The sequence below is a fragment of the Dicentrarchus labrax genome, unplaced genomic scaffold, assembly GCF_905237075.1.
Source record: "Dicentrarchus labrax unplaced genomic scaffold, dlabrax2021, whole genome shotgun sequence".
NCBI lineage: Eukaryota > Metazoa > Chordata > Actinopteri > Moronidae > Dicentrarchus > Dicentrarchus labrax.
This window is the reverse complement of record NW_026136714.1, coordinates 14,868,601-14,928,631: the sequence shown is the minus strand read 5'-3', so window position 1 is coordinate 14,928,631 and position 60,031 is coordinate 14,868,601. Positions and strand designations below refer to the sequence as shown.

Genomic DNA, 60,031 nt, shown 5'->3' with positions numbered 1-60,031 from the left:
GTCCATACAATTTATATCAATGAGGACACAATCCTCACAGTGACATTAGAGTTGCAGCCATATCCCAATAATGCATATTTATCCATCTTGTGTGTTGTGATTGTGAATGCATGTGGTCAGAAAATGGATCAGAGGTTTGATATATGAGCTTATTCTTCGTTAATAGATAAATTAGTGACTTAATATATATGCAAATTACAATATGTGCTTTCATTAAACCCGCCATCCATCCTTGGAGAAGTCTTAAAGTGACTTTTAAAACTAGCTACTAGATCCTGTAAACATCCATAAATTGTGCTAGGCTACGCTAATGTTATCATTTGTCATCAGACAGGTTACTCTGGCAATCAGGAATAATAGTAAACAATCTCACTCTCCTTTGTAGTCATGGCTACATTACAAATTGCACTATTGTAATGTAGTTAATCTCTTAAAGCTAAACCATAGATTAGACATTAAATGTCAACACCCAGTTTTATTGGATGCCTGAATGATGTGAATATTAAAAACTATGGCAGCGGTGACGAGGGGGGACAACCTGACATTTGTGTGGCACTGGTTTCCCTTCTCCCACAAAAAAACACATCAACGCTGCTATTCAGGGCACCGCAGCCACTATTCCTGATTAGCTCCAGCATCTCATCAATAGGCCTGACTGTCTGCTCTGGCCTTAGGACAAATGGCTCTTTCTACTCAACTTCACTCCTTACTGCTTTAATGGCTGGAACGGCTCAGAGAAGAGTTAATTATTACATAGCACATGGCTGGCATACAGGACCGTGGCTGCACCAGTTCAGGAAGCATGAATGTGTCACAAGACGCCCCGTAGTTTAACACATGTGATATGTGAGGATATATGGAGCCACAGAATACTGTATGTTTGTACAGAGACAGAGACAGACATAAAGAAAGATGAGGAGAGAGTTTTCAGTTAATAGATTAGGTGGTTTTACCCAGTTATATGATTCATGCATGAGCTAATGCAAACAAAAACACCTCAGTATGCACATGGTGGATAATCACTCACATGTGCTGACAATTCAAATATCAATCCATTCAACACCACCGCCCACATCCTAGCATATACTACCCAAAGACAGACACACCTCCCACATTAATACAAACTTCACACTGTCAGTATCAATATGTCTCTGTATACAGTGTGAAATCCAGAACATGGCTTGTCCAGTTCTTTAAAGCTCTGAGCATCACCGTCTCATGGCTTGATTTTAATTGACTCAGTCAGGTTAAACTCAGCGCGATTTGGAATATTAATTGGTATATTATTTCTAATTCTATGTCTTTGATCATTATCCACATCAAGCTGTTTTTTTATTTATGTCCTTGTCTATTTGCAATTGTCACCCTTTTGAGTTTAGCCTCTTTTTCTTAACTGTTTTTCTCTCTCTGAGCTGTACAGTTTGTGCTGATATTCTTGTATGTTTTTATTGTTCGTTTTGCCATTTGTCTACATGAAATAAACCTATAACAGACAAAGGATTCCTTTAATTAATGACAGTACGGGGAACAGATGTGTGCCATTGCCAGCATAATTGAGGAAAAGATTTCATGAGATAATTTATGAAACAAGTACTATAGATACAACCCTGACAACATTAACAAATTCACAGTTTGTGAGCCAACCTAAGCTTTAAAGTTACTACTGTTTGTCTGGCTATCGTTCTTGTTCAGGGAAGTGCAAATGTCCATTCTGCTGTGTACACACACACACACACACACACACACACACACACACACACACACAAATCTTGAATTTGAAACTCCATGTGAAGAGATTAGATCAGTACACCTGCAGGACCACGGGGAGTAGCCATGACAGTCAGTGATCTCATCAAAAATACATCAAGGTGTTTCCCCTCTGGACATCTGTATGCAATGAAATATTAACCAAATATAGTATCAAGGATGCACCCGTAAACAACCATCAGCACCCTTTTCTTCAATTAAATCTGTAGGCTTTTTACTGAAACCACCCATATATGAGCGGGGAGAACGACAAGCAAGAGCAGCCCAGCGTGTTGTCATGGGATCTCAGTCTTTCTTTCTTGCATTCACTTCCTCTATCTCTTACTCACTGTTTGGCCTCCAGCATGTTGACTTGAGCTGCGTTGGCTCTTTCCTCAGGGCCCTCACTCTCCTCTGCTGATGCACCCAACAGCCCAACCACCCATTTTTAAAGATGGGATTTAGAGTTTTTTTCAGCTTTCACTTTGAAAAGCCCTGAGCAGATTTTGAACAAATGTTGCATTTAATGCTGAATGTCTTCAATAAGTCAATGACCTCATCTCTTTATTTTTTCTTTTCAAAAACATCAGTAAGTGTATTTGTAGACTCACACCACTCCCATGTGCTGCTGTACATCAAGGTTTAACACCAATAAAACTGACGTGAAACCTGTTTTTAATACCGCTTGGGTTGGGAAATAATATACCAGTCTCTTTCCTGCATTACTGCATTTAACATAACCTGTTCTGAGTGTGTCACATAAAGCTTTGTCTCAAGTCCATGTTTCACAGCAGCAGAAACAGGCATGCACATGTCAGCCTCCATTTAAACTCATGCTGCTGTCAGAGGGCAAGATCCTCTTCAAAAGTCTCTCATTGCATCTGTAAATGCTATAATCTGAGAGGAAAACAGATTGACAGCTGTAATGCCTGAACTCTGCTCCTATTATTACTTTCCTGGAATACTGTGGTAGCTGGTTTGGTTTCACACAAGTTGGGACTAAGTGGTATCTAATCAGAACTGGCACCCTCAAAAAAACACATTAAATATGACATTATATGCTGCCCTCTGGTGGATGTAAATATAAACTACAGCATGTACGTGCTGGCAAGAATTATCTAACATACAGAAGGTATGTGCTACAAAACAGGAATGGGAAATTATCACTGTGGAAGAATCCCTAAATAAAATATAGGCTCAGGGAAAACTCTTACCTGTTTGAAGGAAGGACATTTTTAGCAATTAATTAATTATTCATATTTCATTCTTAGTTTCCTACCCCTTTCTCTGTCCTTTTTATGGTGTATCCATTTGTTCATACTCTTCTAATGGTTGAATTAAAGCCTAATTAATTCATTAATATTTAAAAACTCACCACCTCGTCTTAACTGCTCAAAATAATAACATCTTCAACAAGGAAAACATGTTTTTTCATAATTAATGAAACACCACAAGCAAGAATAAGACAGTTTCTTTAAGTTAATAGATCTTTATTTGATTTCATATCTTATGCATTCTCCTTCAAAAGGCATGAAGATAGAAAAGGAGACAGAAAATGGGTCATGGCTATAAATATACAAAGAGAGGCAAAATCTTTACAATCAGTAACATTACATAAAGGCTTAAGCTAGCCATATGGACATGGGGCACAGCACTTTACTTAAATAACATTCACTAAAAGCCCGCTGGACACAGGCTACATGGTAGTTAACGCTTAACTTCATGCAACTGCCCAACATTCAAGCTGTGCCTCACCTTCATTCATAAACAATAGAAAAGTTTGATTTATGTGCATTATCTTATCTCCCCCTTTGGCAATGCTAAATATACAAAACACAGCCACAGTGTTTCCCCAGAACTTGTGTGCATTGTTTCTCCCAAGGTAACTGCAAATACGGAAACCCAAAAATCCAGACAGTGTAACCCATGTCTATATAGTCAGTCGCCACTGTTAAATACAAGACGAGTACCATGCCACAGATCAAAGAAATCTGACTGGTCCATTAAAAAGAGAAGCACAGTAGTACAGTCAAGTACGAGATGACAGAATAGGCCACGTTGGTCAGAACTGAAACCGGTTTACTTCAGCTACTTCAAGTATCCAATTACATTTCAAACTCCATCTAAAATCAACATTAAGAATCCACATTCACAAACAAATTACTTAAAAATGGCACAAACTCTGATTAAGTATTTACTGAACGTGCAGATTACCAAGAGGTTTTTCTCGAAGTGCACAGAAGTCAAGATGCTAGTGCAATAGTATAATAATTATTAACAACATTGGTTTCAACATAAGATAATAAATAAGGGAATAGACAACAAATATAAAGAAGATATGGTTTGAGAGGAAGCTAAAGCAAAACACAAAGAACAACATCCAACAATCAGCAGAAACAATGAACCACAATCTTCAATGGTGAACATTAACAAAGGCACACACGCAAACTCACGCACGCACACACATCGTGTACCAGCCAATATATGCACATGCTTAGGCACAAACGTTTAGTATGGGATCTGATTTTGGTAATACTGGATCATGTCGTAGGTTCTACTCCTGTAAGACAAAAAAGAGCGATTGGATAAATGTAAATAATGCTTACTGGAAGCCAATATGAAAAAATATGTGAACTGTTTAGGTTTTGTACTGACCTGTTGCTGAGGAAGCAGTTCTGGATGACTTTGATGATGAAGGAAGCTGCATCTTTCTCACTCAAACCAGGGTTGAATCGCTGCCTATATGTGGGGAATGAGACTATGAGCGACAACAGAAAATGATATTCAAACTACATATTCTCATTCACACGAAGACTCACGCCTGACTCACTTGAGCAATTTGATGGTCTGTCCTCTGAAGCAGGGGAGGCCAGTGTCCAGCATGAGTGTAACTAAGGACACCACTCCATCCATGTAGGGCCTGATTACCCAGAGGAACTTGATGTTACACATCAGCCATCTTTATAGTGCAGTAAACACTAGCTTAATCACTTCTTCATACTCACCTGACAGCCAGGTATCCCCTCACACACATCTCCATGAACCATTTGAAGGGCGTCGCCTCCATCTTCCCACCCATGATCATCACCATCTCATCGGTTAGCTTGATGTCTGGCTCCCAGCCGAGGTTCCCGCCGGGAGAACTTTCAAACATGAAGCCGAAGTCTGGGAACATGAACACAGGGACACAAACACAAAAGCTTAGGAGTTTTTATTGAGTGCTCCAGTATCATGTTGCACTGTGAAGATAGTGTCTTACACTGTCAATACAACTACTCAAAAATAGACCTGACATTTTTTTTGTCCAAACTGCAATATTTGTTAAAGGCAAATATATGCCAAAATACCATTTTGAATTAAGAACTGTGGTGCTGCAGAGATGTCCTAGCCTACAAATCTTTGTTTGGTACAGATCCCTAAAAATAAATCACACTGTAATTCATCATTTTAATGTTTTTTTTCAATGAAAATCTGAATAATGATGTGAAAATATAATTTCTCCCAACATCATAAATCATATTGCAATATCAGTCAAAATAATCAAATAATTAAGATATAAATAAAAATTTGCAAACTGAAGGCTATAGTTACAAAGGGTCTCAAAACTGGGCTTAAAAATTCAAAAAGTCCAAAGTTTGGATGCACTTTGAGAATTGTTTTTTATTAGTAAGAAATAGTCAAGTATAAAAGTCAGCTTGCAGAGACTTAAATTTTTTTCAAGATTGGTAATCCAGGGATAAAGTTACTGTTTTATAATTTTATTATTATCATCGGATGATGCAGGAGTGCGAGTAGAGCTTGAACAATATTTAGTCTGGTACAGCCCTAAATTCCCATCAGGGCCAAACATACATACATGTACCAACTACAATAAGCACACAAGGAAACACACACAATACACACCGATGTGGATTAGGTGGCCCTGGCTGTCCAACATGATGTTGCCATTGTGTCTGTCTTTTATCTGCAGCAGGAAGAGCAGCAAGCTGTAAGCTGCCATACTGCGGATGAAGTTGTACCGTGCCTGAAAAGAGAAGTGTTGAAAGGACTATCAGATTAAACTGTTACAGTAAATACTGTGTGAGCACACAGTTTTACAGGTGTATAAATGAGTGACTGATGACTGATGACGTAAAAGCCTGTACAAGGTTGCGAGATTTGGCATAAACTTACCTTCTGGAAAGCTAGCGTGGATTCATCTCCATACTGGTTCCTAAAATAGTCGTACATGCCGAAATCTGTTTGTCGGCCCAGCTGGTCCCGAGACTTGCAGTCCGGGATGCACTCGATCACTCCACACTGTGGTGGAACAGGAGGAATGAGAACAGGTATGAGTACAGGGGAAAGTTAGACTTGAGGTTCATCTTAGTGGAACATTTGTTTTGAACATCCAGTAGTTCCTATCAGGAAGTAATACAGAAGAACATAGTTTTATATTAACTTACTCCCGGGGCTGTGGCCACCACTCTGTAAGGAAACACGTAGAGATCCAGGCCCACCAGCTGGAAGATGTTCTTAAACAAGCTGATGATCTGAAGAGCCAGCATGTCCTGTGGACACAAAGGACAAACTGGTAAAAAAAAAAAAAAAAAAAAAAGTAATTCAGGAAAAAATAATCAAGTCAAGTCAAAGGAAGATTTCATGAAATGGATGGGCGATAGCAGTGAAGTAAGTGAAAGGAGAGGAGTGTGAGACCTGTCGGCAGTCGTCTCCCACTTTAAAGATGGCTGCCTGCCAGCAGATTCTCTTGGCCTCCTCTTCACTCTTTACCTCATCTCCAGAATCTGAGCGGCATTGCAGACCTGAGGGGATGATGTTATGACAACTGTTTGTCTGTGCATATATTTGAGAAACACAATATCTACTTTAGGTTCATTTAACGTTAGCTGTACCTTCTTTTTCCAGCTCAATGACTCCACACCTCCTAACTTTGAACTTGGCCAGGTACGGAGCTTTGGCAGCACTAAGTAGAGACACAAAGGGATACAAAAGTGAAGCTGTCACATTTCTTTGTGAATTCTGGTTACGAGCATTACAGAAGATGGTTTTGAGGCCCACCTCTGCATGGGGGTCCCAGACTTGTAGTCTATGTCCAAAACTATGGCCTCTGGGTTACTGGGAAGATAACAGCCAGGTTGGACTTTGATCTGTGACATGGCTTCCAGGCAGGCCCTCTTCCTCTCCTCCCCTTTGGGAAAAGGTCTGATGAAGACAAACAAAAGCTTGAACACACAGTTTCAACACCTCTATGACTTTACTGATAATATTATGCATGGGTATCTTATTGAATGACTTCAGATCACAAGTTGACAGTCGGGCCCTGCTGTTAATCACAGAAGGGAGTCACTGGGGTGGAGAGCAATAGAGAGGGGAAGCCAGGGGACAGTAGAAGTTTCTCCCCTGGACAGTTGCAATTAGTGCAGTAATGAGGGCTGAGGGGAATTGCGTCTACCTCTAATGGGCTAACAAAACACTTTGTGTAAGAGCAAGCAGTAATGAGACCTGTCAGGAAACCTCTCATCAACTGCAGAGTGTACACACTGGTAGACAGGTAGTCAGGGCACAGCAGTGTCTTCCAGACCGATGCATAATCAGAGAGACATTACAGCAAACAATAGCCAAATAAATGAACAACAAAGGGATTTAGAGAGTAGATCACTGGTGGTACAAGGCAGGAAAGGAGCAAAACATATTGGCTCAGGGGAAAACTTGTTATCACTTCATAAACACCTTGAGTATTACCTAGAGGGTTCTGTTTAACAGAAAAGTTCAAGTGTAGTATTACTTTGAGGCCTTTGGCAAATATTAGCACAAAGGCTTCTCTTTTCTTTTATCGCCATGTCAGGTTATGAGTGCATTATCCTGCATCATTATTGAGATGCCATTTAATTGAGGACAATGGTATAGAAACTCAGAGAGAAGAATGCAGGGTAGAATCTAGAGGCGAAGCATAATGATATATTTTTGAGTTAAAAGATTGTTTGAAGTCTCTGTTGGCCACCCCAATGAATATCTGCCCTGTAAGGATGAAGCTAAAACATGCAAGACTGAAAAAGAGAGTTTTGTTATGTAACTTTGGTAAAAGCGCAGCAGTAGTGTAAAGAATGTGCTACTGTAATTAATGGCCTACAACATGGTAAACGTGTAGTATGGAATAAAAATTGGATTCATACTTGATAATGGCCGACACATTGGTGATCTTGTTGAAGAAGTCAAACTCTCTCTGGTAGAAGTCTTTGGCCGGGCCAGACAGAGAGCCTGTGATCTCCTCCACCATCTGCTCCAGCAGTTCACCTATGTCAGCTGCAGAGTGAGAGAAGATCATAGTGTTTTACATTTTTATGTTCACGTGGTGTGTTTTGAATGTGTTGAGTCAGAAAGAGATAGTGAGGGTGAATATCTCACGGTCTTTCTGGTTTCCTTCCTCATCCAGAAATATGTTGGTCTTCATGTTCCAGATGAACTGGTGAGCCAGAAGCTGAGACTTCTGAGCGGCCCACAGGATGTACTCTCTCACATAACCCATCTAAATCAGGTAGTAGTTAACAGGAAAGCTTAATAATCCAAAGTGAGATGGGCTTTCAATACATTTGCTGACTCAGAAAATCTGATATTTACCTTGTCGTAACGAAGCGCTTGGACAATTTGAGGGATGTAAAACAAAATGGCATCCTAAAAAGAGAAGAAAAAAATAGTCCCCCACAAATAATGTGGGCATCCCCTGGGTTTATTAGTCACAGATTCATCAAAGTCAATCCGTGGTATTTGAGATACTATGTCTGAAGTTGGTAAAGACTACATCATTAGGCTTGTAAAACATAGACCTCTGAAAGGCCAACTATTTGCAAATCAGTTTTGATAGTGTTTAATACAGAATGTTACTTATAGAAAAATAATAGTAATTTTATTGCACAGGGAACAAAAACAAACAAACAGAAATGGGAAGTGAATGTGTATGTGTGCTGTATATGTGAACGTACAGGAGGAAAGGAACGGAGCACTTTGACCCCGTACTGAGCTGTAAGGGGGTGAGGAGGGTACAGGGAGGAGAAGTAGGACAGTCCAGTTGGGGGATCGGCTGGGGCCCAGCACAGGATATGACTCAGTTCTGGAGAGTCAGCATCAATTGTGTGCCATGTCACCAGGAACTGAAGAAAAACAAAAAGAAGAGAGAGAGAAAGAAAATGGAAAAATGTCAAAAATGATCAACTTCTAGCCAGTATTTACATCATTACTTATAGGATAGGATAGGTTCTGCTCTATGTGTAGCATGCATCACAGAATCCATATCTCTCCATCAAATATGACAGCAATCTGATGCAAGGTTATGACCCCAAGCCTGATGGTGTGCTAACTAGCCTCCAGAGGAAGCTGTGTTTATTAGTTACTAAAGTGACTGGAATAAACAACTATGAGATGTCAAGGAGGATCATCCGTTAAATGATGGTGGCCTTTGGGGAAAGCCGTGCTCTGCCTCCCCTGCTGACAGGTACGAGGCTCATTAAAGCTCAGTCAGTATCAATAACACCAACATGGCCACTTGAAAGCCAAACACTGACAAAACTTTTTTCTTCCGTTTAACTTTTGTTAAATGGAACAAATGACTTAAAAAGGTCACGTGAGGAAAGTCAAAAAGACTCAATGGTGCTCAATGAAACCACCGTATTATCTGTCAGGGGCTGTAAAACTCCTGCATATTACGATGTTCATGTATGTGTAAGACCGAATCAATAGCTATGGCTATACAGATGATTGTAATGGCTTGAATATTAAAATGCAAAATGAGACCTAGAAGGGCTTTTAGTCATAACAGATCTCTAGATTACACATAAAAATAAAAGTAAGTATACAAAAAAACAAGAAGAAAGGCAGATAAGCAATCAAACCTCACCCAACAAGGCTATAGAGTGTAAGACACATATTGGAAGTTATGCTATCTATTTTCTTGAAGCCTACTGTATCATACATTGCATTAGCAGAGTTTGGCCACAAAATCTGTAGGCTTCATTGTGCCAGTTAATATACATGGTGTTTCATAGAATTTTCTATTTTCAGGTGCTAGACCTCCACTAAAAACCCATTAACAGTGAGATAACTTCAACCCACTTAGTGTGTGTCCTTGTTCCTGTGATTTTTGGATTCTCTGCTCCAAATACTTCAGAATAAAAGCACCATGAATAAAACCAACACCACCGTCCTGTTGGTAGGCGGACGACCTCACCTTGACTGCTTCTGGAACATCGCACACAGCAGCCGGATCCATTCGCACTAGGCGAGTCACCTCAGAGACAATAGCCTCTGTGTTTTTAAATCTGAAAAACAAATAAAAATACTGACTAGGGGCATGCCCAATAAATGACTTAATCTGTTCAAACATTGCACTTGTCGCGACATAAACTTTCATGTACTGTATGTGTGTATAACGTACATAGTCTATGGATAAAGATGGTGTTTGAGACAAGGTCACGTAAGTTTAAGTCCAAAAACTGAGCCATAGTCTGTGTACCATCTATTTGTTGGTGAGTATATTATGCACATTAAGTAAAAGCGTAACATAATGCAATAAGCTGGTGTGAGGATATTTTCATTCAGCTAGAAATCGTTTACACACATCAATGGTGTGAGATGGTGTCACAAGTGTGACTCTGAATTCATTTTAAAAAAATCTTACAAATTTCACTTACTATCTTGTTTGGGATACTATTATGTACCTTTTTTTTTTTTAAATTAATTGATCAAACCTTTTACACTTTCCGGTTTAACACTGATAAAATTTTGAATGTAATGCATTTTGTTTCTCTGTGTACCTGGCAGGCAGCTGCAGGGCAAGGTAAGGTGCTATGCTCCAGGCCAGGTTGACGTTGTCCTTCCACTGTTTCTCCGTCAGACTGATGTATTTGGACCTCCAGTTAGCGATGCTGGTCTCCACTGACTGTTCAGTAGCAATAGCAAGCTCCTGAGTGGATAATGGGTTGTACCATATTGTCAGCCGCTCAATCTCGCTGGCCTAGAGAGAGACATACAGGAAATGGGACCCATTAAAATTGCGCAATAAGGTGTCAAGTATGGATGTAAAAATGTAATAAGTTGATGTAATTTAGATATTTGCGAATATAAATAGTGGTTCAGAAGACTTAAATACCAGTAAAGCTAGTAAAAGAGTTCGCCGTTTCATGTAGTACTTGTGCAGCTGAGAGCCTCTGTTGCTTTTTTTGGACAAGCCTGAAACAATACAGGAGCAATACATAAGTAATTATAAGTAAATATTATATTACTGAAGACAAGAAGCAAATGGAGGTTAAGTTTCACTGTGACCACCTTTTCAGCACATTGTGTGTTCACCACCATAGCTCATTTAAGTTTAACATCCGGTGTGTGTTTTACCTGATTTCTTGGATATGGTGGACATCCCGGAGGACAGAGGGTAGGTGTTGATCCAACCCTGAGCCACCTGCTGCCTCTGCCCCACAGCTGCATCTAGACTGCTCCGGCTATCTGTCACTGTCATCACAGACAGGCTGTTCACCGACATGTCCTGGGGATCTGCACAAAGAAAAAAAGCATTTATCTATCAATTTGAAATGAGCATGATTAGGGCTTCAAGCGAGTTATAGTTGGAAGCTATGAATATTTACTTAACAAAGAAGCTCTCTGAGGGCATTTATTTAATTGTTTACTTGTATTGAGACAAGTATGTAGCATAAACAAATGCCACACCACATTAAAAGCCTAAGCTAATTTGCAGTACCTAGTCCTAGAGGGTCTTTAAAATACTGCATTCAAAACTTTTGACTTTCTTCTCCAACAGAAACAAGAGAGGATATTTTGATTCACTCTCATCTGTAACCCAGAGCCTTGCACACAAACAAAAAAGCCCAGGTGGTATAATCCCTACACTACTGTTGTGTGTATGGCAAATATAAAAAAAATCAATGTAATAAAACTCATGAGGATATGTTGAAAATCTCTCAACATTTTCAGCTCCAGTTAATGCGTCACAGATTAAACACTCGGTCTCTGCATTGGTTTGATTTGAAAGCAAAATGGATGGAAAGTCAACAAACAGAAACTTTAAAAAATTAAATTAAATTAAATCTTCATATAAATTGTGAATTGTCGTGCTGTGTGAAGTTTTTAATTCAGTTATTATTACTGAATTGTTTCCTCAGTACTGTACCTGGGGGAACCAGCTGGCTGGCAGCCAGATACTTCTTGTCAGACTGCAGGCTGGCATAGAACTTGATCATTATACTGATGTCTTCTCTCAGCCTCTTATCTGTCTGGGTGGGAAATTTGGGAGCGACACTACACAAAGACAGAGATGGCAATGAAGTTAGAGGACAGAGAGACAGCTTCACATCACACAATGTGATGTTGTCTTCTTCAACATCACACAAAGACAGAATTTTCTTTAATTTTCCAATGAAACAGATTTAAAAAAGGTTCTACCTGAAGTAGTCAAAAGCTGTGGAATAGATCTTCTCTCGAAGCACATTTCTAATGGTGGCATTTGTCACAACATCAGCATGCAGGAGGGTTAGACCGAGAGTCAGCAGTCTGAAATAAAACAAAGTGATAACATAATAGTCTTAACAAGTTTAGGATTCAGTATTTCTAACATTCGATTATTACAGCATTTAAGATTAAACCAATCTGTTGTTGAAATAGAGACACAATACCGGAATCTTGGTCCAATGGCAGCCACATGTCGGTTAAAACTGCTTTTGGGTCCTCCGACACTCAGAGACAGAGATCTCTGTAAAATGGCGGTGAAAATCTCCACCTGGTCAGCACTGCTGTACTTGGCTATCTCAAACCTCTGCACCAGAAACTGGAGGGGGAACAGAAAGAATGAATAAAGAAGTGATAGTTTCCAATCCTTATAAAATAATTAGCTCAACTTACTTTTATGAAAAATACATCAAATACAAGGTGGGTAATCTTTTTAATAAAATTTCCAGCCACAGAACGTAATAAACCAAATCCAGGTACAATAGAAACTGTCTTCTAAACAACATCCAACAAGCACGATATTCAAAGATGGACCAAAGTTAAATGCTATGTGATCTGTGGATACTGAATTTTAAAACAACTTTAACAGTATACCAAATACAAAGCAGTAGTTTATGTCTGCATGTCACTGACCTCTATCCAGAGGAAGTGAGGGATGACATCTGGTGCACAGGGTGCAGGTTGACTCTCCTCTGAGACAGCCAGGGGGCCGGCCTCTACCTTAGCCTCCGAAAACAAACCCATCTTCAGCTCCACTGTCATCTGCCAGGCTCCTGCCATCTCACGCATGAACTAGGTAGGTGGAAAAAAAGAGTGCAAGAATGAATCTACTCTGCAATCAATCTCAAACCAAGATACACATGCATTTATTAACAAACTATTCATATGGTTTTATGAAAAGTGATAAATATACATACTGGCACTTCCACCCCGTTGTGTGCAGCCAGGAGCCATTCCCAGCAGGCAATGGCAGTTTCCATGCCATGTTCTGTAAACATCTTCAGGGGAGACCAACACAGATGGTGCAGGAGTAAAGGATCGCAGTCTAAAAGACAACATATAGAAAATTACCACAATATGGGGAATTATAGCAACAACAAAAAAACAAAACAACTGCCACTATTGCTGAAAGACATTAGACAGAAATGTATATGAGGGAGAGCTGCTCACTTTTTGTAGTTATAAGCAGGGCGGCCATCTTGAACATGGTCTGGGTGAAGGCCTCTGGGTCTTTTCTGTCCAGAGCACTGGTCATCTGATGGATCATCAGCTTGTTGAGGTCTGACTGGCTGTGAGTCGCCTCTGAGAACTGGATCATACCAGCCACCTATAGAGCACATAAACAGACAGGTATGAATCATACCGTATGCAGAAAGTCCTGGAATCATTTAAATAATATTAACACTTCACCTCTCCTGTGTAGCGGTTGCGCAGGTTGAGAGATGCCATGAAGTTGGAGTAGTCCTTCTTCACACATGCTGGTCTCTCTGTCAGCTGGGTGATCTAATGAAAAGTACAGTTTATGGGGCCACTTAGGGCCACACAGTCGAAAGCAAGGAAACTCGGACACGTAGCTGTACTGTAACACTGTAACTGGATATACTGAAGGTATCATGCCTGAGCCCTGTCTTTCAGTATTTAGTGTTCAGACCAACCTGGGGGAAAGCAGCCTATGGTTGGCCACATGGTGGAGGACAGCACCAGCATAACCAGTTAGCCAAATGGGCAACCAGCCAACCAACCCACCCGTCCATTGCAGGTAAGTAACCAGGTAACCAGCAAATCCGTAACCCAGCCAAGCAACCAGGTAGGCAGTTCGTTGCAGTTTAATAAAGACAAAATACAACAAATGAAGCAAATGAAAAGACAAATATAGCAGAAGGCAAGCCCAAGAACAAACAGGAAATGCATAGCAAGCAAAATTATGTCACACAGACAAGTAAGCATGCACACATGGACATATAGTACTGTAAACAAGCTCGACTCCCAGCCTTGACAGAGCTTAAGAATACATACCAATAAAATAAAACACATATTTGCACAAAGGATACAAGACTTCTGCTCTGTGTTAACAAAACTTCAAAGGCTTTGACAAAGCAACTAAATGGCACATTTGTTAACTTAAAAAGCCATTAATGTTGGACAAATGTTAATAAGCATCAAATCAACAAGCCTGTAAGGCCAATGGTAGGAAACAATTTTGGTTTTAAAGTTTGCAATATGTTCAATGTATGATATCAAAGTGTGGCGTCCTTCTTGGCTCAGGAAGTGACACACCATTCGTCACTCCCTTTAAAGCTCAATGCTCTAAAAAAATCTGTGACTGCCCCTACAAGCATCCATGGTAGGGCTGAAAAAGCAGATACTGTAGTTGAATTGTTGTGGTTTTTGATTAGCTCAGCCCGCCTTTATTCTGGGGAGAGGTTTTGTGTGCAAACATGCAGGGGTGCCCGCATGCATGTGTGACTCACGCCCAGTGTAGTACTCTGTCTGTTGTAGCCAGCAAAGTGCAGTATGCTCTCTGTGGCCATGGCCAGGCCAGTGTGCTGGGACAGTCCTGACACCCAGTTCTGATGCTTGTTCAAGTACTCCTGTACAAGACACAACACAGAGGTAAGATATAGGAAAGAGAGAAAGGGTAATGGGACATCAATGACAAATATCCTCTCAAGACAAAATATACAATGAAAAAAATAAATAAATTTTAATAATTGGGGTCACAGATTACTAAGACCATCAATTACATTTCTTAAGACTTAGTACACATACTTTTTCTTGATTAAAAGGAAGGAGTAGCTACAATCTAGCTAAATGTACCCTTTTAATCAAGAGTGTTGACCCTCTCTTCAGCTCCGAAATTCTTTTGATCTTTCTAATGTAAAAGTAGAGATCTCTACTGAAACATAAATGAAAAGAAACTCACCTGTAGGTGCGACTTTGTGACTGAAGGGGCCCATTTCATTGCCTCTTTCAGGATCTCACCACAGCGAGCAGCAAAGTCCTTCACTATGCTCTACAAGGAGATATGGAAACAAGGATATGGTTATTTATGAAATACAGAAGGGCTTTTACACAGGTGACATACATGGTACATTTGTGACATATTGGAGACATTGAAATAAAAGAGACGCAAGATAGACATAGGCATACATACTAATGTAAGGGCCTTAGTTAGTTAAACAAATCATAAACATCATAAACAAACCTGAAAATAAAACCATCAACCAAGGATTATTCAGCTTACACACATTAAACAATAAAAAGATAACTAAGAATGAGCAAGAAAAAAGCCACAAGATTATATTTAATATACTTTATACAAAGTGCTACACACTACTAGTACTGTCTTTAAAACCAATACAATGCTGTCCTCTAGCGGTCATAAATGTAATAACAGGCCAGACCCACCTCTCGGGCCTCATATGTGTCGGGAACAGTGATCCTGTAGGGGGTGTCTGGAATGTCGTAGTACGGCTGATCCTTGTGAATGTCCTAAATAAGCACACAAGATATTTGTTGCAAGTGAAGCTTATAGTTACACATATCCTAACTCTGCTTTTGTTCCACCATGTAACACTTTTTTTTTACTATTGATGTTGAAGCTGATGTAAAAGCCAGAAGAAATGTTCATTATAGGTATTAAAACCAACAGCCCTGCATTGTGTTGTTCACACCAGCCCTCCACTGATACTTACAGCACTTAGTGACAGAGAGAGTGTCTGCAAGATGTCCAACATGGTCTTTAACACACGACCGCTCCAAAGCAGATGGGGGAATCTGGTAGAGGTAAAACACATGAGAAATAGGATTTGTGCTGTGTATAACTTGATGGGAACAAATGTAGGCAGAAACGCATCTTGGATCATTAACACTTACGTCTCAGCCAAACCAGAGAGGTATTTATCCGCCACTCTGCGGATCCTCTTGTGTGTGTGGTTAAAGTTGATCAATAAGAATTGGGCATGTCGCTCCAGTTCCTCCTCGTGCTCTTTGGTTTTGGGCTAAAAACATAAGAAATATATTTTGATTGATATTCTCTGATACTGAAGAACAAAACATACAGTCAACAAAGACTTTTGAAAACATGCTACTTACCTTCTCAGCCATCATCTGGAGGAAGACATCAAACACTTTGTCGCCAACACAAATAATGCACTGCATCATGCCTGTGGAGGTAAAAAAAGGAATTTTAGAAAATTAATTACACAACCACGAGGAAAGGAATGGCCAGAGGAGTAATAAGTGTAAAGCCCTCACCAGATTTGTCTTTCTGGATGGCTTTGTCTTCAAAATATCGAAACATGACCTGGAACCTGTCAGGATCATTGGATCGCAGCATCCTGAAAGAGTGCGAGAGAGATATTACAAAGTTTCATAATCTGATCTCACAAGATACAAAAAAATGAACAAGGTAAGCCGGGAACAGAAATAGAGCTGACCTCATGTATTCTAGTCTGTAGACTGAGAGCAGGTACGTAGACATGGCAAAGTCTAGCTTGTTAATCAGGGCAGATCCTTCAGGAGTTGGGTCGAGGAGATTGCTGATGGTTGACCGCAGCTCGTTCAATTCGGCCTGGATGACATAAATTTCAAATGTTTTTATTTAAAAGATTAGTCCTGGTGTACTTGTTTTCAAAAGTATTTTAACTACCTTACTACAAGATAAAAGTCTAGATTTTGCACACTGTACCGGCGTGACTGTATCATTTTTCAGGGCAGAGTTATATTGCAGTTCGGAGCGAAGAGGTTCTCCACTGGGAAAGGTAAGAAGAGGAGACTTGGTGGCAATCTCACACACACCTTCATACCACTCTTCTGGCCAAAGCCCTGAAAGGACAAAATATATATGCACACTGATAAAGGTACATTCACCATTCTTGTAACTCTTCTTGTTATAGCCAGGTCAAACAAGTCTGAGGAAAAAGGACATACATATAAAGGCAGTGATGATGATTTTACACCTCAATTAAAAAACAACATTGAACAGGGGGCATTTTGTGACAGGGGAAGCTATTGGCCACTTGAACAAAATCAGGGAGTGTACCTTTAAATATCAGCTCCTACTCATTTTATGTGATTTAGTGCAGAAGTGCAGAACTTTCTACTAAACATAGCATACTGAGATCAGATCATCCCTCACTTACCTGATCCTTCCACAGCAAAACCCATGACCACAGAGTACAGCCAGAAGTCCCTGAACAGCTTCTGGAGACGGGGCTTGGCCTCTTTGATTGGCGGGAGCCGCCTGGTCAACTGCGAGTTAGGAAAAATAGACAGGAAAAGGGTAAAAAATGCAGAGCAATTAACATTGCATTACTCAAATTATCATATTGTGTTAAAAGTGATTCTAAAGAAATAGCAAAATGCAAATTCCTTTAAATAAAAATAGCATAATCTTTTGGCTGTGCTGCACACTGAATAAAATAAAGGCATAAAGTCAAAAGAATATGAATTAACAACAACACATTATATCAGACTATTACCCATTTAATAGTTAATTAATATTGAATATTCTTAATAGATAAGCTGAATTGTGAAGAGTTAAAGATTTTAGTCAGTCACAGCACTTTTTGGTCTGTTTGATCTGGTCTATTTGTTCAGCAGGAGCCCACATCAAAGTTCAGTTTTGTATTCAATTCTTTGCTCTTAGTCGCACAAACAGAAGAAACACAGCACTTCCCGCCAGCACACAGTAAAGGTAAGACATTTTACAGACTGAGACTGCTATTAAGGGAATTTTATGCTAAATCTTTTGTATTTTTAGCTAGTGAAGACATGATTGTATTCCTACTGATGTATTAAAACTTAATTTAATCATCTTTACGAAATGTTTATAAGACTATTAATTAGGCCATACTAAAAGTCCGTTCCCTCTGCCTCTGCCTTTAGGATGTGGGTCATCACCGTTATATCTGTGGCCTGTCTGCTCGTCAGTCCATCCCTGGCAGGGATCAAAGACATCAGCTCTCACTTCAGTGACCCTAAACCAGACCCCAGAGGTTTTGAAGGGGGAGCAGTGGATTTAGAGGCTATCCCCTTGGAGTTCCACAAAGAAAATACTGTCACTAATGACCTAGTTTTTGATGGCTTTGAGGATGAAGATTATATTGATTTTGATAAGATCCTGGCTGCGGGCAGTGACGACTACATGTGAGTATTAACGGTTGTTACTTCTGGTGGATTATAGCAAAAATACAATGTTGAGAAAAGATACTGAGGTGTAAAGTGACATAAAGTAAAATAAATGACTTTCATATGGTAGGGCTAACAGAGGCAACTCTTAACTTGGTGCCAACTTACTTTCAAGGTTTTATACTTTGTGAGATTTTCCCTTTCCATTGCTGAGAATCTTTCTATGTATACAAGTGTATACAAACACTGCTTAAAAAAAATGTGTTCCTTAAAAAGCAGCTACTGTATAATGCAGTGTTCTTTGGGAGTGATTCTACTTTTGAATGGCTGGATGATGAGTTTATGATTTTTTTTCCAGTGAAGGGGATGAGATAGATGACATTGCCACACCAGCTCCAGACATTGACATCTTTGCCGAACCATCCGACCCAAAGATTCGCCGTGCCAGACTCCTGCGTCTGTTCCACAGTCGGTCTCGCCTCCAACGCCTCAACATTGTTAATGCCCATTTCGGCTTTAACCTCTATCGAAGTCTTCGCAACGATGTCAACCAGAGTGACAACATCCTGCTAGCACCTGCTGGGATCTCCATCGCTATGGGGATGATGTCTTTAGGGGCAGGACCTGGAACACACGATCAGATCTACAAAGCTCTGGGATTCGCCGAGTTTGTCAATGCTAGCCATCACTATGACAACACAACAGTGCACAAGCTCTTCAGGAAGCTGACGCACAGGCTCTTCAGGAGGAACTTTGGTTACACACTACGCTCTGTAAACGATGTCTATGTGAAGAAGGATGTCCCAGTGAACGATGCTTTCCGTGCAGAGACCAAGGCTTTTTATTTTGCAGAGCCGCAGTCAGTGGATTTCAGGGACCCTGCCTTTCTGGACAAGGCCAACCGTCGCATCCAAAAGCTGACCAAAGGGCTAATCAGGGAGCCGCTCAAGAGTGTGGATCCAAATATGGTGCTAATGCTGCTCAACTACCTGTACTTCAAAGGTAAGCAAAAACAGGGACGCACCGTCCTCCACCTACATTATAATGGTTTTACATGTTTTGTTATTTGGATCGCAAAGTAAACATATGACTCTTCGACCCTATTTGTTTGTACAAACAGGTACATGGGAACAGAAATTCCCCAAAGAAATGACTCACTATCGCAACTTCCGAGTTAACGAAAAGACAAATGTACGCGTTCCAATGATGACCAACAAGGGGAACTATCTCGCTGCTGCCGACCACGAATTAGACTGTGACATCCTACAGGTGGGTGTTCGCTCGCACACTGATTTGAAATTTTTACTTTCTGACAATTTCCTGTCAAACAGAAGCCAACCAAGCTGCATAACAATGTTGTAAACTTTTATATTTTCAGCTCCCATACACAGGAAACATTAGTATGCTCATTGCCTTGCCTAGGAAGATCACTGGCATGAGGACCTTGGAGCAGGAGCTCTCTCCCACTGTTGTCAACAAGTGGCTCAAAAACATGACAAACAGGTCAGCTGCACTCTCCAAACAAACTAATGAATAGCTGAGAAAGCATATTGTAAATAACAATAATAATAATGGTTTAAAATGCTGAAAATGTTTAGACCTAGTGGAGATTTAAAAGTTATACCATGAAAAAACTTTTCTATGCCTCCCTTCAGGACTCGAGAGGTGGTGTTACCTAGATTTAAACTAGAGCAGAACTATGACTTGATTGAAAATCTGAAGGAGATGGGCCTCACTGACTTGTTCCAGCAGAGTGGAGATTTCTCGGGAATGACATCTGAAAAGGTCGCCATGAACTGGGTAAGTAAGACTAAATGAGTCATGATTTTACCAAACTGATACTAAAGGCAAGCATCAAAAGAAAATAAAGGTTTGTTGGTTATTAAATAATCTGGACAGGTTATCGACTGCAATCAATAATCATTACAAACTTTTTCAAAATAATGGAAGCCTTCTGATCTCCCTCCCCAGCTGAAGCACCAGGGAACCATCACTGTGAATGAAGAGGGGACAGAGGCTGCTGCTCTGACCCAGGTGGGCTTCATGCCCCTCTCCTCTCAGATCCGCTTCACTGTGGACCACCCCTTCCTCTTCCTGATCTACGAGCACCGCACAGACTGCCTTGTGTTCATGGGCAGGGTGGTTAATCCTTCACAGAGCTAAAATTGACCAAAAAGCCCTTCGAAACAGCTAAACTATTCCCTACAAATTCCGTGTTTGGTTAGAAACTTCAACTGAAACATTCCTAATTTTGATAGCTGGGGTGTTGTTACTTCTATTAGTACATTATGTACATGTAACATTAAGTAATGAGCCTGTATGTGTATGTAGTCTCTTACTGAACATTTAAACTTCGTATTTGTCAAAGGGCTGTGAGTCTGTCTGAGTGACTCAAAGGAGGCTTGTTAGCTGTCTGTTAATGTTTTATCTTATGCAGTGGAGCTAGTGGAGAAATGTGCTCAAAACATGACATTAATAAACCTCATTACCTAATGTCATATTGTAATAATTGCAGAAAGACTATGGAAACACAGATAACACAAGAAAGGGGGATAATAAAATAATATATAGCACTACTAGACAAGAATTTATGTGAAAGTTTAAAATTGTTTAAATGTTTTTTTCTTTGATGAAAATAAGGATATATAATTTTAATAATTATTATTATGCATAAGATAAGTTATTACTGCTACGAACAAATATTTAAAATTATTATCTCAATGCAATGACAAAAATACTACCAGTTGGTACACAACTGTTACAAGTTGACAGTAAATAATTAGTAATAATTATTAATAATAAATCCATTTAATATTTTCAAAAGGAAACTAAACTGTGTGATTGCAAGAACATTCAGCAGTGAACTGGTGACACAGATGTTTGTACTGCAGCTAACAGGGTAAATATTTGTTGACAGAGTTAAATGCTAACTAACCACATGGATTCATCTGAAACACTCGAATACTCACATAGATCATTTAACTGTGCTCTGTGTGGGTAGTATTTTAACAAATTCTTTTCTTAAATGAGTAGGAAAAGTCTACAAAAGGGGCAGCAGTTCATGCAGACTTCACATACTCACCACAGCAATCACTGGAATGAGGACTCCAAGATTTCCAGCACTACTTGATGCCTACATGAGATAAAGAGCCATTAACAATTTACCAACATTGCTGTTACCAATTTCCTGTTGTGTTTAGATGTACATGCATTTAGGCACGTACCTTCAGTGCTGGTCCCTTGTCTGAGGCTCTCTCACTGGCTCTCTTTCCTTCCAGGCCCAGTTGGACAAACAGTTCTAAAAGGTTCACCATCAGCTCATCCACAAGTTGCTCCCCCTGCAGGTTGGCTGCGATGTTGGCCAGAGCATTTATCACTGCCAGAGAGCAGTGTCTGGGGGAGGGGGCAGCATAGATGGAGATCATTGTTAAACACAGTTATAATCAATGTAGACAAATGTTCACCAGACCAACAAGCCGTAGCAGTAGGCAAAGAGCAACAATTATTACCGTTCTCCAGACTAAATTTACTGCTTCTACATGACAACAGTCGTCTGGTGCAACTGGTAACTCTGTGAACAGGGTAAGAGCAGATGCTGACCTGTAGCCGTGATCTCTGTAGTCTTTGGTAGCTGAGTAGACAACTGAACTGGCCTTCACACTGATCTGCTGGAACAGGTTCCAAACCTCCTGATAGATGTATAGCTAGAAGACAGGCAGGCAGGAGTGAGACTGCAGAGGCACAAATAGGTTGAACTCAAGATAAATGTTTTTTTCAATCTTCTTCTCACTTACTAATCATAAGATTTACAATTTACTCAAAATCAAAACTTCTATTATTAAGGATAACATGAGCAATTGTGTAAGATCTGTATCAGGACAGAAGAAGGCATTTTGTAAGAGCTGTATAACATCAGATCCTTTTTCAGTCCCTTGTTAATTGTAGTCTATCACACTCTGGGTACACTGACTGTCAAAGACAGGCCATTACGCTTCAATTGGGTGTGAATCAGAATACTGGAAGCTATTCTTTATGCACACAATACTGAGCATAAACAGCAGCCAGCAGGTGTCCAGTAATTACAACGTGTCATCCCCTCTGGGTTAAGAAAGCGGGTTACATCGCTTCTATTTACGCAACAGTAACAATTGCAGTCTTATATAACACAGTGAAAAAATCTACATACCCTGTTCAACTATACCAATGCTTTTGAACGATCCCCTGATGGTTATGTACTGACCTAATATCCCTTTCAACCATAAATCTATCAAACAATGGAGGCAAAACACTCTACAAGTGTATTATCATTGTATCTTTAAACTCACATTTCCTGTGATGACCATGCAGCCGAGCTGGTCAATGATGAGCACATCCAGCTGTGATGGAGGCTGGCAGAACTTTTGCTGAAGGATTTGTAGGATGTGCTCCATGACTTTAGGAGTGTCTCTCAAAGCCACTGCAATGTGGCCCAGCGCTCGAATGGTGTGATCTGGGATCAGATGGGCATCCCTGGCAGAAAGACAAGTTTTATTTTTGGACTAGCTATTCATCATTGTCAAGGGCGTGAAAAGAAAAAAGCTTTTTTTAAACCAGAATTGTTGCTCACTTGTCATTCTCCTGTGAAATGTATAGACGGTTGGACAGACTGGCCAGAAAGGCCTCCACTATGACATGGTCCATGGTCAGACCAGCTTTCAGACATCTGAGAGATACACACAAAGATAAACAATGAGAGATCAAAAAGGACTTATTTTCTAATCACAGCTGTGCCTGGTGTGCGTTTCCTACCTGCATATGTTGTCAATGGAAATGTCTCTGAGCTGCTCGTACATGGACGGCTGGTCTTTCCTGTTTGACAGGAGGTTGAAGGTAGGCTGAGAATGCTCATTGGTCACATTTATCCTAATTTCTCCTGTGCCTTAAAAAAAGAGTAATAAGAACACAAAGACAGAAATTATCAAAGAAAACAAGCAGTGTTAACTCTATTGCAATTTCAACTTTGCAGAAAATAAAAATGCTTAAAAAGCAGTGCACTGTGGAGGACAACTTAGAAAAATCAGTAACTTGAATTACATTTCCAATTGTCTGTATTTGTAGCAGCTCATCAATGAACACTGTGTTCAGATCAATAATGGATGAGAGCAGAATGTGACAATGACAGTGTTATTGATATATATCTGTCACTGTATCATCAGCCACAGCATTCTCGTATTTGGAATAAGAAGGTTCCTTGTGGACATATCGTTGATAACTTTTCATTTTTAAGAAAAATTTTGTGTTTTGGTGGTAAAATATCAATTTTGATTGGTTAAATATTACTTTTCAACACTTTTTTCACTCTTCTTTCAATCAAGAGTTACAAGTATAACTCAATTGAATTATAGGAACTGGCACTGCCATCAATCAGGGTCCAAAATTGTCTTCAGATAAAATCAGAACCATATATACTTTATATATATATATAAAAAGTATATACAAGGTATATTTAAGAACAGAATCATGCTGATTGCATGTGTGTTTTATGTACTACTGTGTTTAACTTTGCTGTGTCTTGTCTTGTTCGTCTTGTTTCATTGTGTTTTGAGAATCTGTATATGTTTTAATTGGGACTTGCTGAGGGACTGCAGATAGAAATAAGCTTTAACTCTGGTACAACACACCAAATGGGAACATTTATGTTTAATATTGTACCTAACGAATAAAACTAATAAAATACATTAAAACAAATCTGTACCTGTGCTGTACTGGCTGTGATACTTGTAGAGTTTTATTAAAACAGGGGAAGGAACCACCAGGAAATCCCTGAGAGAGGTTGTGGCAGAGTGAGCAACTACCGGAAACCTCTCACACAGACGACCCAGGCCCTGAAACACAGGGAGAGACAATCAAAGAAAATTAAATATTAATACCAAATAAATAATTAATGACATTCAACACAGGTCTGGGTCAGATTCAAAACCTTAGCCCACTGCCACAGCCCACTGAATCACCAGGATATCTGATACTCACTTGTAGTTAAGTAATTTTCTAGAGAAAATCCCATGACCTAGTGTAACATTTCACTTCTACTTGAGCACATATCTTGGGGCTCTTTCTTTCTTGTAGTATTATACCTGTAGGCAACAGATGAGCAGGGGCATGTGAGCGATGATGACTTTACTTGAAGTTTTCGACTGCAGCTTCTCTGACAGTTTGGTGCACAAATTCTCAGCTCCTGAAAAAAGACACCATGAAGGGAAAGTGATAAACACACTCAGTATCTTTCTGATTATGACATCTGAACGTGCTGGTCTGCTCACGCTCTGCTGCAATTGATTACCTTGCTCATCTTTGACGGCCCACACCATGAGGTCAACGCAGGCAGCGTTGGCTTGACAACGAAGCTTGAGGGGGCTCTGTTCCCCTGGCAACGCCCCTGTATCATGAAGTACCCGCTGCAGCTCCGACTGACTGCTGCTAAACTGCTCCAGTACAAAGTCGTGCACCTCCCGTACAAATGCCGGCTGCAAAGCTGAGAAACATGAAGAAAGAATTAAAATTATTAGTGAAGTAGTATATTTAATAGACAACAATCATTTCAAGACTGCATGGCTTTGTTGCATAATAAATAAGCTATTTAAAATCCTTTACCTTTCATGTAGTATAGTGTGTCCCGCAGCATTTTGAACACACACACATAGAGAGGGTCACTGAAGGTTTTGTAACAGAGGTTGATTCCAGGATTAGACTTAATAACAAAACAGAAGAGACAATGACAGGAAAGATTATTTAACTGATAACAGCACACATTTAACTTTTACCATTTACAATTTTTGTACAGAAAGTGTTTACATAGTTACCTCTGTAACTTCCGTCATAGTGGCGTCCAGATTTTTTAAAAAAGCATCAGAAACAAACTTCTTCACCTGTAATTTGAAAATATGGACACTGTTAAAGATGCATTTAAGGTTGCTGCAGTTTACCAATACCACTGTATACTGTGGCATGAAAACTGACCATTATCATTCCCGATACATTTGCTTATTTACAGTATTGAACTCTTAATTACTGTATTGTGTGACTAATATATTGTGAAATTATAATAAAGTCTTCAGACAAAAAAACTAACTCTTCTGTTTTTATTCCTTTAATGGTCACTGTAACTGATGATAAACAATTGTGTAGTACCGTATACCGTGAAACTATGATATTATCTGAGATGGTTATCATACCGTGAGAATCTTTAACAGTTGCAACCCTAGATTCAGTAGCTATAAAGGATGGCAGACAACAGAAGTTATCTTGGTAAACAAGTAGTTGCTACTGTACCATGCCAAGGAGCTGTCGGAGCAGATCAACGGGCACCTCCACCTCGTTTTCTCCTACTCCCAAGAAGAGAGGAGACACTGAGAAACTGGAGCTGACTGTAGAGAAATAGTGATCAGGATCGACCGTGCTGCTGTCTGGGAGGTAGGCACCTGAAATGAAGGAGACCACAGGACATATGAAAAGATGTGACGAGTTCAGGGTGCTTGTTACTGAACGATACTTTAGTCTACTGAGATTACGGTTAATAATGAAAATAATGGATTTCTTCTTGTATGACTGTTGATCATAAGTGCAGAATACTGACTCAAGTACAAAAGAACTCCACCTGACTGACATCCAAAAACTGATAATAACAGTTAAAGTTTAGGAGAGCTGAAATGTTTTTTGCTATCAAAGTCAACAGAAGCTGAGCTCGAAATATCTCAATATGATGTCACATAAATCTTAGTTTGGCCATTAACAACAATCTGACTAACCCTGTTAATGTGATTCCAAACCAATATAAGCAGCAGGGAAATGGATGGATGGATTGACACTAAAAGCACTGTTGGCATGAGACCAAGGATAGCAGGGATCTCATGCATGGTAAGTTTACTGTACAGTAATGATAACAAGGTATAACAGTTTATTGATATAGGTAAGCTATGATATAGATAGAATGGACTACACTGTTTGTTCTGGTAGAAAAAAGATTTGAATTGTCATGTCGCATAAATCCAGGTTTACATTGACAAACACAAATTCAATCGAAGCAGCTTGTGTTTCTTGAGTTTTACCTTCAAAGTAATGTGGGCCAGGGGCTGTCGGAGAGCAGGGTGAGTGGCCTCCTGAATCCGTACAGACCTACGAGACAGCACGTTACAGAAACTTTCTTTAACCAATAACACACATTACGACTCTCTCTCTCTCCTCTCTCTGACTTTTTTGTGAGGTATAATCACAAAGTATGTGAGAATATTATAACTCTGCAGTCACCTCTAATTGTCCTTAATCAAACAACCTACACATACCTGTGCAGAGGGATCCAGGTTGGTCCCAGTGCTTCTGCGCAGTGTGTCACTCTGGCACACTGTAAGCAGTGAGGATGGCAGGATAGAACGAAAGTCATTGAAGGACCTGCGCCGCACTCCCTCTGTTTCCTCTGTGACGCAGCGGGCCTGCGGCGAGTCTTTGGGGAACAACTTGGACAACAGAGCTTCGTCTGTGTTGCTGTAGCGGCCAAATGCTCGAGTCATGCCAAGCAGGCTGGGGACAATATACCTGCACAGGTAGACTAGAGGAAAGAGAGCATCTGTGAAGCTTTTTGAATGACTGTTGTTATGTACATTGTTGCCTTTGTGTGTGTGTGTGTGTGTGTGTGTGTGTATACCTTTGTCATGATTATCAGGTGTTTGACACATATCCTGCAATGCCTGCATGACCTCCATTATAGTATTCAAGATCTGTAGGGGAAACAGTAGAAACAATAACTTAATATTTAACTGCAATGCACCGTTACGTAAGAATTATACATTATGAGCACTTTTTAAGCTGACCTCTTGTCGGGAGTCTTGGTCCCTCTGAGACACATCTGCCAAAAGAGTCACTAGACAGAAGCTGAAGTTTTCTGCAACCGGGAGAAATTCTGAAGAGCAGAAAATGACAAAAACACCAATAATAAGGTTTTTGTACAGCAAGAAAAATAAGTGCATCAAAAAATCGCGTTGCATTTTATGGATATCAATACTATCTCAAATAATGTTGACAAACACTACTTAGTGCACTGCTACAGCAAGTAAATAGAGGCCATTGTAAAACAAAAGGGCCCCCTATAAGAGGATTGTTCTTACCCTTTCCTTTCTTTCCAGAACTCTCTTCGATCCATTGGACCCGTGGTAGCCCTCTCAATAGGCTCAGCAAGTAGGAAACAAGTACGTCTTTGTGCTGCCAGAGAAAAGCAAATCTTTACACCCCACAAACAACTGCACTTGTTGGCACAGAACAACACATTTGTTTGCCAAACAAGCACTGATGAATCAAAAATATGACGTATTGTTAATTCTGAAACGATCAAATCTGGGTCAAAGAAAATATATCACATATTACTTTAACACTAAAAAGTGAAGCTACCGTCTCTACTTAATCAGATGGCTGGTAAGCTTTCCGCACTGTGTCTCAGTGTGATGAGGTTAGAGGCTTACACGGCCAGCTGTATGTCTAATCGCCAGTTTAATCAGATTATGAGAATAAGCTTATCATGCTGATATGTGTGGAGTCCTGTGGCAGACTGGTAGCAAAAGCAGGCTAATAGTATTAATATAATAATACTAATAATTTCTGTATAATATAACACGTTACTGCATCCATATGTAATAGACTGTGTGAATTGTGTAATGTTTGGATCTTACATCCACCGTATTATCTATTCACTGCCAGGATAGCCCAAAGATCTAATATTTAAAGTGACGATGAAATGCACCCACTGTGTTAAAAAGGTGATCACCACCCACCTGTAAGCCAGACTCCACCAGAAACACAGCCAGCGCAATAACAGCGTCTCTGCGACGCACATCTAGAGTGAACACACCACGGACTTCCACTGGACACATACATTGTAGCTTCTGGACCTGAAAGAGAAATAAAAAGAGCCGTCTTTATGTAGTTACAGTATTAAAGGCCTGGTGTTGCAGCGTTGTTGCCTGTTTAGTGAGTGATTGCATGTTCCAATATTGAGGAGTTTGGTTTTTGTTAGTTATACGAGGAATATCAGGAAACTTCACACACATTACATTTATGCACACTGGTCTAAAGTTAGATACTGCATAAACCTTTCTATTTTTTTGTTAGTTGTCCATATTTTTTCTACTTCTACTTTTGTGTTTTCTGTTCCTACCTCATCTGTCTTTGCGTCTTTCTGTCTCTCCCTACTGGAGATCAAAAAAGTTTACTGTATGTTAAAGTATCAAGATGGGAACCATAAGCTATTATGTTGCTTTACATGTTGTATCATGATATATATATTTATGATATTATAGTGCAAGACACTATAGCTTTTAAAAAAAGAAAAACCCACTGAAACTGGACATTACATAACAAACATGCTCTATATAATATCAATACTCAGTGGCAGTGTATTGATTATTGCCTCAATATGTCCCCGTACATTTTATTTGAATAAAAAAAAAAACCTAAATATTACTTTACCCTTCCTGACTTTTTCTTAACTCATTTATCTCCTTTTATTGGCCAAAAAAAACGTTTAAACTACACCTGATTATCTTTGCAACAGGTTAGAAACTGTATATAATGAGAGCACACAGTACAAAAACCTGTTTGACTGCAGTGCTGATCGAGCCGGACTACTCTTCCGATGTGATGCAGTAACAAGCGCCGCACAAGCAGCTACGCCACTTTTCTCCTGCATTGCTCTCTTCCACTATTACAGAGAAAACAATGTCGAGGAGAGCCAGCTCCACTGATTCATAACTACAGACGCGCACACACCACGCAAATGTTAGCTTGGCTGTCAAGTCAGTGATCAAAATAAGCTTCCGACTGTGCGGAAACGGAGCTACACCCTGAACAAACCCTGTTGCTTTGCGTTACTAACGAAGCGTAATGAATAGAAATGTAGTGTTGTGGAGCTCACTCGGCTCTGCTCCGTCCTCACCTTGTCGACCGGTGCGGGGCGGTGGGCAGCTAAAGAGCGGGCCAGAGACAGGACCGTGTTGAAGTAAAACCCTCTCGTACCACCTCCCATTACAGACATGTTTACCCCTACATCAAACGAGCTCAAGTCCGAGAGGAAACAAGCACTCAGAGGCAGCCGGCGCTGGCAAAACCGCAGTACGGCGACTCGGCAGGGACAATCCTAACTAGGACCTGCAGTTACGTTAGTTGCATTATATTTGAGCAGACGAATGTTATTTTAACAAGAGTGGCGGGTAAAACAAAACAATTCGTCGCCTGTTGTCCTATTTAAGAGCTTTTCTTTAATAAATTACTTCCCTATCACCAGATGCGTTTTTGTTGCGCACGATTAACCGTCACGACGCAGCAACGTCACCAGACGTAACCGGAAGCGTTGTGCTGCTAACAGTCAGCTGATAGAGCAACAACAACGTCGACCACACCGCCGACGGTCAAAGGTTTGTCCGTCCAATTGATCTTTACTGGTTCATTTTTATATACCGTCTGTTCTACGGGAAGAAAATGTCAATATTCTTCTCGTCTGGGTGTGGTTATTTGGTTTGATGCCGATCCTTGTTAAACACCCAGCTGTTGCTAGCCAACACCCTTTAGCTTACTTAACTAGCTTTAACAGTTGAAATATAACGCTGGTTGGTGCTACATCGCAACAATGCACTTTACTTTGTGTTAATATTTTACCAGATGATTATGATGATGATGAAGGAAACATCTTAACCGACTCTGTTCATTGTTTTTACTGTGTGGAAGTTGTAGCTAACTCGATGAAGCTATCGATCTAAAGATAAGGGTCAATGCATTTCTCTTAAGGTTAGCGTACCAAACAATCATTTCTATTTATCACTTAATTCTTAAAGTTGTTTATTGTAGGGATACAACAAAGCATTGTGTTCATAATGTATTCTGTATCTATCAGTTGAGTAGTAACCAGAAAGTGTGTGAAATGTGACAAGCTGATAAATGCAAGTCTCCAGTAATATAAGTTATAATGTGGGAAAATATCTTTTTTCATTTGTAATTATATGAAACAAAGAAAGGTAATTCTGTGTTTCTGCTCCACAGATGGCCTACCCTAAATCCCACAACCCGTTTGCAGATGATGATGATGAGGAAGATTTTAAGCCTAAAAGTAGGGGGTTTGATGACGATGACGGGTTTGATAGTGGGATGAGTGAAGCGGAGAAGAGGCAGAGGTACCTCCAGCAAGAAGTGATGCGTACAGCTCAGTCTGCTGTGGACAGCAGTCACCGTTCCCTCGGCCTCATCTATGAATCCGAGAAGATGGGGGTGGAAACTGCAGAGGTATGTCAAACTAATCAGCTTTACCTTCTTACCTTCAGCATCTCCTCTCGCAGACTCTATCTATCTACCAATCGATCTATCTGTCTATCGATCTATTTTTCTCTTGTCTTTGTCTCTCTAGGAGCTGGTGCGACAGGGTGAGGTCCTGAAGAGGACAGACAAGATGTTGGACAACATGGATCAGGACCTTAAGACCAGCCAGAAGCACATTACCAGTATCAAGAGTGTGTGGGGCGGCCTTGTCAATTACTTCAAGGGCAAACCAGAGACAAAGCCACCACCTGAGCAGCCAAAGGCCTACCAGGCCACCGACAGGTACGATTCAGTACTAGTTAGTTAGTTTATTGACTTAAATGTCACAGTACAAATATGGGAAATAACTTTACATAATTCAGTCAAAACATATAATTTTGTCAACACATAACGTAAATAAACAACACGGTCAGTTTCTTACATTTTCAGGCGAGTAGGCAATCATAACTTTGACCCTCTCTCTCTGACACTCTGCCTATAATCTCTGAATGAAGATCATTTCTGTTAGGTCCAAATTTTATTCAGATGTCATGAGTCTGAAGACATAATAGTACCATAGGGCTTTTCCCACTGTATATAAGAGTTGACCCGGGGATACCTTAACTGCTTTCAAATACACACATTGTTAACCCACAGTTAACCTAAGCACAGGGCTATACAGTTCACACTACACATCTGCTAGCCCTCACATGTGACTAATGTTTACATTCTGTTTACTTTTGCTCTGTTTCACACTGGCACATTTTAGCCCTGTGTTTAGGTGTTTTTCAGGGGATAGCTCTGCAAACTTGGGGCTCACCGTACTCAGGAGTAGCAAGCCCCAGGCTAAACTCAGGTTTAGTCCACTTTAGAATGTTTCAGGATTGTGCCAGTGTGAAAGCTTTCTTAGTCCGAGGCTAACAGCTCCCTTAGCCTGGTGCTAAGAAGGTACTAAGAAAGCTTTTAGCCCGGGCTAAGCGCAGTGTGAAATGCCCTATGTCTTTCATTCTCGAGTGCCCCATGTGCGTGTCATTGATCAAATACGTGTACGACTCCATCTTCAATTCAATTCAGTTCAATTCAATTTTATTTGTATAGCGCCAATTCATAACAGAAGTTATCTCAGGACACTTTTCAAATAGAGCAGGTCTAGACCGAACTCTTTAAAACACTTCCTGATTCAATACATGTGTGATGACAGGTGGGACCTTGTAAATGCACTTTATGATCTTCAGTATTAGGGTATAGTAGTAGGCATACTTAATTAAACCCTCTCGGAGAATTATTTTCACTCCTATCACAAACAAACCTATACACGTACATTAATGTATGAAGGGATGTCAGAGTGAGGGGGCTGCCACATGGGACAGTTAAGGGGTTTAGTTTTTTTTTAGTTTTTTATGTCTTATATTTGCTTCTGTCCTTTACTTGCACCCCTTTAATCATCTCAAATTAGTCAATTCTGTTATAATCCATCATTTTCATCACTTGTACAAGGTAAATTTAACAGCCTCCTCCTTACACCACCTGCTCAGATATTCTTTGGTTCTACTTTACTCAATATGTTCGGTCAAAAACCGAAAGGCCTTAGGCTCAGATGTACACACCCAAGTTTAGAGAGATGGGCAGTATTTTCCACCCCAAACCTTTTTTTGGACAGTCCGTTATGTAGCAGGCTGTGTGAATTATGATGGACACAACTCTCAGAGTACCAGCTCAGCTCACCTCTGCCGGCAGATATTTTATAGTCTCTCTATTCCTTTTAGTATACCCATGATATTGGTATATTTCTTTGTGTTGTAAGGGTCACCTCTTACCTACAGTGTGAGGAAGTCTTATGAAGAGTAAGTTACAACCAGACAGACACTGTTAGACAAGTTTAATATCTTCTTTCTTGATCTATTACCTTTAGCACCAGGTCTTCGCACACATACATCCTTTCTATGTTGAGATCAGATTTTACAACAAAGCCTTTATAACGATTACTCATAGTTGAGTAATGCTACCATAAAATTTGTGCTTTTGCCATTTCCAGCCTCTCATCTTTGTCCTTCACCAAAGGGTCAAATAATGCTTATCTGACTTTCTCAGATTACAGACCGCCTTGTCCAGCAGCAAAGAACATGAAGATAAGTACCAAGCCAGCCACCCCAACCTAAGAAAGTTGGATACAGGAGGTAAGAGTTTTCACAAGAACCTAAGCATGCCATAACCATACCACAAGCTGGCTGCCACCATTTCTGATTTCTGTGTTCCAGGATTTGGAGCTGCTGCATCAGTAGATGACAGCTCATCGAGACAGAATGGATACCCTCAGAACAAACACCTCAGGGAGGCTCACCAGACCCTCGACAATAATTTAGGTAAAGAAACATTTCTGTTTGAATCTCCTTTTATTTTTACTTGATTATAATAAACAGTAATACACAGTTTTATAAAGTGCAGTCACAAGAAGAGGCACAAGGGGATGACGTCAAAGCTTTTGATAATGTTTACATGATAATTCTATTCTGTCTATTTCATTTTTCATCTATTTCCCTTGTATCAAGACACCATTACAATGACATGTTTTGTTCTTCCAAAAGTATAACCATAAAATATCCATTGGTTAATCTAAAATAGCAATGAACTTAACAATCTGAGTTAGGTGTAAAATATTATGTTATATTATGTATGAGGTAAAAAAACAAAAAACAGTTCCCTTTAAGTATTATCTACCAATCCACAGTTTAATTGATGTCCCTTTTGAATGACCTCCTGTAGATGAGATGTGCGATGGTTTGAGCAGACTGAAGAACCTTGGTCTTGGTCTCCAGTCTGAGATTGACAACCAGGACGTCTCCCTTGATTCTCTGCTGAATAAAGTGGACAAGATGGATCTCAAGATCCACAACACAAACCAACAGATTAAAAACCTCAAATAAAACAAACACTTGAACTCACCTTACAGAGACAAAAGACAGCAACAGGTCATCCTCCTACTCGACTCTCAACCTTGGCCTCTGTTCAATGAACTATGTGTTCTTTTTGTTTATTGTTTTTATGGATTGGAACTCAGATAAGCAAGTGAACATCTTTTTATCCATTTTATTTTCATTTTGAATGACTGAAATACTGTTGGACAGATTTCCCCATAAGTCAAAGTTTAGCAGAGAGATTCTTCCTGCCACTTCACTGAATTGTTTGTGTGCTTTGAAGGGAATACTCTATTCCATGTGTGTATTAGATATAAGAGACCGTCTTTGTCCAGGTAAAATCTGTTCATTCGCTCCATCAAGGTCCAAGCTGTCTGAATGTAGTCTGTCGTATTTCCCTTGGTTTAGATGATTAGAGTTTCAGTTTGATCAGCTTTTCTTAATCGCCAGAGACATAAAAATGGCTACTAGATTGCTCAGCATTCAGGCAAAACATATGAATGACAATTAATAATAAATAATTTGGTATAGAGACAAGACAGAGAAACTGGAATATTTTGTGTGTATGATTCATATGTCAGTGCTAACTCTAATTCCTGGACCTGTATGTACAAAACACTTTGGATGTCTTCTCAAGTCACTTTTGCCTTACAGATCATTTGTATGTGCAGTAGACTAACTTTTGGTTCTGTGCCATTTTTCTGTCTCCACTTGTATTTTTTTTTCACTTTGTTTGATTTAGGTATGTTCATGTTCCTCAATGCTTTCACTAGCTTTATATAATTTGTTTGTATTGCAGAATGTGATTGAATGAATGATTATACAGCATACATGATGTGAACAAGCTAGCTGTGAATATGAAAAACTCAAAACTGAAAGAATATCCCCATTATTATTATTATACATCCTCCATGGGAGAAATGTATGAATGAGTAGATGAACCACTTTTATGTTTTTTATAAATTAAAACAAGGATATTCTAAGAAAATAATCCAAAATAAGAACATAAATGAGGATTTATGGTCACAAGGTTTAATTTTCACCATGTACATCATGTATTCTAATCAAAGCCACATACTCAATAAAAACATTTATAAGGGGGATGTCTCAGGTGTTTTATAAATTGTCTTTCTGTTCAAATGGAGCAGGAAGTCAAAAGCACCACAAGGTGACGCCACATTTCTAGAGTAGAATGAGCTCCTGCAGAGAGATACTGCTGTTAATCAGTCATCAGTCAGTGTCATTTTACAACCCAAGAAGACTTATTGCTGTTGAAACTAACTAGACACTGAGTATACCAAAACTCCCCTCTCCGAAAGACCAAAATAATTTAGTAAATTTAGTTTTAGCCTGTTTTTTTCTGCATTGTAATGAGGCACAATCCTTAAAAGCAAGACTTTGATGATTTTTTTTTCTCAATATGATCATCATTGTGTGTGTGTGTGTGTGTGTGTGTGTGTGTGTGTGTGTGTGTGTGTGTGTGTGTGTGTGTGTGTGTGTGTGCGTGTGCGTGTGCGTGTGCGTGTGTGTGTGTGTGTTTACTATACTGGCTCCGTTGTGTACCAGCTGTGTTGCTGTGTGTAGCTCAGGTCTTCATGTCGGGGTGTCTATTCATTATCATTCCTCTGTTTTGGACCAGCTGCTCCCACAGAGGCCCTCATTAGGATGACTTGCTAATTACAGTACACACTTCCCAAAAACACATATGTACACAACATTGGGGGGAAACAGAGGGGGAAATGGGGGTCCCAACTACCCAGGGCCCCAAGCTGAGTAAGACCGCTGCATGTCTGAACTAGAATAATTTTTGTGAGTTCTCAAGCATGTATTTGTAGATATATTCTATTTTTATTGGAAGAAATGCTTGGTTGAATGCTACTGTACCAAACCCTCTCAAAAATATATAGAGTAGGTGTTAAACAGCAATAGTCCTAAGATTGTCCAAAAAACATATTTCATGTAGTGATTGGTCCATTAATTGATCAGTAAATGAATGCACTCGGTTGTGTTTTAGTTGTGGATGGGTTGACACATGATAATGGTGGTAAAGGGGTGAATATGGGGCAGATAATTCCTAGCTACAACACTGTAACACAGTGACTCCTCCTATTGCACGTGTGGTGTACACACACAAGGAAGGGAGAAGTCAAGGATGTTCCAGCAGGCAAAGCAGTCATACAGACAAAATAGTGGCATTTTTGTTTGGGTCTAGGAAAGGAGATGCATCTAAGTTGGGGGGTGGGTATTTTTCTAGATGCAGGATGGAAATGTTCAACTTATATTTGTGAATGTAATGACATGAGATGCTCAAACTAGGGGTCTACTGGGGATGAATATAATGTCGAAGCGACCTCAGGTGGTGGCGGCACCGACACCACCATTAAACGGAAGTCACCCCTGGGTTTGTTCCCTTCACGGTATCCGTGGGGGCCGGGAGGGCTTTGAACAGCTGTCTTGTCAAAAGCAAACAGTGGCCGTGCTGTGACAAAGGCCGCCGGTGCTGGAATGCCCCCCTTTTGAGTGGGTGTAATCCCAGAACACACTGCTGTCGGAGCCCATCAGGCACTGGGCCAGAGATGGGCCTTCCTGCCCTTTGGAAAGCGGGTTAGCAGCAGAGGCAGGGCAGCCAGGGGGGTAAAGCCTGCTTCAGAGGGGATGGACTGTCAGGCTGACAGCACTCTATTGCCACTGTTGTAGTAAGAGAAAATAAAGAGTTGTGCTGACGGAGGGGAGTTTGGTAGGGAGCTGGTGAGAGGGAGGAGGGAGGGAGGAGTGCAGGGTAAGGGAGAGGGTGGCTGGAGAGATTAATGGAGGAGGTAAAGTTCAAGTGCCACCGAGATGAAACACATGGAAGTAGCCGGGAGTATGAATCTTTCTCAAAGGACTAATGTGGGAGGTGTTGATTGGTTCAAGCCTGGGTCGTCACGTTGCATTTTTCAGACAAAAATGCCCATCATTTATATAGAGAATGAGTGGCCTGCAATATTTTCTTAATTTAAAACCTAAATAGGGGACACATACTCAAATCCATCCTAAGTTGTGCTTTACCTCTCATTTCCTCTGCTGAGTCTCATTACCTTCCTGCTAACACCCCAGCTTGTGAGGAACACCTATACTGTACAGTAAATATCCTGACTAATAGAGGATGCATCAGTTGGTTTTGCACAAAGTAAGAGAAAATGAAAAACATTAAAGGTTCTGACACTGTTGTTTAAACCTGTCAGCAAGGACACGGAGCCATGGCTTTACAAACAAACGTTCAGGGTCAGAGTCAAGGTTTAGACATCCCCTCCTCCATGTTCACTTACCTAGTCCATATATCACATAAAGGAGGAGGGAAACTGGCTTTCAAATTATCCAGAGCTGCTGTGAAAACAAAAAAATGCGAGTGACAGATATATTTTCAGATTATGTTAGTTGTCCAGTGTCTCAGGCCTCGTGTTTAACCTGTCCACACCTCATCTCTGGAAGTGACATCACAAAAACAAAGCCCAAATTGTAGGAGAATGAGACATGATTATACATATTAGTTGTCATTTGGCTTGTCGTCATCCCGTTTACACCACAAGAAGAAAAATGTCAAGAATGCAACAGAAATATGTTGATGGGTACATGTCTGCATTAGGTTACGTATGTTCAACAGCGCTCTTCTTTCAACTGTGAAATGCTGCATGTAAACACTGGTCAAGCAGAGGGATATACTTAGCAGGGCTGTGCTCGTTGGAGTAATTGCAGAGGGGTGAAGTCAGAAATGCTAATGGTGGTCTGTGTACTGTTCTAAGTGGTGCTTAATCTGAATGCAATGATGCAATGAAATACCCAAATCGGAAAATATGACAAGAGGGGCGGATATGACAGTATAGTTGTTTATTTTCACTAATGGACAGTGTACAGAGTATGCTGTGCTGCACTAATAAAATCATCACTTGTTTTATAATAAATAAACACACAAACACAGACACAGACATGGGAGAGAAAGAGAAAGTCACAGCTTTCCAGAGAGAAAAGCCCTTTACTGGGACTACACTTGTCTCTTAAACCAGCAGTACAAGAAACGCGGGAAGGCGTACTGAACCAGAGAACAACAATTGCAGATGACGGCACTCTAGTAATGTGATAGTTATATTGGATGATTGCTGATAAAACTCCCATGTGAGGGTAACAGGGTTTCTGAGAAGGGATGGGGGTGAGAGGAAACATAGCTATGACGCAGTTTTTTTTCAGTCTTGGACACAGAGGACAGAGAGAACCACAGTGAAATTCTCTTAAATGGCTCTTTTTCCTCTCCAACAATTTTAAGTCTAAACAGATGGGACTGATTTCAGCTATGAGTGATTTCAAACTACTAAAAACATCAGTGACTGACCATCAGAAGAGGCAGACATGAAAGAGGAAGCTTGATGGGAGACAAAGACACAAATCTCAGCACCTGAGAATCAATACCTGATATTCAACTTAACTTGCCGGTATAAATGTATTTGTTGAAAAGAAATATTAATAGGCAAAAACTGTAAAACACAGATATATTGACTTAATGGATATAATTTGGATGAACCAGTTTTCAGCATTTCCAACCTGCAGGTGACTTACGACCCTTTGGATTTGGGCTGAAACTGGGTGCAGCAACTTCTGTCTGGTGTTTAAACAGTTGGGTACAAATAAGTGTAGCTATATAGACACATATACATAACACATAAACAATCAAAAGTAGAAAATGTATAAAGCAAAATAATATATTTATATATTTATACATTATGCATTAACAAATGTACTTGCATTGATGGAGGTAGATAGCAAAGATTCAGAGGTAAAAAGGCAAATAGATGTTGCTGTGCTTTGGAGGAGAATAAGCACATAACGTGGCTGTAAAATCTGAAATTAAATGCAGGAATTTCTGTGTGCTTAGCAATAGTGTATACAGTACAGAGTATGAGGTGAAAGGAAAAAGTGGCAGGATGTTGCTGATCTCCTTGAGTTACCCATCCAGTAATCTGGTTCGGAGGGGTCTGGCTTGGCTGGCAGGGCTCTCCACAGTTAGCAGGAGGTGTTGAGGGAAATCTTGTCGGCTCACACAAAAAGCACGGAGTAGGGAGGACACCGGCAACCCTCAGAAGATGACTCTCGCACCCAGGAGCCATGACAGCCCGGGACTGAAGCTGCTGCCCAGAAGGTTCTAGGAAAAAAAGGGCCATATCAGACATGAAACAGTTAGCAACAACATTGGAAAAGTATTTGAAATGTTTCATTTGTGTTATTAAAATCCACTTTGCGTGCAATTTTAATGTGATTATAGCATTATAACACAGAAATTAGATTATAAAAAACTTTGATTTCCCTTACGGTTTCCACAAAAAATGAATATTCATGTGCTTAGCTAACAAGTACAAAGTCTTACACCATCTGTGTTGTGTAAGGTGTTTCTATTCATTCAGAAGCAGCTGCTACTTGATTCCATAGACATCCATTAATTGAGCTCATCATTCAACGTACTGTACCTTTAACTGCATCCAGCTTCCAGCCAGTCTGCAGATGGCTCAGCTATATTAAAATCCACACAGACCCACTACCAATAAATAGCTGTTTGGTTTACCTGGTGCTCTCTAGGCCGTCGCCTCCACAGCGGTCTGACTTTGACATGGCATCGCTCTGACACTCTGCACAGACCAGCCTCTCTCTCACCAGATGAGCACTCCACAGTTTACATGCTGCACTGGCCTGTTTCACCCGCAGGTACACACAGTAACTGCAAGCACAGAGGAAAAGGAAACATGTCAAAAATAACTTTGATTTGATCTTAAAATTTTGGACAAAAATATTGGCGTCAAAAAGTCTAATCAAGAGTCTACAGATGTAATCCTGTGAGAACTAAACTGAGTGCTGCTCATGCAGCTCTGTAGAGCTTTTTTAATATTTTGTTCTTTGGGTTGAACTGAGGACTTTTATTATTCACTCAGTGAATTTAATTCAGAGACAAAGACAAACACCCTTCCAATAGTAAAAAGCAATCCAACATGGCTTGATTGATGAAAGCCAAGTGGTGATCCAACCCAGCTGTGCTTGATCACAACTATCACTAGACAAAAGACAAATAAAACATCCAGATAAGAGAATTGTTCTATTTGAAGGTGATCCAGCAGTGTCATGGTCACCTGTAGTATCCTAATATAAACACAGCTCACTCTGTGCACTGGAAAAAATAATAAAGTCTTGTTTTTTAGCTCACTCTGTTCTCTGGCAGGCACTTTGAACTTTTGCACTATTTATTTTGTCTCTGATTTAGTCAGCTGTGACAAAACATCCCCAGTGAGGTGGTTTGTCAAAGAAAACATGAAGCTGCAGTTTCTTTTCTCAGTGATTCTTGAACACTTTGTCCACTAGTTACATTGTATATGTCAATGCAATATTATTATTCAGGTTGGATTTGTTTATGTGTTTGAAGAAGGTTTTGCTACAAATAAGCAAATTGTAGAGAATACATAATATCTTCTGCTTGATATATTCTGTCAGCCATTTTCATTATCATATACTTTAGGGTTTATTTTAAGATTATGTTGAAATGACAACTATAATGAGTTTATAATAAATTTAGTTTTATGCACACATGGAATTGCCAAAGGGACATTTCTTCACTTTTTTTCCCCCTGACACTGTGTCACTTGCTGCAATAGTTTATCACATTTACACATCTATATGACTTTCATCAGGTATATAGGCAGCATGACAACACTTCATATATATATATATATATATATATATATATATATATATATATATATATAAACTCACGCAGCTTAAAATGTTTTCATATAAAGACACAATAAGACCTTAACCATCCTAATTCCTGAAAGACATCAGCACAGGTCTGCGTTAAGCCTCTACAAGTAAAATAAGCACTGCATAATAGCCTCCTGACGATGTCCACCCTTCACATCTTTGTGAAATATTACTCATTCCGATTACAGATATAACTAGAGATCCAAAGACAACTACAGATCATCATTTCATTTCATTTTAACAGCCCGTTCCCTGGGTCAATTCCCATGTCAACACCAGGGCCCCAGATGTTTGTGTGAAATCACCGTAATGCTGTGTCATCCCTTTTGAATTGCTGACATTTATGAGTAATGTTCCTCCAATCACTTGATGCTTTCTATTTCAGTAAAAAACAAAGGTATCCAATGTCCATTTTAATCTCAGTGAAAGGCTGTGAGCTGTTAAGAAACCAGCCGTGTTTTATTCCCTGGTCTCTGATTTGTCCGACTCTGAGAACGTCTGCAATCCACTCGGATCAAAGATGACATCTATGCAGGGAGGGTTTACCTTTTACATGGATTATGGCTGCTTTATCAGTAAAGGTCAGCTCATGATGTAAATATTCAGTGACAGTGTTCATGTTACACAGTCAAAGCAATTTCAAGGCTCTGCATGCTATGGCAACCTTGGCCTTGGTCTGTACTTTTAATCTTTTGGAGTACAGAGTTGATCTTAAAATGACCTTTGAAACTAAGTTTAAAAGAAAAACTGTGGAGTAAAATCCAGCTGTATCTGAGAAGTTGAAATGCAGCTTTGGAGCTGGAAAAAGAGTTCATGCCAGAATGAGCAAGCTAACATCTGAAAATGTTCTTCATTGTTGGCAAAAAAGCATAACATTGTTATGCTTTTAAAGACCAAACATGCTTTTGAAATAATGAGTTTTTTAATCAACTGTTGGGTATAATAATTTACAAAAATACTTAATGAGGAGTATGGTCTAGACCTACTCTATTTGAAAGGTGTCCTGAGATGACATTTGTTATAAATTGGCGCTATACAAATACAACTGAATTGAATTGAAATTGAAACCCTTCAGATAATCTCTGTACAGTTCATATGATCATTCTACACTCCACACTTTTCAGCTGTAATTACCCCCACTCGGCATCAATTGCACATGAAAGCCGGCTCTACAGACAAAAACAAAGAGGGGTGGTTGGGTTGGTTGTGAGCGGTCCTGTGTGCTAGTTTGTAGTGTGTTAATAGAGGCCTTACCTGGCCTTCTCCTCCTTCATCAGCATGTGTGGTCGCCTCCAAGGGTCCTTGAAGTTCCTCTTGAAAGAGTCAGGCAGGATCTTTGCCACCTCTGCAGAAATCAAAAATCATGTCAGATAAGCTCTTGTTTCCACTGAAGAGCAGCTCATCCCATGACTCATTAAAATGACTCAGTGTTTTAAAGTGGTGTGATGGGCAGTGGTTCTTTGGAAATCTTCTTCTTGGAAAAGTTTTTACGTGTTCTGGTGTTTTATTACTGGGAGAGTTATTCAAGTAACTGAGGCGTTTGAAATAGTACAGCTGGAGATACGGCTTCAGAACAGATGTGTTAATTACAGTAAAAGGTACCCCAGAGAATACTGAAACACCAAATTATTATGTAACAGAGTTTAGAGCCAGAGTGCTTGCATAAATGCATGCATGTAGGTGCACATAGAAAAGGTCATGATCTCACCTTTCGCTGTGCTGCATATGGCGTTGTTTCCAAAGCATCCTCGACGCTGTTTGAGGTCAGGACAGGGCGTGCCTCCATTTCTAGGGGGAACGGACACTTGGCGACTCCTCTCTGTGCTGCCAACTCCACATGTAGATGTGCATGATGACCAGGGACCCCATGATCCCACCACACAGTCAATGGCTGCTAGGGAAGCAGGGAGACAGAGAGGTCAGCAGAGGATTTTAGATTTGAAAAAATCCAGTCCAGAGATGAAGATGAAGTAAAATATGAATAAGGAAAAATACAAAGAAAGAGAATTAACAGTTGTGCTTTCACAATAAATGCTCTCTGACACATGAATTGATCTTTACCCCAGAGGTACTTTCCCCTAATTGTTGCTGTCACGCCTAACTGCATGCTGAAAGTGTGCTGCAACACACACCAGACCCAGACATAGAGTTGCATAATACTGCACTGAGCATTTACTCAGGTAGGTGGGCAGCAAATGAGTGACTGGGTCATTACCATCTACTAATGTCAGATCAGCCAAACTCCAGACTCAGGAAGTCTGCGACCCAGGTCAAACGTGGGGGGGCATTTAAATAAGGGGCTAATTTTGCATCCTGTTCTCTCCGGTTTCCGTCTACCCCACACTTAAACACACACTCACACACAAATAGAGCACACCACATAAACACAGCAGCAGCAGCAATCAGGCTTCTCGTTCAGTAGGCTGATTTAGCCAATTACGTCAGGCTAAGAGGAAGCCGTATTAGTTAGATGGCTGCTCTGATCAAAGCCAAGCATCTCCAGCAGTAATCAAGCCTTGTCCAACACAGAGATTTAATAACGGCAGACATTTAACAGCTTTGTTTTTGGGAGGAAGAGCCCACTCCATAAACATAAACATCATAATAATGAGAGAGGCTCTCAAATGCTCAAGCACTAATTGATAAATGCAAACAGATACGTTTACACCAGAATACTTTTTTCAGAGAGCCTGGTATTCTTTGCAGACAATAGAAGTTTAATACAATGAGAGCAGGTGCACACAGTGTGAAGCTCTTAGATGTTCTTGATGAAATTATAGGGAGGGAGAGGATAAATATACCATAACTGAATCTAATCCTCCTTTGCCATCTAATCTACCTAACTCTGTCTTTATAATACACACTCACCCCATAGTACAATGCTGCAAGTGAATAAGTATGTGTGTGTGCGTGTGTGTGTGTGTGTGTGTGTGTGTGTGTGTGTGTGTGTGTGTGTGTGTGTGAACAGGAGAAAGAGAGAGAGAGAGCTTTCAAGGTGCCGCCTGTTCGGTTCATTCCCATGGTCCTGTTGGGGTTTTGAAGGGGGGGCGGCTGTCTCAGTGACACAGCCGATCCACAAAGCCACTGTGGAATCTCTGCATTCCTGCACATTAGTGCTGCCCACCTGACACTCGCCTTTCCCAGATCACGACACACACATACGTACACACACATCGAAAACAATTTCTGTCAGATTAAACCCACCCACTTGGGCTTGTTCCACCTTCAGTCTTCACCCTAAAACACACAGACATACACATTACCCTGTGTACACTTGTAGAGTGACATGAATTTTCTTGAAAGAATGAGGGGCGTGAGCGAATCAGACACTGCAACCGTATCAGCTTCCCTACTCTTGCCTCCTCCACCTCTTCTTATCCTTACTCATGTCTCCTCGCCTTTCCTTCCCTCTTTTACATCCTCTGACGTTCACAGGGGCGGTTTTTATGTTGCTGTTTTTCTTTCTCAATAGTGGGAAAATCACAAGCAAGCAGTGCAGCTGAGGTCTTTACTGCAGAGGGTGCGCAATGAAACTGATAGGGTCAGCGAGTTCCCGTACCAAAGGGGGAAACAGGGCTATTACCCTCTGATGAAACTGACATACACACTAACAGGACTAAGGCCCTGTCTGGAAGTCTCAACCTGTTGGCCCCAAGCCACCAGAGGTCAGAAGGCAATTACCAAACTGTGGTGGTCCCCTGCTCTGTTTCTGGTACCACCAGTGCGACAGTCCCACCACCCACATGATAGCCCTGTCTGACAGTCTGACACAGCCTGACCTACAGAGCTTACAGCCACTGTTGTCCCCAGTCCCCATTGTTGACGAGAAAGTCCCTAGTTGGAAAGCACACCACCAACTCTGACCTCTGACCCCAATACAGGAAACAAATGGCACTCGTTGTCAGCATATTCAGCTTTTTGTCTTTTCGATCAGCTGATATTATTACAAAGTGTTTTCAAGCACTTAAAAGTTGAAGTCTCCTTCTGTAATTAAACAGAGACGTGTTTTATCAGACACTGACTTTAGATCTGTATTCTCATATCTTTTGGAGCACATGGTTGATGTCAGAGCGACCTCTGAAACGCTGACAAACTGATACCAGCTAAAGAATCTGCAAAACTTAAAAACATATTTTCTCAATCAGCTTTGTATGGATAAAGGGATCCTACACGAAAAAATACCTTTCTGACAAAATAAAAAAATAAGTTAATAAAGTCAGACAGGTTGGAAAAGGGTTGGAAAAAGATGAAATCACATATTTCTAAACTTCAGGATTTAGACAGTTGGTGTTTCCATTGGTTACTGTCAATAAATCTTACACAAATACTTAGTGTTCGGGGGATTTAAAGCATTAGATCTAGAGGATGTGTTACGCTGTGTTTGAAATATAAAAAAATACACATATAGTTCAGTGTAACAGGAGTTTGCTTGGAGGAATCTGTGGCAGCAAATTTTCCAGGTAGCTGGAAGAGCTTCAGACAAATGCCACCAACTGAACCAAACCACTGAATGTGTATCCAACATCAGCACTTTTATCTAAGGACTTGTCAGCCAATCTGCAGTCACACTTGTTAACTGAGATAAAAAGCGTGCTACATAGCTTTTTAGATTGGCATTCGTTTGCCTTTTCTTTCACTTTCCCTGAATTCTGCTTCCATTTTAGGGTTTCATAACAAAAGAGTTATGAGACATGCCCGCCCAATTTGCTTTATCTTCTTCTCCCTTTATCACTTTGTCCCACTCGGCCTCTTGTTCTTTCTCCCCCATCTGCCTCTTTTTCACTTTGCCACCCCCTCCATCCACCCCCATCTCCTCTCTGATAGGACCCAGATGTCCAGCTGGTCTGGAGGACGTCTGCACCCCAAGACCTCCCTAGCCGACCTCCCTCCCATGTAGAGAGTTGGGCCTTGGTCCCATCAGACAAGCCTTATAATGTTCAGCAACACAAGGGAGAGCCATAAGCCTCTTAATAGGGGTGAATGACACAGGACTAAGCCCTAATAACAGGTTAGCACATAAATGTTTCCTGTAGACACCTTGAAAAGAGGAGCCAAACAAACCATCTTATTAAAAGGATTCATTACAAACACAGCTGATACAAATTTTCTGTTAAAATTGCAGGACCTACAAAGTGTTTGCATTGCATGGGCTCCCAACACTTTATTATGGCAAAATGCTAAAGACATGGCACACGAACACAAAAGAAAATTGTGAATACTGACAACAATAAAACAACAACCAAAGAAGAAACCAAAAAAAGGAAACAGAAAATGTGCTCTTGTCAGTGGAGGGTTCACCTGCTTACCTTCAAACATAAAGTGAACTTTACTTCAAAATAATTCACAGAGTTGTGGCATCATCTGAAGAATGAAAGCATCTATAGTGGCTCAGGTTCAATGTAAAAACAACTTAGAGAACAAAGAAAAGTATACAGAATCATCTGGGTTTTTTCTGATTAACAACTTGTTGTATGCAAATAATTATTTGAAAATGATGGACAGATTAATAATATCAAAGTTCAAAGACTACCTCATCACCATCATAAGTGCCTTAAAGATGCAGTGTGTAACATTTAGGAGGATCTATTTTCAGAAATTGAATATAATAGTCATAGGTATGATTTCATTAGTGTATATTCACCTGAATAATGGAGTTGTTGTGTTTTTGTTACCTTAGAATGATCTGTTTTTATCTACAGATGCTGCAGGTTGCCTCCCGTGGAATCCACCGTGTTGTGTTCAGTTAGTTGCAATCTGCAACCTCACCACTAGATGCCACTAACCTTACACAGAGGTCCTTTACGGGAATAATAAAAATGACTATTCCTGAATTGCACACAAGAGTCTACAGCCATGCTAGTGGTTCTGCAAGGCTGTCCATAAGCACAACGGTGCTTCAAGCTAACTGCCAACAGTAGCATGCTTAAAGGTTCACTATAACAATGCTAACATACTGATGTTAATTAGGCATGTTTACCATATTTATCTTTTTAGTTTAAAATGTTAGCATGCTAACATTTGCTAAAGATGTCTCTAAAAATGTATTTGTGTTTAAATAAAGCAAATGTGGTTGAATCATACAAATTTTAAAAATCGTTCAAATCAATCAATTATCTTGCCAGGCATATTAGTTTTTGGCTTATTTTTTGTGTTTTGTGTTATGTTTTATCCGTCTCTGATTTTTCTGCCACAGCATGGAAGCACTGAAAGATGATTAAATGTGTCCGTTACTCCACAGACCTGTTGTGAACAGTTTTCCTTACAAATACCTTCTACTGAATGAACTATTAACACCCTTCAAGTTTACTTTGGAATAAAACATTTACGTTTTCTGATCACGAACAGGCCAAAAAAAGGACATCAATCCTGATACTGTACATGCAGTATGTGAGTACCAGGAGAAACTGGACGGAAGGTTGTTTGTCCCAAACACTACAGCAGCTGGTCCGTTTCAGCCAAGCTGGGTAAAAGCATTCACCACTCATAGAGGTTAAGGAAAGAACGCGTGGGAAGCAAGGAAGAAAAAGCAAACATCATGGCATGACAGCATACCGCGCCCTAAAGAGAAGTAAGAGAAGCAGAGGTGCCTGCAGGAGAGACAGATGAATGATGAGCAAACCTCTGGTGTATCTGAGGCAGAGGCTACAATGTGTCTTCCTGCTGGAGTGAGAACTACCAGACGCCACAGTAGGAGAGAGGAGCTTCCCCTTCCATCCTCCTGTGGGCCAGTTTCATCTCTAGAGTCTATGAAGAGGAATGAGCAATTAGAGACTTACTGTAGGGCTGACATGGAAATTATGTGATGCACCAAAGGTACTCCTACAACAGGAGGCAACTCCCCACACTGTGTCCTGTATCGTTCATTTGTGACGTTCACTGGGTGTATCCAGCTTTCTTTAAGCCGTGTTAACTGTTAGTGCCCTGTAGTAAAACAGCAAGGTGAAGTTTATCTAGCCAAACAATATCTCATGTGTCTTATTGAAGAGGCAACTATTGAAGCTGCACTGAATCCTCTGTTAGTGCAGAAATACACATTTTCTACCTCTCCCATGATGCATTTGTACCTTTATGTTTCAAAATAAGATCTCCTTCTAAGGGTCAGACAACAACAAGGGTGCTCATTATTGCTTAGTTGAAAATATTTCTTTATGGCGGAACTGGAAATAAAATATATATATAAGTGTCACTTTCTACTTCTGTCAACTCATTTGCAAGAATAAGAAAAATTTACAAACAGCTTAACCTTGCCAAGTTGGCCAAAAATACTTTTTACATTTTGTTGTGAGACATTGTCTAGAAAATGTCCACTGAGAATCAAGAGAATAGTTTTAGATTACAAGTGACAACTTGCTGAATATCACCTCCTAAACCTCAAAAACTACTTAAACTAACTTGAAGATCAATAACTGATGATGACTGTATGTGTCGTAGGGAGTAATTTCTTCAAAACATTCCACCACTGACTCCACTTGTTTTAAGTTAATACTTCAAAGCTCTTGACAGAGTAATATAAATATTAAGCGCACAGCAACTTCCTCCGAGCTGTTTGCAACCAATACAAATTCCTGCCAAATACTCCATTTGTACAACATCTCTGGAGTAAATCGTATCACGCTCTAAAAGAGCTTTAAGTGTTTGTGTCCAAGCGGTGCAAACAGCCTGATGATTCTTTCTGTCTCTCTTCTGATGTCACCCACTCCAAGCTCTTTGCTCAGCCACAGCTGACACGACTAAATTACAGACTGTGACAGACAGTACACAGACAGACTCCTTGATGCATTACAGAGCTGTAGGATCAGGATCAGATACAGTCTGGGGGTAATGTGGGTGAGAAAACATCAGGGTGCTTTGATGGAAGTGAGCCAAGCCACAAGCTGCGTTGTGTGTTTATACTGTGCAGATGCTCAGGTTGCAGAGGGAACAAGTCACAATGTTTTTCGCAGCATCACTCAATGCTCACTGATCCATACAGCATCTATAGGTCATGGCCAAGTTGACGTTTTCATGTTCAGATTCAGACAGATTAAACATTGTAAAACCATTAAAAACATCCCTATATACATATATATATATTTAATTTACAGCCCTAACTATAAATCTTGCCCATTTGTAGACAATTTTTATGCCTGTCACATGACTATTCAGCCTAGATGCTGTTCAGAAACACCTACATCACACCATGGTCCCCGAGAGAGGTCTAACAACACATGAGGTCCACAATGCTAAAAATCCTCATCTGACACATGACTGAACTGATGCACATGGCAGCCGTTAGCTGACCTGTGAGGGACCAGCTGCTGTTGAGCAGTACAATGATGACTCAACACTGACCTGAGGTGCTTTCCTGTGCTTATTCTGTTAAATTTCAGCTTGGCAGGCACATGGGATGGATCAAGTGATGTCTGGCATGAACTCAGCTGGCTGCTGGATGATAAATGTTGTCTCTACATGCCTTTTTGACTGATTGGTAGATAAAAAATACAAACTGAGATTTGAGCGTGTAATATTTTTTTCCTATTTGGTGTTTTAGCTACTATAAACCACAACTCATTCATTTATGTATTTATTTATACTTTAAAAGCCTCACTCATCTGTCTAATGCTCATCAGATAAGAACATATATATATATATATATTCTTACAAATGTAATGTTGCACTATTAGGGCATCACAGTATTTAAGAATTTCTGCACAGAGTTTACAGCATTCAAACAGTTGTACTGGTGTTTTTGGTGTTTTTTTTTTAACCCATTTACTGGTCTAGAAGTCACATTTAATTTACACACACTTTCAAATAATGTAATTTTAATTGTAGATATATTAGAAAAGTCTGCAACAAGACAGAACAGTATTCTTACCAAAATAAAAGCAGACATGATGCTTACTGAGATGGATCACTTGTCTCAAGCCCAAGATCACAAATTTGCACCAACTTACAAATTGATTTCTACTAAAAAATTTATTCAAATGTGCAAAACCGTATAATGGCTTTTGGAAAACAACTGCAGTAGAACAGTGTGCTGCAGCTCCACAGTGATTAACAGGTGGTTCAGCTATCTGTGCAGTAAACAGTGAGGTCTACTAAAGTGTGTCACAGTGTCCATTGCAGAACTTTTGTACATGCTTTTAAGTGATTAACTCAAGTCTGGATGAGGCAGCCTGTTCACATCACAGCACAGATACAGGATTCAACCAAAGGTTCACTGTGTATACACTCATGTGCCTAAATAGAGGGATCGCTGAAGCATTTTAAGTGCTCTTTGACTTGCTGGACTGACCCTGCAGGTGCTTGTTAGTGTGCACTTAAGACAAGGGTCACACTCTGAGTGTATCTATACGCAGATAATCACTCCTCATGAACTTGAGACGTTTCAACATACTGTAAGAGCTGAGTCTGTCACATCTCAGACACAGCTCTACAGTAGGTAATCCTGACCATCTTTGGCAGTCTGTTCCCATGGTGTCCATTCCCTCATTTGTCCATATATAGCAGCAGCCAGGATGGTGAGGGAAGAGGTTACCCACATTCGTATTTTAAGGATTCTGAACAATTAACCTTGATCTCATTATTAAGTGCAGGTGTTTCTTTCATTGTTCAAGAGAAAACTACCATGCTGATTTGTGCCTCTGTTATGATCCATCACTTACACTTTCCTACCATTTCATGGCCAGGTCAAGGGTCAACCCTACAAACTTAAAAACACATAGACACAAACTGCTGTTGAAAAATACACCATGAAGACAGGAGAGTACCCCCTACTAATGGCACTGAAAACAAATAGCCTTAATGGACGCACTAGAGACAGCTATGTGTAGTATGTCTCACTGTCTCCATGTCACCTCAATGCCAGCCATCTCTGGCTCAAACTGGACTACAATGAACAACAAGCGTCACTGAACAGGACACAGTTAGAATCCACACAAATCTGCGCAGTATATATGTGGTCATTTCTCCCAAAGCTTTCAAGCCTTAAAAAATCAGCAAATGCTGAAGTCATTTTATGTTAAAAAAGAAGAAAAAACCTGTCACGAGGATAGAGTAGGCAAACTCACCAGATATTTGGCACACAAGCTGATAGTCCTCGCAGCAGTCTCCGGTTTTCTGACAGTAGGTATCACAATAGCACACCGTTTTTCTCTTGGTGTACTCAAAACATTCGTTGTTCCGGCCGGTGCAGCAGTTTGGGACCTCCCTGTCCCAGCAGCCTGCTTCAGCCTTTGGAACAATTTCCCCGCAGAAAAACGCTAAATATCCACAAACGACAAACCCAAGACGCGCTGAGCTCCATCCATGCGCTCCCATGCTGGAAACTTCTCTTGGCCCACTTGCTCCGCACGCTCCGCTGGTGTATGCCTCAGTTTGGATGGTGCTTATACTAAATTGTGGTAGAAAGACGCTGGTGATATTTTCTATTTTCTATATAAACCCAAATCCGGGGTAACTTCGGCATTGACACCTACACGAACAACTGATGCGTAAAAGTGGAGCCTGTGTGCGCACCAGCTCTCCTCTAATCAGACAGTCGGACACCGCCCCTTAAAGCTTTAAGTTGGTTTGTGTGTTTTGTTTCTCTCTCTCTCTCTCTCTCTCTCTCTCTCTCTCTCTCTCTCTCTCTCTCTCTCTTTCCCCCCCTCTACACGTAACAACAATGGCGCACTTACAGAAGTTCTGATTATCCTGTCAAAGAGTGTTGGACTACCTCTGCTGCTTAAAAACAACTGATTGCAGATTAAGATGATGTACATTTTTGGGAAAGACTGCCAAACCAAACAAAATAACAACCCCTAATGGAGGCATTTATAGTGACTTGCACGGTTGCACCTAAAGCATTTCAAGGAATCCAAAACATTACCTCGACACGACTGAACATATATCTGTGAAAAGCATCTTAAAACTGTCTGATCCGTTTGGCTTCCAATCAGACAATCCAATTCAGCACCACTGACAGCGGCGCCACCTCTTTATGTCAAAATACCAAATACGGATACTAAAAAATACGATTCAGCCAACAGCTACTGCGAAAAGCGACGAGGTCCTTTTGGAGCTGCTACAACGAAATGATCTCCACTCATCCCGTAGAGCATCTACGCTTTTGAAGGAAGACTGGAGAACAATAACATTACTCACCCTTCACTGGTTCAGAGTGAATGGAGGCTCTCGCGGAGACACTGAGCAATGGGGGGATACTGTAAAAGCGCACCGGACGAGAAAGACACGAGACAATCGCCATTATTGAGAGTTATAAAGGATTCAAATCCCCTACTTCAGTGAAACCTCCAGTGCCATGTGGTTCACATAGTATAAAGGAAGTTGTGTTTGATGTATCTGTAAGATATAAGGATTAGCTGCTCTCATTGCTGTTTGGAGACCAGTTAAAAAGTTGAACCTTAGTATGTATCCTGGGGGCTTTAAGACTAAATCTTGGGGTCACAAGACAAAATGTGAGACAGAAAATACATGTTTTTGTTGGAAAAACTTTCTTTTATGACTTTTCTGTACTTTTTTGCTTTTTACGTGGGAAATACTGGACATTTTAACCTCTTCAGGGCTCTAATGATTCTCAGATGAGACAGAAAACTCACGTCTGCATTAAGGCCATGATCTGTGATGTAAGGTCACAAGGAGACATAGTTTCATCTTAAGGGGTCACAAGCCAATACGGTTGGAATCCACCATTAGAAAGTGTTTCCATCTATGAAACACAGTGGATCAAAAGTATAACTACAACTACTACTTTACATAATCGAATACTCAGTTAATTGTTATTGTAGCCTTCACGTTGGGCACGATAAAGTAGTGGAGCTGTAGAGCAGGACTCCTCTGAGAAACTCAACCTTTCATCTCTTGAGTTCAAAGATGATCTGTGACTAATGTCTGTGAAGATGATGAAGAGAGATTTTTAGGCAATTTTGGACCAGTCCTCCCTCCAGCAGCCGCAAGGAGGAGGAGGGAGTGATGATGTTAGGATGAAGGTAAGTTGGTAGGTTCTTTGACCCTTCTCATAAAGCCCTATTGTACAGATATGAAGGGAGAGAAGGCCTCTCTCATCACTGAGGTGTGTGTATGTGTGTGTGTGTGTGTGTGTGTCTGCGTGAGAGAGAGAGAGAGAGAGAGAGAGAGATATTCACAATGTTTCATGTGTTTGAGGCTCTGGCAACAGCTCCACCTACTGTTTAAGAGGATTTCTTTGCATGTACTGTATTTGTGTCTTAGTATATTAGTTCACAGTTCATGCTGCCATTCCAGGTGATCTCCTGTTAAACTGGTATTTATTAACTTACTATAGACTCCTATTCTGCTGCATTGGACACTGATTATTCTGACAGTCCACTGGCCTACACCTTCACACACAGCAGTGGTAGAAAGTAACTAAGTGCTGTATTTTTATGGCACTTTTTGAGGCTATTTTATACTTCGACTCCACTATATTTTTACTCCAATGCATTTACTTTAAAGCATTATTTACTTTACAGATTCAGATTATTAATACAAAATAATATATATGATTTTTAAATAAGAATAATTCAGATTATTAATACAAAGTTATTAAAAGATCTGAGTACTTGTCCCACACACTCACACACAGTATTTCAGTACACTTTTCTCACTTCCTCATTCAAGCCAAAATGTCCACCACAAGCTGTCCTTACTCCCATCTTCTGCAGAGAGCCATGCATTCCTTCTCACAACAAACACTGGGGCACCAGGGATCTGGTCTGTGTGTGTGTGTGTGTGTGTGTGTGAGAGAGAGAGAGAGAGAGAGAGAGAGAGAGAGAGAGAGACTAAGAGAGAGAGATGGGTAGTTGAATTACTGTACATGACAATCAGCCAAAACTGGAACAATGGGGTCCCTGTTCAGTCCTCATCTACCTGCCCCCCATGGTTTGTCCTGACGTGATCTGTTGTAACCAAAAGGGCAGAACAACAGACGATCGGGAGAGAGGGAGGATAAAAAACACAACCAGTCTGCATGCCTTCAAGTTTTCAGATGCTTGATTTAATGAGTTTTGAAATCCCCCTACTACAAAGGACTTTACATTAAGTACGGACAAAAGGAGGACACAGTGTTTATTGCACAAGCGTCATCATTAAGAACCACATAGCCTACACACACTGCATTGGAATACATTGATTTGCACTAACAATAAAATTTTATCTTGGCTATTTGGCAGTCGGGAACACAAGCATTTTGTTTGGCGAAACAAAAAAAAAACCCAAAATATGATTTTAAAAATAATTCATCTGTAATGCATAAAGATTATGACTGTTTTCATGTCACTAGTGATGGTAAAAGGAGGAAAATCAGTTTTTGCTAATAAAAAAACAATATAAATGTACCACAGAAATCTCAAATTGACTGTAAGATGATTAAAGAGTTTAACACTATATGTCGATAATAGATGAGAATATTTCTAGTACCCACAAACCATAACAGTAAAAGGCACATGAGTGAGAAGTAAAAACAAACCCTGAATGAAACAGAACAGCACTGGAAATGGATTTGAACAATTCATAACCCTTCAGATTTATCTTATGACCCGCTCGTTCCCAGATGGGAACCGTTGGTGTGGAGAAGGGAGAATCACAAAGATTGAAAACTTCTTCTAATGTAAACAGAAGACAAATAAGCATCCGGTGGTAGTATGCTGATGAACAGCGGTGCTTCCATTGGCAGGGAATAAGAGGTCTGAGGTTACTTCGTCTGTATGACTCAGTGCCGGTCATTTAGACTCACAGTGAAATAGAGCAATTAAATATTTTCCTAACATCTTAAAAACACCTTCACACCCAGACCCGATCACACAAAACACACGACACAAGTGGCACAAGTTAACAGCAAATAGCTTCTCAACCATCTACATATTCAACATTCAACTGCCAATAAATACATTTATTAAGTATAATATAAGTCATAATATTTGCTCCTCTTTTGTTAAGATCATTAAGCTACTGCATGTTCTTACTCTGAACACACCTTCATAGTATAACAGGTTTGGCATTTGGCACAGGAATAAAATATATCTTACTTTACACATAAAATATAATGCTAGTAATTAACTAAATTAGAATCTACACTGTATAAAAATAATTGGCATATTACATTTTTTTGAATAATTCTATTAAAGGCCAAGTTATGGAGGTTACTGCAGCTTATGGGGCTGTAAACTGCAACCAGCTGTAGTCTGGCTCCTTTTGATTTAAAACCATACTAGGAGACAGAAAGCAACACTAACTCAATAAAATCCAGTATGACACCTGCATACTCCCAGTAAACATCAGTAAAACAGCTGTGAATGACTAGAAATTATGTTCTTCACTGAAGGTGGGTATCTTACAGAGTAGGTTTATAAAGACAGTGAACCAAATAACCTGATTTCTGTAAAAATGTTGTTTATAACCACAAAAATGTTTAAAGGAATCACATTGTTGACCCTAATACTCAGGGTTTGATCTCTTGAACGAAGTATCTTTTTTAACAATTATTTGGTAAACTTTATAATCCCACTTTGTGAAATCTACCCTTGTTCTTATCAGGTGTCTCGGTGCTGAGCAGCAAAACTCTGCATACACTCCAGCTGTCCAGATGTGGGCGACATTGAGCCTCTTTTCAGGCTATCTTTCTTCTCTGCAGCCACTGTCTACGAGCTACTCAACTTCCTGGTTAGCATATGACACGGATCTAAGTTCAGCTCTCTACCAGCGGCTGGTTTTTATGATACAGAAAAGGTCTGTGAAACTTGGAACTGTGTCTGATGCCTGGGAAGCAGGAAGCCGCCGCCCCCTCTGTACGTCAAATAGCTCATTCCGTCTTCCAGACCGTATTCAGGACCTTTACCACCTCCTCATAGATGATGAAAACTATGGCCACATCCAGACACACACGGCCCAGCCGAGGAACTGTCCCTTTGTAAAAACTACAGATGGACACAAAGTGAGAGAAGGGTAAATATAAAATATCAGTATTGAGGAAAAGGCACATTTATTGTTGGCTGATACATCTCTATATCAGTAGTAGCACTACAGTAACATACAGCCATTCATTCTAGGTAATAAATAAATAAAAATTGGTTGTTTAATTCTACTGAATGTAACATAAAGCATTATACGGATAAAAGATGAAAAAAAATTATTATATATACTCAATACTAGGGTTATAAATAGGTGTTTAGGCTTGCTGTTGAAAAGGGGATAAAAGCCCCCAAAAAAGACTCAAATAAAGTGGAGGCGTACTCACGCTGCCAAGCCCTCATGTCTCAGGATCTTTGAAGCACAGTCCAATGTGCTTTTATATTTATGTGCTTCCAGACCCTTTGGAAAGAAAACAAAAGGCAATGTTATTTCTAATTAATGTCAGTAGGGGGCAACAACTTCACAGGTTTGAATTAAATCACCAGCAAGAAACACAAAGACCTTGAGATTTGGCTACAGCCATCATATAATGTACCTGCATCCTCGTTTTGATTACATCCAGTGGGGTGTTTCCAAAGACACTGGCAGCTCCAGCTATGGCTCCAAAGGCTCCAGTCAACAATGGATTGATAGCTTTGTTGGGGTTATCACCTAGTGAAAGGACATAACAGAGTAGTGAGTAACAGTGAAGGCTTTGATACAAATTTAGTCCTGGTACTGAACAGCTGAACAGAATGGTGAAACCCTGCAAGCAGTTTGGGCCCCAAGTGTGTCCCAATGAACACTGTACAGACAAACACATACAGCCTTATGCACACTGACCTTTGTACCAGTTCTTGAGAGAGGTCATCACAAAGAATCGAATAGCTTGGTTGGAGCCTTGTTTGAGGACTGTGGCAGTGAGACCCTGGTACGTTCCACTTAATCCTGGTAAGGCATGACAAGTGGGTACATTTATTAGTAAACAACATCTGGAAACTGCATTACCCTATCTGACCAGTAGATGTCAGGTGAATTACATCCACTGAAAATGGTGTTTACCTTGTGCCCTGACGATCTCTCTGACTCCGTGGAAGAAGCCCTTGTATTTGGGGTTGGCTGAAGTCTGGTCATGAATGAATTTAACCTTGAGAGATAAAAAAGGAACACCCAAAACAGAAAAGTTGCTTTACTAAGAAGGGAGACACACATTGTGGTGAAAACAGCACAAATATTTAGTCTGGCCTTTTTTTAAATGAGACTTTCAGTGAATGTGCAAGGACACAAAATTTAACAATTCTACTTAAATATAGTTAGCTGAGAGGCGTGCTGCTCATTTCTTTGTTTAGGTAGTTATGAACGTCCTGTGATTTGTTTCAGACATCACACATGTGTTCCAATACTTATACAAAAATCTACACAGGACTGTTTTATGTGTATTCAGGCTGTGCACTTAGTATTCATGACACTAAAATCAAACCACAAATCTGACCACTGATCAGCTGGTAACATACCTTGACAGTTTCCATGGGACAGACCACCAAAACAGCCTCCATCACCCCGGCTCCAAGCCCACAGAGCAGGCCTCTGGTGCTGTCCAGTCGACCAGACTCATCCTTTGCATGGTTGCTGAGGAACTCAAAGATCCCGAACCTGAGGAACAGAACAGAGCCAGCAGGGAAGACACAGTTAACACAGGACTGCTGACTACTGTGAATAATCATTTCTGTAATTAAACAGTACATCTCTGCAAACAGGTCTGTGACAGGTTTCAGTTGCCTACTTTTGTTTAAAATCCTGGAATAACACATATTACACAACATTTGGTAAGATAAACTAAGTAACATAATAACAAATCTTAAGATGGCAGGCTTTTAAGTTTGTTATGTGGTTGTGCCTTTCCACTTGTTTGTTGGAGCTCCATTTCAATCATTTGAGGCCAAAATATTACACTGTTCTGCAATCTGGTTAATGCAGCTTTAATAACCAGAGATCATCTTCCACTTCATGTTTTGGTTTACCAAAATGTTCAAGTATAATTTTAAAGTAAATGTAAAAAATAAAAACCACTAGATGACAACACTGCAGTCAAAGGTAATGATATTCCTTGTATTTAGACCACTACACCAGTAGCATAAGAAAAAAGGCCACAAATAGAAAGATAATCATGCTGCCCCTCATCAGCAGAAATCAGGCAGTAGAGGAGGACATTTCCAGTTCCGTGAGTCATCAAGTACCAATAAAAGCAGAACCACGGATGCACCTCAAGGCAAAACATTCCTTCCAACTGAGATTTTTTTTTTTGAGACAATTTGCTGAAAGTGCAGAATGTGCTCAGGGCTTTCACTTTATTGTCCTGCCTGCATCCTCATTAAAGATGCACCAATAAACTGTCGTGTCTCAGTAACCAACAAGTGACCAGCAACAGCTGCCATGGAAGCCAGCCCAGAGAGAGAGAGAGAGAGAGAGAGAGAGAGAGAGAGAGACAGAGTGTGGTTTATGTATCCCCGCAATCAGAAAATGTTGTGCCAGCGAGTCCTTTATAAGAAAGGTTATTTATAGATGGAATTGAATTGTGGTGAAGGCAGGACGCTGCCCGGTACATTTAGCAAAGGGGCGGGGGAGGACAGACACTCGGTCTTGATGAATGCTTTGTTTTCCTCTCCGTCTTTCACCATTTACCTGCCGTCCTCAGGGGTGTGACAGAATCGCTCTCTTATACTCGGCTCACGCGATATTAGTTTCCATCTGCCTTTCTATGGCAAGATTTTCCTCCGTTCGTTAACCTTCCACATCTGTTCGTATTGTCTCACTCCTCGCACAGATTTAGTTTGTTTTGAAAGACAGGCTCCACACAATTAACTGACTCCCACTGTCAAGCGGGAACAAACAACACATAAAAATAAATCCATTCGTCTCTCTCTTTATGCACACCACTTGCTGACTACAAACAGCTTTTTAGCTTTGGAGAGATTGAAAAATGAAAAAGCCTTCTTCCCTTCAGCTTTCTAAGACTGCACAGAGATGGCAGTGCACTTAATAACTAACCTTGTGAAACAAATGCTATTCATTAAAAGTCGCTGGAGAGAAATATGCCACAGCCAAGCCTGATACTGCGCCAATTTACTCTCCAAATTCTCCAATTTAACAAGTGGACTAAACTTCACAGTTAAAATATGACACGTCACGTTTTGGCCAACATCCACAGTCAGAGATGAGTCATTCTGGACGGCAAAGTGCTGCCCAGTCTTCATTAGTGGGTCTTTCTACAAGGTCAGTTGTCCTGATGGGACGAGGAGTTGAAGGAGAGAGAAAAGGAGGCTGGGCAGACAAGACAGAGGGATGTAAATATGGATGAAGGGTAAAGGGGAGGAAAAGGTCAAAGGCTCTCTTGTCTGTCCCTCTTACACCTCCCTGACAATCCTCTAGCGGACAGCATGGTGCATGATGGTGCAAAGGCAATCAGTTAATGGGATGTGGGGAGGCAAAGGAGGGATAGGAAGGGGGAGCTGAAGGAAGATAGAGGAAGTAAAAAAAGAACAGATCGAACAAACGAGTCATTGCGGCCAACGGAAAAGCGCCAAGGTATTTTCCACAAATCAAATCTTTCAATCTCTCTGTCATGTTTCATCTTTTTATTCACCTCCTAATGTCTGGCTGTATCAAATTAGTTGTTTAAGCAGATTTAGGTAAGCTGAGGATCGACAGCCTTCCACATGATCGCAAGATAAATCTGAGGATTCATGAGATCATCTTTTTTTTTTGTGAATTACTGAACAGTTTCAACTCATGAGGTCTAGAAAATAATTAAATAAGAGAAGGGGAAAAAAGTCCACTTGGTGAGAACAGTTCACAACGAAAAGACACCTGAAAACCATACCAAGAGTCATGAGTAGATACATGGTCCTTTTGAGCTGTCTATAGCTAAAAAGAAGCCTTTTTCTGGCCTAAATAATTAAATCAAAATGTTTAACTAAAGAACACCAGGTTATATTTTTATATGCAATTTAGCCACTTATATACATTTTTATATACAATGTAGTCTGATGACAACGGCTAAAAGACGACATGGCTTAATCCTCTGTACTCCTCCATGCTATATTTCCTCTGAGGAAACTCTCCTTAGAGCAGGAACAAAACCATTCAGCCTCCCTCTGGAAAGGCTGACTGACACACTCAAATGTGCATGCACAAACACACTCACACACACTGCACATAAACATATACACACCCATTGACAGAGTACCAACACACGTCTCCCTCTCTGTAACCCTATTGAGACCCTGCCTGAGTTTGAGTGGCATCTTTTCTCCGCCTGGCTGAGCCTGTCTCTCCATCGTACAGACAGGCTCTAACACACACACACACACACACACACACACACACAGAGAGAGAGAGACAGAAAGAAAGAAAGAAAGATGGAAAAAGAGGCAAGGAATGAAAGAATGAAACAGAGAATAAAAAACGGCGACATTAAAAGCGTCTGACTTGGCAACATGTGTGTGTGTGTATTTGTGTGTGTGAGCACATGCACTGCAATGTACACACTTGTCTGGAGATAAATGTCATTGCTGTGAAAGAATAACGTAATTATAGTGAAGGCGAGTGTGGCATTTATGCCTTGCATTGTGGGTAATGGACTAGAATAATTGGAGTGTGTGAGTTAGTGGTTCCAGGTAGCGGATCACATCGGCTTAGCTAAAAGTGTGCATTTTATTGCAGCTTTTACTGCACAAGTGAAGTGTAAACTCTAC

The 60,031-nt window shown here is 40.3% G+C and overlaps 5 protein-coding genes across 6 annotated transcripts in view; 2 read left to right on the top strand and 3 right to left on the bottom strand.

Annotated features, from left to right (window-relative positions):
* Window positions 1-3,215: 3,215 nt before the first annotated feature.
* On the bottom strand, window positions 3,216-29,634 carry pi4kab (phosphatidylinositol 4-kinase, catalytic, alpha b). The gene is made up of 54 exons (XM_051421754.1): window positions 29,348-29,634; window positions 28,188-28,304; window positions 27,528-27,621; window positions 27,234-27,322; window positions 27,068-27,140; window positions 26,709-26,971; window positions 26,475-26,541; window positions 25,699-25,847; window positions 25,230-25,295; window positions 25,021-25,117; window positions 24,710-24,901; window positions 24,504-24,604; window positions 24,125-24,254; window positions 23,179-23,308; window positions 22,997-23,092; window positions 22,716-22,899; window positions 21,991-22,094; window positions 21,615-21,783; window positions 21,473-21,523; window positions 17,403-17,511; window positions 16,949-17,085; window positions 16,698-16,831; window positions 16,516-16,598; window positions 16,354-16,424; window positions 16,135-16,259; window positions 15,954-16,035; window positions 15,667-15,750; window positions 15,182-15,271; window positions 14,730-14,849; window positions 13,669-13,761; window positions 13,429-13,585; window positions 13,176-13,303; window positions 12,892-13,050; window positions 12,426-12,577; window positions 12,196-12,303; window positions 11,924-12,051; window positions 11,131-11,289; window positions 10,889-10,968; window positions 10,554-10,753; window positions 9,968-10,058; window positions 8,727-8,894; window positions 8,365-8,418; window positions 8,152-8,272; window positions 7,920-8,049; window positions 6,805-6,948; window positions 6,639-6,709; window positions 6,442-6,548; window positions 6,192-6,296; window positions 5,920-6,045; window positions 5,650-5,770; window positions 4,752-4,911; window positions 4,577-4,666; window positions 4,402-4,485; window positions 3,216-4,306 (listed from the first exon to the last, which is right to left on the bottom strand). Exons 1-54 carry the CDS (start codon window positions 29,444-29,446, stop codon window positions 4,255-4,257), a joined length of 6,294 nt encoding a protein of 2,097 aa, XP_051277714.1. The 5' UTR covers window positions 29,447-29,634; the 3' UTR covers window positions 3,216-4,254.
* On the top strand, window positions 17,806-20,883 carry serpind1 (serpin peptidase inhibitor, clade D (heparin cofactor), member 1). Its single transcript, XM_051421755.1, has 7 exons — window positions 17,806-17,956; window positions 18,148-18,408; window positions 18,749-19,392; window positions 19,511-19,659; window positions 19,769-19,893; window positions 20,046-20,190; window positions 20,362-20,883. The coding sequence occupies exons 2-7, from the start codon at window positions 18,149-18,151 to the stop codon at window positions 20,551-20,553; spliced, it is 1,515 nt and encodes a 504-aa protein (XP_051277715.1). The 5' UTR covers window positions 17,806-17,956; window position 18,148; the 3' UTR covers window positions 20,554-20,883.
* Window positions 29,635-29,711: 77 nt separating the features above from the next.
* On the top strand, window positions 29,712-34,714 carry snap29 (synaptosome associated protein 29). Its single transcript, XM_051421757.1, has 6 exons — window positions 29,712-29,825; window positions 30,448-30,687; window positions 30,809-31,002; window positions 32,791-32,876; window positions 32,958-33,062; window positions 33,463-34,714. The coding sequence occupies exons 2-6, from the start codon at window positions 30,448-30,450 to the stop codon at window positions 33,621-33,623; spliced, it is 786 nt and encodes a 261-aa protein (XP_051277717.1). The 5' UTR covers window positions 29,712-29,825; the 3' UTR covers window positions 33,624-34,714.
* A 2,752-nt stretch (window positions 34,715-37,466) lies between these two features.
* On the bottom strand, window positions 37,467-50,938 carry si:dkey-178e17.3 (somatomedin-B and thrombospondin type-1 domain-containing protein). 2 transcript variants are annotated; one of them, XM_051423631.1, is made up of 5 exons: window positions 50,441-50,938; window positions 42,097-42,282; window positions 41,643-41,733; window positions 39,205-39,357; window positions 37,467-38,787 (listed from the first exon to the last, which is right to left on the bottom strand). In XM_051423631.1, the coding sequence occupies exons 1-5, from the start codon at window positions 50,688-50,690 to the stop codon at window positions 38,682-38,684; spliced, it is 786 nt and encodes a 261-aa protein (XP_051279591.1). In that variant the 5' UTR covers window positions 50,691-50,938; the 3' UTR covers window positions 37,467-38,681. The 2 variants fall into 2 exon arrangements, with proteins under 2 accessions (XP_051279591.1, XP_051279592.1); XM_051423632.1 differs by having other exon boundaries at window positions 42,097-42,279.
* A 2,425-nt stretch (window positions 50,939-53,363) lies between these two features.
* Window positions 53,364-60,031, bottom strand: part of si:dkey-178e17.1 (tricarboxylate transport protein B, mitochondrial) — an 18,609-nt gene continuing 11,941 nt past the window's right edge. Inside the window, exons 4-9 of the mRNA XM_051423630.1 lie at window positions 56,792-56,930; window positions 56,340-56,424; window positions 56,121-56,225; window positions 55,834-55,949; window positions 55,624-55,697; window positions 53,364-55,303 (exon numbers count right to left, since the gene is read on the bottom strand). Of these exons, the coding sequence (XP_051279590.1) occupies window positions 55,189-55,303; window positions 55,624-55,697; window positions 55,834-55,949; window positions 56,121-56,225; window positions 56,340-56,424; window positions 56,792-56,930 (634 nt within the window). The 3' untranslated portion in view covers window positions 53,364-55,188. The remainder of the gene's footprint in view (window positions 55,304-55,623; window positions 55,698-55,833; window positions 55,950-56,120; window positions 56,226-56,339; window positions 56,425-56,791; window positions 56,931-60,031) is intronic.

Coding starts and splice junctions, on each gene's coding strand:
- snap29 (XM_051421757.1), top strand. CDS start 30,448: ATGGCCTACCCTAAATCCCACAACCCGTTTGCAGATGATGATGATGAG. Junction 30,688..30,808: donor TGGGGGTGGAAACTGCAGAG/GTATGTCAAACT, acceptor TTGTCTCTCTAG/GAGCTGGTGCGACAGGGTGA. Junction 31,003..32,790: donor GCCTACCAGGCCACCGACAG/GTACGATTCAGT, acceptor TGACTTTCTCAG/ATTACAGACCGCCTTGTCCA.
- pi4kab (XM_051421754.1), bottom strand. CDS start 29,446: ATGTCTGTAATGGGAGGTGGTACGAGAGGGTTTTACTTCAACACGGTC. Junction 24,605..24,709: donor GGCCGTCAAAGATGAGCAAG/GTAATCAATTGC, acceptor GTCTTTTTTCAG/GAGCTGAGAATTTGTGCACC. Junction 8,273..8,364: donor AAGCGCTTCGTTACGACAAG/GTAAATATCAGA, acceptor TACCTGATTTAG/ATGGGTTATGTGAGAGAGTA.
- serpind1 (XM_051421755.1), top strand. CDS start 18,149: ATGTGGGTCATCACCGTTATATCTGTGGCCTGTCTGCTCGTCAGTCCA. Junction 19,660..19,768: donor TAGACTGTGACATCCTACAG/GTGGGTGTTCGC, acceptor TTATATTTTCAG/CTCCCATACACAGGAAACAT. Junction 19,894..20,045: donor CTCAAAAACATGACAAACAG/GTCAGCTGCACT, acceptor GCCTCCCTTCAG/GACTCGAGAGGTGGTGTTAC.
- si:dkey-178e17.3 (XM_051423631.1), bottom strand. CDS start 50,690: ATGGGAGCGCATGGATGGAGCTCAGCGCGTCTTGGGTTTGTCGTTTGT. Junction 42,283..50,440: donor GCTTGTGTGCCAAATATCTG/GTGAGTTTGCCT, acceptor CTGCTTCCCTAG/CAGCCATTGACTGTGTGGTG. Junction 41,734..42,096: donor CATATGCAGCACAGCGAAAG/GTGAGATCATGA, acceptor TGATTTCTGCAG/AGGTGGCAAAGATCCTGCCT.